At 39.3% G+C, this 60,948-nt stretch overlaps 1 protein-coding gene across 1 annotated transcript; it reads right to left on the bottom strand.

Annotated features, from left to right (window-relative positions):
* Positions 1-6,405: 6,405 nt before the first annotated feature.
* AASS (aminoadipate-semialdehyde synthase) lies at positions 6,406-57,664 on the bottom strand. Its single transcript, XM_082692239.1, has 24 exons — positions 57,568-57,664; positions 50,561-50,785; positions 46,668-46,844; positions 43,502-43,586; positions 40,170-40,237; positions 39,923-40,069; positions 38,934-39,012; positions 38,680-38,807; positions 37,165-37,313; positions 35,629-35,751; positions 35,155-35,266; positions 25,653-25,712; positions 25,427-25,494; positions 22,910-23,031; positions 22,598-22,724; positions 20,095-20,205; positions 19,893-20,001; positions 18,196-18,336; positions 12,684-12,851; positions 11,352-11,447; positions 9,648-9,763; positions 8,872-8,960; positions 8,204-8,380; positions 6,406-7,015 (listed from the first exon to the last, which is right to left on the bottom strand). The coding sequence occupies exons 2-24, from the start codon at positions 50,768-50,770 to the stop codon at positions 6,897-6,899; spliced, it is 2,781 nt and encodes a 926-aa protein (XP_082548365.1). The 5' UTR covers positions 50,771-50,785; positions 57,568-57,664; the 3' UTR covers positions 6,406-6,896.
* Between the last annotated feature and the right edge of the window lie 3,284 nt (positions 57,665-60,948).

Here is a 60,948-nt window from a genome sequence, read left to right as displayed (position 1 = left end):
CCACCTCTACCATACCTTGCCACCATATTGTAAATATGTCAGCACATGTACATATCTCTATATACGTATATATACACTACTACATGCCAGACCTCATGATGGGTGCTAAAGATATACTGGAATCTTAGTTTGAGTTCCCACAGAAGCAGGCCCTGAGACAATGTTTCAAGGACAAGTAGTTTATTTGGTAAGTGATCCCAGAAAATACTTGTAATTAGGAAAATGAGTCAAGGAAATATCATAATCATATTTGTACCTTTGAAAGACTAATGTGTCTGCTGAGGAGAATGGACATTGAGAAAGTAATTCTGGATGAGGCTAGCTGTACATGCGTAGAAAGACAAGGATGGATTCAGTGGAGAAGATGAAGAAGTCCTGATTTGCTGAATATGGGAGTAAGAGAAAGGAAAGCATCAAGGGTTGCATCCCGAGCAGGAAGAGGATAGTGGTCGCCATTTCCTGAGATGGGCAATGAGGAAGAACTTCTTTTGGGGGCAATTCCTAGACTGGCCCCACTGAGAAACACTAGTTTATACTACAAACTCTTGAATCAACCCTAAGTTTAAGAAGTCAGGGAGATACCCCAACAAAGATATTGGTAGGTAGTTGGATCATACTCAGAAGCTCAGATGAGCAAGTTGGGGATTCCCTAGAGATAGTGATATTCAAAGGCACAGGGTGGGATGCATACATCCAGAGAGAACATACAGAGGGAAAGAGAACAAAGGCTGGGAAAGAACTCTGAAGACTGTCATCCTCTAACATAAGGACAGATGAATACGACCCTAAAAAGGACCACTATCCTCATTAAGCTTTTTACAGATTGAACCATTTGCATAATGGTTGCGTAATTCCACCAACATTAAATTTCAAATCTCATAGACCAGAAACTAAATGGAACCACTCTGTGCCAGGCAACATTTTTTAGTTTTTTTTTTAAACATTATTACAGTATTTTAGTAACCCATGCCCCTCATCTTTTCTCTTGATCTTCTGTTTTATAGTCTATTCCAGTTTTTTCCTCTATCAAATCCCATTTCATTTAAGTATTTTCTTTTAAGTATTTTCCTCAAGAAGAAAAAGCTCCTTTTGTCAACAGTTTGCTAATAAGACAAGCACGGTTTTTCTTTATTGGAGTTATTGTGTTCTGATCAAGTATGGGGGCTTGCTTCACCCTGTGCCAGCTTCACCAAGAACCTGGCTTAGAAGTAATGAACTTCAAAATGAATTGAAGCCAATTGCTGGGCTGCTGCATTAGTTGTGCCTGGCAACAGCCCAGAATCATCTTCAATTGCACAAAGGGAGGGGCAGTATCAATGAGGTTTCATCAGGTTCAAGGCTGGCAGTGGGATTCTCCAGGTTGATGCAGTGATGTAGCATATTTTATCAATCAGCAGAACACTGGAAGACACCAGAATCTTTCTTTTACTAACCCAATAAAGTAGAGGGTCAGAACCTGTCAACCTTCAAAGTTAGGACTCAACACTGTTTCATAACTCTTGTTAATTAATAAAAATTAAAAAATCAGTGTTAGGACTAAAACAAAATTGAAAAAAGGAAGTTAGTAGATGAGCTGTCAGTGACTAACAAGCATTGCTCTAAAACAGGGAGCTTTCCTCACTGGGTCCTTCCCAGTGGAATTCATGTCTGGTAAATGTAGTTTCACTGCAGACAATCCACAAATGTAAAGCCTTGTAGAGAAAGGTGATCTATACAGTACAGAGAATATTGGCTACTTGTGTGGTTGTGCAAATTGTGCACTGCACCTAAGGGAGAGCTAATCACATCATAGGCAATGAATATTATGCCATGTACTTAAATGATCAATAATGACGGTAGTAAAGTGTTTGTTCTGATAGATTACATGTTTGACAATAATTTTTTGACAGAAGTGTCTTGAGAAGAAGTGCCTTTCTCCAATTCTCAAAAAGGCACTAACTGGTCCAGTGGTGGTCCTAATAACCCACCATAAGAAAGGTTTTATAAATTAAAATGCTTTCCAGGGATGCCTGAGTGGCTCAGTTGGTTAAGCAGCTGCCTTCGGCTCAGGTCATGATCCCAGCGTCCTGGGATCGAGTCCCACATCGGGCTCCTTGCTCAGCAGGGAGCCTGCTTCTCCCTCTGCCTCTGCCTGCCATTCTGTCTGCCTGTGCTTTCTCTCTCCCCATCTCTCTCTCTCTGATAAATAAATAAAATCTTTAAAAAAAAAAAAAAAAAGAAAGAAATGGTGTTTTGGGGCGCCTGGGTGGCTCAGTGGGTTAAGCCGCTGCCTTCGGCTCGGGTCATGGTCTCAGGGTCCTGGGATTGAGTCCCGCATAGGGCTCTCTGCTCAGCAGGGGGCCTGTTTCCCTTCCTCTCTCTCTGCCTGCCTCTCTGCCTACTTGTGATCTCTCTCTGTCAAATAAATAAAATCTTTAAAAAAAAATAAAATAAAATAAAAAAAAATAAAATGCTTTCCAAATTTTATCAAGTATTTTGAATGACTTCAAATGATCAAATTTCCATATTAATTCTTGTCATCTTAGGCAAATCATTTAACTTTGTGAGACACATTTTCTCTTCTGTAAAATCAGCGGCCCAACCAGGTGATTATTCTGGTCCTTTCCATTCTACTGTTTTAAGACTCTTATTATGGAGCAGAAATATCTATAGCTTGTTTGAGCAGCACGGATCCTTGAGGATTCTTCCAAAAGTATCCAAATGATTAAAAAAAAAAATCTCTAAGCTAAAATTTCATTGAACATAAATGTCAGGCAAAATGTTACCGCAGAAGAGAGAAGAACACTAGTTTTGAACATCTACGAGATACCACCCTTTCCTTTACATTTGCTCATTCATCTTTATCATCATCCTACAAGTTACAGTTATCCTTATTTTATGGAGAAGAAAATAGCTCCTTTATCATAGAACCAACCAAATTACTCTTTAGAAGCTCCTAGTATCCACTTTGTCTAGGACAAGGAAAACCGGACAACATAAATATGGATTCTGTATGAGAGAGACCAAAAGAGACCTGGAAGATGCGAGCATTGAGTCTACTATAATGGTAGGGCCAAGGGTTAACAAACTATGGCTCAAGGGCCAAGTCTGCCCGTTGCTTGTTTTACTAGAACATAGCCATGCCCATTCATTTATGCAGTCTAGGGCTGATTTCCCACTACAAAGGCAGAAATGAGCAATTATGGCCCCTGCTGGCCTACAAAGCCTAGAATACGTTCTATCGAGCCCTTTATAGTAAAAGTTCGCTGACCCCTGAGCAAGCCGTGTGCTTATAACTATAACCTGCTCATTCATCCCCAGATCTTACCACCATCACCTTCATTTTTGAAAACATTTTTTGAAGATTTATTTATTTGACAGACAGAGACACAGTGAAAGAGAGAACACAAGCAGGGGGAGTGAGAGGGAGAAACAGGCTTCCCACTGTGCAGGAAGCCCGACGCTGGGCTCAATCCCACGCACCTGGGATCATGACTTGAGCCAAAGGCAGACGTTTAAAGACTGAGCCAGGGGCGCCTGGGGGGCTCAGTGGTTAAGCCGCTGCCTTCGGCTCAGGTCATGATCTTGGGATCTTGGGATCTTGGGATCCTGGGATCGAGTCCCGCGTTGGGCTTTCTGCTCAGCAGGGAGCCTGCTTCCTCCTCTCTCTCTGCCTGCCTCTGCCTGCTTGTGATCTCTCTCTGTCAAATAAATAAGTAAAATCTTAAAAAAAAAAAAAAAAAAAATACTGATCCACCCAGGCGCGATTACATCCATCTTTACTCAAGCTTACTGACATTCCTTTTCTATCACTGACAGTAGACTAGTTCCTTAATCATATCTCCTTTAGCATTCATTGTTATTAACAAGCCAAACCAGTTAATTAAACTGAGCACGCAACACTCTTCCTTCACTCACCTGAAGTGCTAGTTCCCTAGTTCCCACCGCATCTGGGCATTGTTCCAGATTGGAGGTAGAATCAACGTGACACTCCTATTTCCTGACTTTGTTGAACTCAGGGTTGTGATTTAAAAAAAAAAAAAAAAGTGCCATAACATAAGTATTTTTACTTATTAATATTGATCTACATATATTATTTTTGACAGGCAGGACTAGGCCTTCATCAACCTAGATCCCTTTCAAATATCTTAGCTGTTTTCTGAACTTCTTTATACCCCACACATAATACCTGCTTATTTCAAGGGCAGAATTCGTTCCATACTAGGATATGTGTATAGTTCTAGAATGGCAAACAAGGGTTTATTCTATATTTCAAAAGGAATATTTAGTTTATATTTTTCCACAAGGAACAAAAATTTTTTTATTTATAATCATTTTATAACTTGAGATATAATTCATAACCTATATAATTCACATGAAGTATACAGTTTAGTGATCTATATACTTTGTGTAGTATATACACAAAGTTGTGACACTGCTACCTCAATCAACTCTACAACATTCTTATCACCTTAAAAAGAAACCCCAATTCATCAGGAATCAGTCCCACTCTCCCCCAAGCCCCCAACTTGACTATCTGGACAATTTCATATAAATGAGATCATACCATACTGTGGACTTTTTGTCTGGCTTCTTTCACTTAGCATAATCTTCTCAAGGTTCCTCCATGTGGTATCAGAACTTCATTTCCCTTTTATTACCAAATAATGTCCCATTGTATGGATATGCCACATTTTGTTTATTCATTTATTTGTTGATGGCTTGTTTTGATATTTTGTTATTGTGAATAAAGCTGCCATAAACATTTACTTACAAGTTTTTGTGTGGACGTATGTTTTCATTTTTCTTGGGTATGTACCTAAGAATGGAATTGCTGGCTCGCATGGTAACTCTATGCTTAACTTTTTTTTTTTTTAAATAACATTTTTTTTTAAAGATTTTATTTATTTATTTGATAGAGAGAGATCACAAGTAGACGGAGAGGCAGGTAGAGAGAGAGAGAGAGAGAGAGAGAAGCAGGCTCCCTGCTGAGCAGAGAGCCCGATGCAGGACTCGATCCCAGGACCCTGAGATCATGACCTGAGCCGAAGGCAGCGGCTTAACCCACTGAGCCACCCAGGCGCCCTATGCTTAACTTTTTGAGGAACTTCTGTCGTCCCAAGTGGCTACATAATTTTGCATTCCCACCGGCAGTTTATGAGGGTTCCAATTTCTCCACATCCCCACAAACACTTTCTATCATTTTCATTATTAACTATCCTGATGAGTATGAAGTGGTATCTCATTATACGTTTGATTTGCATTTCCCTGGTAGCTCATGGTGTTGAGCATTTTTCCATATGCTAATTGGTTTTGTGTATCTTCTTTCGAGAGCTGTCCATTCACATCCTTAGTCCGCTTTTTTAACCAGCCTCTTTGTCTACTTATTAAGCTGCAGTCGTCCTTTATGCAGGTTCCTCCCTTACCTGATTCATGATTTGCAAAAATTTTTTCTCATTCTACAGGTCGTCTTTTTGCTTTCTTGATGGTATCCTTGGAAGCACAGAAGTTTTTAATTCTGACAATGATGTGCAATTTATCTATTTTTTTCCTTCTATTGCTTGTGCTTTTGGTTTTAATTACTTGAGAAACCATTGCCTAGTCCAAAGGCATGAAGACTTCCATCTATGATTTCTTAAGTTTTATGGAGTTTGCTCTTATAATTAGGTCTTTGGTCCATTCTGAGTTCATTTTTGTATATGCTGTGAGGAAGGAGTCCAACTTCATCCTTTTGTACGTGGATATTCAGTTGTTCATTTGATGGAAAGACTGTTTTCCTCTATTGAATTGTCTTAGCACCTTTTTCAAAAATCAACTTGACCATAAATATGAGGATTGTTACTGGACTTACAATCTATTCCTATTTTTTTGTGTGTGCTATGGTAAATTGAATTGGTTTTTTTCCCCAGTATCATTTTTGTTTTGTTTACTAATATTATATAGAAACATAATCAATTTTGTACATTACTCTTGTGTTCTGCAACTTTGCTGAATTCACATACTAGTTCTAATATTTTCTTAAAGTATTCTTTTGGATTTTCTCTGTATAGATTATACCATCTGCAAATAGAGATAGTTTTATTTCTTCCCTCCAAATCTGGATGTATTGAATTTCATCTTTTTGCCTAACTGCCCTGGCTAGAAACCTCTGGTACAAGTTGAGTAGAAGTGCCAACAGCTTCATTTTCTTGTTTCTGATTTCAAGGGGAAATCTTTCAGTCTTTAAGTAAGTTATGATGCTGACTATGAGTTTTTCATAGCTGTATTTCATCAGGTTGAAAAAGCTCCTTTCAATTCCTAGTTTGTTGAGTCTTTTTTATTACAACAGGGTGTTAAATTTTGTTAAATGCTTTTTCTGCCCCTAATGAGGTCATCATGTGGATTCTGAATTAATCCTATTTTCTTTTCAAACACTCAAGAGAAAACTATAAAAAATGTCATTTACTAGATAAATCATAATTTTACCGAAAAAACATAAAACAGAATTATTGCAAAGGCTTATAAGATGGGTAATCTAAGAGTATCTAACTGAATCCATTTGAAAAATACAAAAATATAACTGTGTGAAAAAATTTTTCTTACTAAAAAGATAAAAGTTTATCTGCTGATCATAGGAAAATATATTCTTATAAGAAAAAAGTTGCACAATAAATTAAATACAGCACAATCATCACTTTTGCATACACATGAAAAAATACATGTAGAATTATTAAAGTTTTCTTGTAATTACTGGCATCTCCTGCTCCCGATGTTTTCATTTTAAAATAGAGACTTACATTTTAAAAACATCATTGTATTGACTGACTCAAAAAATATCAAGCTTTGTATTTCAAAGTAGCACATTAGCAAGTAGGTTTGTTGCACAAATGTTCAGAGCTATGTTGCCTGGGAAGATAAAAACAAGATATAATTCTTAATTACAGTTTGATTGTGCTCTGTGTTGTATATATAATGCCTTCTGCTTTAATTCGCTCCAATATTGGTCCATAGATGTCCTTTGAAAAGGGCCCCATCAGGCCTTTAGCTTTAATTTCACCTAGAAGAAAATAAATTTGTAGTTACCATTTTAGAGGTATTATTGAGGTTCATTTCCATAGCAAGAGTTTCCATACCTCAAACAGGGAAAGGTGTTAACTATAGATTGAAAGCAGAGCTGGACTAAGGGATAGTATCAGAATTTGTATTTAACTGTATTAACTATTGCCAAAATGATCAGAGAATCAAGTGAATCAAGAGTAGTAAGAGAATCAAGTGTAGTAAGAAAGAAAAGTAAACCTAACTTATCTGCTTTATTTGCTGATGGTTTAAAAAAAAAAAAAAAGTCAAAACACCAACAGAATGAATTAAAACCAATCTGATTATCTGGGCACAGGCTTTTGTCAAGATGACCGAAACAGAAAGTGTGAGTACTTTCCTTAAAGCCCGTGATGACCTCACCCCTCATCACCTCTTTACTCTGGTTCCTCAATAACTAAGTTATTCAATCATTTAATCAATATAAGGTCATTTAATTTGATATTAGTTGATATGCTAGTATAGATACATTTTTTTCAGTATTTCACATTTAGTTGCCTGATGTTGTTACTCCCTTCACACACTCACAAGGACCAAAAGAAGGATTATACTCAGAGGTAATGCTTAAAAGGTACAGATGACCTTAAGGGGAGAGGCAAGAGTTGAAATTTGAATTCACTTCATTCAAAATATTTATTGAGTGCTGATAACATACTGAGAAATGAAGATTAATAAAACATGGTCTGTATTTCTGGGGATCTGGAAGCAAATACCCTCTGCTCTTTCAGTGTTAGCACCCCTAAAATATGAAGGGAAATAAAGGGAAGAAAGGAAGAGTTACCATTGCCTGGGGCATCATGTATGTGGTAGGAGCTTTATGTATTATTTCATTTCAGCATCACAAAAAACCCACAAACTATGAATTTCTATGACAATCCCCATTTTAAAGACAAGGGAGCTCTAGAGTTCAGATATGCTGAGTAACTTGCACTGCATCACGCTGCCATCTTGTGAATGAACTGAGCCAAAAATGGGTATAACTCTAAAACCCATGGCTTTTACTCACCATCAGGTGACCTTCCAGTCAAGTCAGTACTTAAACTTCTGAGACAGCTCATTTTTAGTGAACACCAGTCTCACACTCAGGAGTAATTATTTGATATCCAGGCACTGAATGACTTGGGGATGAATGGATGATGAAAGAACTTACCATCGAGTAACATTTTGGCTGCCATGGCAGTGGGTAACCCCACAGTTTTAGCCATGGCTGAAAAGCCATTGATGTCCCCATAAACCACAAGATCGATAGTTTTATTTTCCAAATGTCCAGAAGGATGTCTGATTCCAAAACTGTCTCTCATCACAATCATATCTTTCTCTCCAGGGCCTTAAAATGAATAAACAGACATTCTTAAATGTCATTATCATTACAACTCCAATAATGAAATTCATCTGCTCCTACCCTTATGCTCCCATCATATGTGGTCCTTAGACAATTATCTATACTGCTCTTTAGCCCAAAGGCCAAGAGAAAAACTCAAGAAATGATAACTCTAGCCATGTTCCCTTGTCTAGGTTGGTATCACTGTTGCCAGGCTATAGACATGAAGGTGCCCACTCTTCCCCCAAAAATGTCCCTTCAGCATTTTCCTAATGCATTAAAAATATTTGTTTATTCCTTTCCTATACCCCCAAGTTCATTCCTACTTGATAGTTCTCTTATTCTTCCCTCAGGAAAAATAGCCCAAGTGTTCTTTCCCTCCTAGCATACTTCCCCATCCTTACTGGTTGGCTCCAGCCCTCCCCTCATATTCACTAGTGGCGCTGACTGCTTAGGATGCTGTTTCTGGGATGTGTAGCTAATACCCCACAGCCTACCATAGGAGAGTTTCCTGGCCAAATGCTTGGAGAGGGCATCCACCACAGACTCTGCTTGAGGGACTTGTTCATCCCCAAGTAAGCCCAACCTGAGAAGCACAAGAGGTAGCTGTGTTAGGTGAAGTCCTACACAAAATCCCACTTGGGAAGAAGAAGGGAGCTCTTTGGATTTTTATCCTGACAGGGAAGAATCACAAGATGACAGTCCAAGTTATAGGACTCTCCTCACTGTAAATAACAGTACAATAGTAATGTTTTAATCTTTAGAATCATCAGACACTGTCCCCCAAAGGCAGTGCTCCCTGGAGCTGAACTGACACACTATAAATCCACACTATTGTAAAACTTCTCATGAGATTAATTTGCAGGTTAGTTCTCCCACATTAAGGAGACCAGCATAATGTGCCAAAGCTGTGTGAATGAACATTTTAAAGTAGTTGCAGAAGACCAGGAGAATCTCCTAAGGGAGAGAAAAAAACATCCCATGTTACTTGGGAACTGAGGAGTCAAGTGCCTCAAAATAGGCATTTCCCAAGTTATAACTGCCACTGAAGTTCTCTCTTTATCTACCTTTTATCCCCACATGAACACAGTATATGCAGCAATCTCTCTACAACAAGCCAACATTAGAGCAGCAAATTAATCAAAGACATTGTAAAATGTCTGGTTCTATCTTGACCCTTTTTGACTAGAAAGGGCTGAAAAATCATTGATCTTTGTATTGATATTGAAGGAATTCAGTATTTTGCTCTCTAACTCAACTGGTGGGTACCTACCCCTCAGCGGCCTCCAGCTGGGTGTTGTCTCTTCCTAGTTTCTCAAAGACAGCTTCCTTGAGCACATCATGCTTGGAGGAGGGGGAAATCCCAACCAGATCACAAAGGAGTTCTTTCTGGTCATAAAAATAGAGATAAAATTCTAAGTTCCTAATAAATAATCAGTTGAGAAATTATTGTATTAAGACATCTGTTCACAAAGGCACCTCAAACTTTAAATTAGAAATGACTAGAAATAGTAAACTGTAATACTTACACATACATACACACACGTCTACACACTCACCCATCAATAAATGATATTCCAAACAGTTTTCAGCAATGAAAATGGGTCATAACATGAAATCAATACTAAACGGGTGTCACCATATTTACCATCACGTCCTCTCCATTACTTTTTCACCCATTCTCCCTCACCTTCCAGTAGTCCATTTCGGTCAGGATCAAGTGGAAGGGACTCATTACTACAGTTACCAGTAGCAACCAGAGTTCTTTTGTAGGTTCAAGAGACGAGAAAGACCTTGCAGATAATAAAACCTCAAAGCAATAACACTTAAGCTATGGTCATAGCTTTTTCTACTTTCTAATTGAGACTTTTTTTTCCAGGATTTCAAGGGGAAAAGTTATGCTCTTGATTAAAGAAAAACAAACTGGTTCACAGGCCAAATTTGGCTCATCACCTGGTTTTGTAAAGAAAAATTGTATTAGAAGACAGCCGTACTCATTTATGTATTTGTCTATGGCAGAATTGAGTACATATGACTTATGAAGCCTAATATATTTACAATCTAGTCCTTTACACACACACACACACACACACACACACACACACACACACACACACAATGTTTGCTAGCTCCTATTCTAAACTGTATCTACCAAAATACTGCGACCACCCCCCTAAGAACACCTGTAAAAACCCTCCCAATCCAGCTGCCTCGAACTCGGAATTCACTCTATAGATGTTTATTCACTCCTGTCCAACCTATATATTTATGGAAGGTAAAAAGAATTGGAAGGCTCTCAGATACATGGAAAACTGAATCTAAAGCAATGGCTAGCAAGAATGCCAAAATTAGCAACACTGATCTTTTTCTCCTTGCGGTGAACTGCAGGCATTTCCACTGGAATACGGGCACACTGGTTCAAGTTGGATGACCAACTATTAACAGTTAACAGTAGGGGAAGCTCTGCTTTACGTTTAATTCCAAGTCTTCAAAGTCCCTTCCGACCTGGAGACTCTAAGATTTTAATGCAACACAAATACGGGCATCCATTCTATAACTGAAAACTCAAATTACTCATGGTTAAAAATGACCAACAGAGAGAACTGATGGGATTTGGGGATAGGGAGTCCAGTCTGTGATGCCGCCAATAGCTCTCCTGGGCTATCAGTTGTAGGAGGCCCCAGTGTATCTCCTGTCACTGGGTGACCACTGTGGTTGACAAGTGGCAGAGCCCAGAGCCCAAATCCATCTCTTCTCAAGGCTGAGGAAGGGAGCAATCTAGCAGTACAAGCTGCTACAGGAACTAAGCCCAGTCGGTGCGGCCCATGATCTCCCCATCCTTCCACAACAAGGAAAGACCAAGGGTTTGGGAGGGTTAGGGTTTATTTAAACCACAGGTACCTTTGCTAGTCCAAACCCAAGTGCAAACCTGAACATTTCTGAAGAACTGCAAACATGTAATTCTGGAGTCACTCACCCAAGTGAGAGGGCTGGCCTCAGGTCGAAGAGCGGGAAATGCATCTCTACTTATAAGACCCAGTTTTACAAATCCATTCAAAGCTTTGGCATACCCCTAAAACAAGAATTAGAATATGAAATATTTCCCTTCCATGAAAAAAAATTTAGAAGTTTTATTGAAAAGAGGGACCTGTCCTTGTAATTCATATAAAAGACGGACTGAAAGTAGTCATCTGACTTGCTTACTGGACGCAAACATCTCATGTTTAGACCAGAATCAAAAGTGTCACAGCAATTCTGCTGCTTTACGTAACAGCTCTTCAAAGACTCGGATCTTTACTTCTGTTTCTGGGCAACATGGGAGGGGTATTCCTGGCAGCAGAAGTGTAAATGTCCTCCTATATTATGTACTTCCAGTTCAGCAGAATAGTATTTACTAGAACAGTTCCCTCTCTTATAATGGAAGAAGGAGCTTGTAAGAATATTATACTCCCCCAAACAGATAAGCTATTCTGCTGATTAGGAGCCACTATCCTAATGCATAGACCAGGCAGGGTAAGAGGTAGGAATCAGAGAGCTTCTTCTGAAATCACATGAATGTGAGGGAGGAGAGTCAACTTGTGACCCGAGAATGGTGAGAGAGCCAATTTCTGTTGTTGTAAGCTACATGGTTTGCAGTAATTTGTTAAAACAGCCCTAGGAAACTCTTACACTGATGGTCTTAAACTGGTCATACTTGTTACTACTCCTTTGTCATTAATCCTTAAATGTGTGGTGGACATTTGTGCTTATGCTCCAAGAATCTACACCCCATTTTGTGGTAAAAACATTTTAAGATTTTCTCTGGGTAAAATGATGCTGACTACATCTTCAGTTTTAGGGACATGAAACATAACACAAAAGCTAATTGGCATTTTTTATCCCACTGACCTCATGGGCTAATGAAACAAAGATGGTATTTTTAACCACACTTTCTCATTCTCACTGGATTTGAACCAAAGAGACTGGGGATGCTGCCATCACCATGCCATCACGGAGAGCCTGGGACTGTGGTCAGCACTCAAAGGAAGAGATAAGAGTCTCCATGAGGTCACCTGACCGCAATCTTACTCCACCTGAAGGTGACCCTTCACCTCCCCCGCCCCCGCGGCCCAACTCCTCATTAGTCAAAAGCTCTCTTTTGGCTCAGGCCTTCCTGAGTCGTCTCCTAAAACCTTCGCTCAAAAAGAGTCTTGAGAAAACAGACTCCAACCTGGTTTATTATCTTATTTTGATTACCAAGATAAATTAAGCGTACGTATCACTTACATCAAAGCAGGAAACATGTTTCATCTCAAATACAGCTGCTTACCTTGTATCTCAGCGTCCCCCGCAGCAAAGTGTGAGCTGATGGAATGCCATATATCTCGGCGTATTTTGTACTGTCTCTGTTAGGATAGCCTTCCAAATTCAACCCGGGGAAATAATCCATGGGAGTAACCGCATCAAGAAAGGAGATGCCCCCTGCAACATTCACAACCTGAAGAACAATGAAAAGGCACAATGGAGTTACAACACTGTGCTCCCCTCAGGACTTAACCTGGATTACTAGGATAAAAAATAAATCAACATTTTAAAAGAAAGCAACAGAGGATTTGAGAAAAAAAAGCTAATGAAACTACCATAATTGACATCCCATACTCAAGCTATTTCACTAACGACTCAGAAGGCCATGATTCTCCCAAGCTCTAAAATCTGACTTAAATCTGGTAAGATGGCACTGAATTATGTCTCATTAGGGGTTTGCTTTTAAATAAACAATAAGCTCAAAGAAACAGACACATTTAAAAAGCTGTGCTCGGGTAACAGTAGCATCTTCACTTCATTCTCCACTTACACACCCCTCTGAATGCTGTCTGTCGGGCACCAGTCTTGTACATGTCTGTCACAGCTCACATAAACGGGACACCTACCACCTATGTGCCAGGATCATACTCATTGTGGAGGGAAGGAGAGTGATGAAGTTGCAATCTCTGTCTTCACCCCTTCCTTCATCCACTGAACACACATTTACTGAATGTCCACCAAGTGCCAGCTGGGCCGGAACAAGCGCGAGGAGCTCACGGCCTAGACTAGTCAGCCTACAGGCGTACGCTGGGGATGGCAGTGGGAAAGACATCCCCTTACAGGAAAGACAGCATAGGAACAGACCGCGAAACTCAAAGTTAAGTGCTACCCATGGTCTTACTGCTGCTGAGAAATCAATTCCCAAGCTCTTCTGATTTCTCAGTAATCCTCTGACTCACTCCCTCCCTAATCTCACACTCAAAAGGCACTGAAGCATGTTTTTCCCTTTGAGTCTGACGAAAGGACTAATGTGTTCTTTGGATGTGTGAGGTTTATGAGATGATGGAAAACACCTTCGTGCGATCAAATCAGGGCTGAGAATCTGGGGGCTGCTAGCAGAACTGGGTTTGTCCCTCCTGCACCACTGGAAACAGCTTCTGACCATGTGTCTGTAGCAGCACAGAACCACCAACAGGAGTCTTCTAGAAGCTCAATCCCATGAGCCCTGGAGCTTATGTATAGATGGGTTCTGCGAGTGCCTTGTCCTGAGAGAGGAAAAGGAAAGGGCTGTGGAGGTGGCTGCAGGCCCAGGAGGGGTCAGGCCTTGGTGGCATGTCTGCAGTTAAAGGCTTAGGTTTGCAGAGCACCAAGCCCCACTACAACTCCAGGAGGGAGAAGCCAAAGGACGCCAAGGGCTTCTCATTTAACTTTCTTAGGAAACTCTGCTGGACTGCACAGTGAACATTTCCAGAGGGACCATTTCTTCCCTGGTGCTTTCACACACATCTCTTCTATCAGAATAGTAAAATTAAAAAAAAAAATCTAGCAAGAAGGCAAACGTTAACTTTTAGGGTCTCCACATACATATCACTTCTAGAACTCATGGCAATTCTAAAGTCTGCTTATTTGTTTTTTACTTATTTGGAAATAGTTTTAAAGAAAAATTCAGTAGAGACTACTATATTCCAGCACCTTACTAATCAGAAATAAATCAGCTGGATCATAAGTTTATCATGAGATCCTTGGAAGAAAAGAGGGAAATACCAGCTGAACAGTAATGATTCATTTCGAGATTGACAGCTGCCAAAACAACTTGTCCTCCAAATTACTGGGTAATCACCATCATCTGGCATCAATACAGAGTTCAATACAGAGATACAATATAATTAATACAGAGATACGTGGTGTATCATGGGGTTCACGAATAAGCCCTATCCTGTTTACTATTTTATTAATGGTTTGGATGAAGAAAGACATATTTATTTATTTGGCAGACAATATGCAGTTTTTCTGACTCGACAGTGGCTCACTCCCAACACCTACTGTCAACAAACAGTGGCCCATTACCCACTGTGGCTGCCCTAAGTCCAACTCTTCCCACACCCACACGTCTCCCAGCCACTGACTGACAGTAAGCTTGATTGATAAACTGACAAAACATTTAAATAAAGGAAATACAGGACTCATTCTGTGCCTGGTGCCTTATATACATTACTTTTAGTTCACACAAACCCATTTTTCAAAGGCGGAAACTGGGAGTCCCCCAGAGGAGGATGTGAACCTGGTCTGACTCCAATGTCCATGTGCTTTCTACTAGACCATACTGTCCCCCTAATTGTGCTTATTTGTGTATCAGGATTTTGAGAAGCCTACTCGTTGACCAGGTGTGGCATTCCAGATCACAACACCAGTGACACACCTGCAAACTGCACTCAAAATGCACTGCAGGCAATGGAGAGCAGCGGCTCTTCCTACAAAGGAGGGCTGGGTGCTGCCTAGGTAGGAGCAGGCAATGGGAAGAAAGCTACAAAACCTATCTCAGAGTTGTGTTTTCAGAGCAAGCAGGACCCGCAGAGTATTTGTTTTACCAGGAGTGGCTTGGGAGAGGAGGCTGAAGGAGATGATGGCCAAGTTCTTGCCACGTCGCTCCTCAGTGCCACCAATGTCCCACTACTCTCGGAGAGGACAGAACTAAAATACGTGGAAGGGAATCCTAGTTGCTAGAAACACCATCAGAAGTTAGAAGTTAAAAATGGTGCCAGTGGCTGGAACAATGAGCTACATCCCAGATCACAGACCACAGCTGGAAAAGTTTAAGCCTTCAACTTTAAACAGAAACCAGAGAGGTCACCTGACCCTCCATCCCTGAATCATATGCTGCTCCGTGGCGGGGTGACAGTGGCAGCGGGATGGATGGACAAGAATACAAGAGAAGCTTTAAAAAGTTTAACTATCTGGGTTGGGAGACAGACAGATGCACTTGAATTACTGAGCGAATAATACAGCATCCGGAAGCTTCTTACACACATACAAAGTGTAGGAGTCTGGACAAAAGAATAGTGAATGGGGGCTGGAGTGGTCAGGAAAAGCTGCATCCACAAGAGGGAACTCGAGTGGGACCTTGAAAAAAGTATCATTTTAGCAAAGAAAAGCAAAGCATCATGTTTTCTCTCAGCCTCCTCCGCAGTGTCAGGGAGATGCAAAAAGCATTCCTTTTTTACAAAAGGAGTTTGGGATAAAAGGGAGAAACTTCAAATTCAATACACACAACTTCTGCTGCCTGAAAATAACCTCTTGCTTCTCCTGAGTACTCACCACTATCGATGTCTTTACATAGCTAATTTCTGCTGGAGACTTACGCCCTGCCGGAGAACCCGCTGTTGGGCAGACTGCCATCTATGGGAGCCCAGCGGCCCCACTGCGAGAACCCCACACAGCCTTATCTTCAGACAAGGAACCCAAAGCTAAGAGAGATTCACAGATGGTTCTAGTGCCACCCAGCTGGTCATGGTAGAGTTAGAGCACAAAGCCAGGCCCACTAACATCAAAGCTCCCACTCTTCCTCCCACGCCGGCTGCACTCTGCTGACCCTTCCATGCTTATCCCTTTCTCATTGATATGGCTTCCTGAAAACAAGCATTTGCCCGATGCAAGCAAGAATGTTCCCTGCATTCACATGTTAGTGTACACCCAACATGGGCTAGTCTCTTTTTCAGGATCGCTGAAAGGAAGGAGATGAAGCAGGAGCTGAAAGCAGGAAGATGCTGCTACCCGTGACAGGAGGCAGGCAGTGGATCTAAGGATGTGCTTTGCAGAACATCAAGACTGTTTCAGCCCCAAACCTTCATGATTCTTAGAACTGAAGAACTGGGTGGGATATCGGTAGCCACATCACCATCAGGAGTTAGTGCCCAGTGGACCTTTACCATTGCCCAGACTTTGGTGGTGCCATGAGGGATGTCAGCACTTGGACCAGCACTCAGGGGTCCTAGTTCGTATCCTGAAACACATGCATGTCTTTCCAGCATCAGTGTCCTGCCTGTTTGCTAGTGTTTTAAGTGCAGCCAGATATGGTCCTCCAGTCGCTAAATCAGCTCTTCTCAAATTCAGCTGCACAGCAGAAACATTTGGGGAGTTTCTGAAGATCCCCAAACCTAGGCAAATCAGCATCTCTGGGGATGGGCCCAGTCCTCATTATTTTCTAAAGTGCTGGTGAGTCCAATTTGCAGTTAAGGCTACAACATACACTCTATGCATTGTAAGCACAGAAGACCATGCCTGATAAGAATGTTCACTTCGTGTCTTGAGAACTTCTTTCGATTTACTCCTTTGAACACAAAATACGTTTAAATTCAGATACACTGGGAATTAATAATACTGCTGCTTGAATAATCTTTGTAAGACACACAGCTGATCCCACCCTGCACCACTCCCTGCAGGGCTAGGGAGAGATGAGGTGCCCAGAGCACAAAATTTCAAGAGAAGCTGACAGTCCAGTTACACGTGTTCTTCAGGGGAATCCTTCCTTATAGCTACAAGCATGAACTAGGAAGGCAAACTGAGTACTCTGGGCCCCACCTGTGCCTCCTGTGGTCTCGGGGACTGTGGCTGAGTTAGCCATGCTTCCTTCGCTTCCTACTGAGTTGGCCAGGCCACCCACTGGGCGGTCGCAAGGATCAAATGCAGTTGGCGCTCAGCAGCAGGGAGGCAGTGTCCCTGCCCAGCCGGCACCTGCTTACCCTCCCAGGCTGAGCACGTCTCCTGCTGCCAACTTTCTCCCCCAGCCCCGCCAAGGTCACATCAACTGCTCTCTCCTTCGTATCCCGTGGCACTTTACCTCCCTCTAGAACTTCTCCCACTGGACCTTAGCCATTTATCCCAGTGCGTCTTACCTCCCATGAGGTAATCTGGTAAAAGAGAAAACACTTTGGGATTAGTCAGACCTGGGTTTGAATCCCAGCTGGATGTCTGAGCATTCTCTTCGAGCCATGGCTTCCTGACCGCAAAATGATGAAAATAACACTGAATGCCAAGGGCTCTTGTATTCTGGCACATAGCAGCTGGGAAAGAAAGTTAGCTTCTTTCCCTGATCCACTAAACCCTCCATTCCAAGAGCCATTCCAGCTATGAGTCCTTCGAGGTCAAGGACTTCGTTCAGCGTGACCACCTTTGGCGCCTTGCACTTAGTAGGGACTCAGCGCATATTTAGGACCCAATAAATGTTTGTCCTGCTGAAAGAAATCACAAGACAACCTGTATTTATACATGCAGACAAGCTGAGAAGTAAATTTTCAAACTGCAGGAGGAACTTGGAAGAAGGCGAAGAAGAAAGAATGAGCATAGGCTTTGCTGGGAACAGCCGGCAGACCACACTAACTGGAACAGACAAGACCCACGGGGAAACACTGGTGGAGGAGAGAACGGAGGACACAGCACAGCCAATAGCAAAGGCCTTGGTTTCAGGGAGGATGAGTCTGGACTTTCTGAGACAGTTACTGCAGGTGTGTATCTCTAAAGCTTTGTTGGTAATCCTGTACCTTTCCATTGAGCAGGTAGGTGGCAGGCTGTGTTATGTTCATCAGAACTCCCACTGGACTCCAGCTGAATTTGTATCTCAAAGGATTGTCTGAATGTTCAGGGGCTGGAAGCCCACCACAGTAGGAAATGTAAGATTCAATCTGAAAATAGGGATGAAAGACAATGACAGAAATGGGATAAATGAGGTGAACTTGCTGGGTTTTTTCCCTGACATTTACAAAGGCTTTCAAAAGCCTTTCTTAAAGCCTTTAACCCTTCCTTAAAGCCAAACTCTATTTATTAAGTCAGTTATATTTATATATATACATATCTGTGTATATATGCTATATATGTGTGTATATATACATAAAATCTTAAAAAATTTTGTAAATATTTAAAAAAATTTTTTAAATCCACTGGAGATTATGACTAACATTTTGCTAGTTAAAAATCCAACTATTAATTCAATTCTGTTTGGTCAGTTCCTCCTGACTTTTGTGTTCAAATGATACATTTGATTATAATTCTTTATATATTTGTAATATGTAGGTATAAATAGTATTAGTAAAGAATTAATAGACAATATAATTAATCTTTATATAAAATATAATTCTAACTAACTTGATTCTATATGTGATTGCATACATGTTACATATATATAACCTAAAGTATTTAATCTGACTCACCACATTTTCCTTCTCATGAATAAAAGATACTTTATATACCAAAGACTGAAAATATTCCAAAGAATTTTTCCCACTTTTAAAAGTTAAGCCTTTATCCATTCATGGATGAAGAAGATATGGTATACATATACAACGGAATACCACTTAGTCATCCAAAAAAAAAAGAAAGAAAGAAAGAAATCTTGCCATTGCAATTGCCATTTGCAATGACATGGATGGAGCTAGAGGGTATTATGCTAAGCGAAACAAGTCAATCAGAGAAAGACAATTACCATATGATCTCACTCATATAGGGCATTTAAGAAACAAAACAGATCATAGGGCAAGAGAGGGAAAAATAAAACAAGACAAAATCAGAGAGGGAGACTAACCATAAGAGACTCTTAACTATAGGATTAAGAGTTTGCTGGGGGAGGAGTGTGGAAGCATGGATGGGGTTGCTAGAGGGGAGGGGAGTAGGGGGATGGGTAACTGGGGGATGGGCATTAAGGAGGGCATGTAATGTAATGAGCACTGGGTATTATATAAAACTAATGAATCACTGAACTCTACCTCTGAAACTAATAAACTTTATGTTAATTAGCTGAATTTAAATTTTAAAATAATTAAAAATAATAAAAAACAAATCAAGTGGGAAAAAATTAAAAATTATTGTTCTTAAGGCTACTTTAAAAAAGAATTAAAAAATAAAAATCAAACCTTACTATCTCCAAAAGCTGTCTAAAATCTTTCATTAAAACAAATGTTATAGTAGCATCTATTTCTCTAAAAATCTATTGTTAAGCCTTGGACACTGTTTTACCACATAGATATTTCTGCAGTTAAAGGATTTTACTAGAAACTTCTAGTCAAAGTATGCATTAGAATATAGCAGCTTCCTTAATTAAAATTATAAGGAGACTATTCTGTACATAAAAATCTGGACCTTTTAGTATTTTCCTAAATGGAAAGTATTTAGTATTTAGTATTTTAGAAAGTATAAAGTACTTAGTATTTTCCTAAATGGACCTTTGGGTGTAAATTGGGCTCACCGTGGCTCCCACTTCCTTGGCCTTATCTATAGTTTCCATTGCCAGCATATGATCAAGACCAGGGTCCAATCCCAGTTCACCAATGACTGTGATGCCAGCATCTTCCACACTACAACAGGCAAGAAGGGGAGGGAGAAAAAGTTGGATATAAGATAAAAATAATGCCATGGAGCTAATTTGCTGAAAATGACTTGAAACTTACCTCTTTTCTAATTCTTTTAGTGCTGGTGTGATGTAGCTTGCAGTGATCATGTTAACTTTGCTTGTGATGCATGCCTTTGCCACAAGAGGATGCAATGCGTAAGGCAACAAGCTTAAAAATAGAGAAACTAATCAGAAATTTTCCCAACCCTACCTTTCAAAGTACCTTGAATTGAACTAAAGCTGAGACATCACTCTGATTATTCTAAGTGACCAATGACTCTTTGAGAACTACAGAATAAATTCATCCTGTTATCACATTTAAAACCCTCCACAATTTGACCTTCACCTAATTTTTCCATTATTCTCCCTCTATCTTCTTCATAAACCATATATGGGAACCAAAGAAGTTACCATAATTCTCCACTCACAGTCTGTACTTTTCCAGCTCTGGAACTTTACTATCACTGTACCTTCTACTTGGAATATTATGTCCACCCACTCACCCCCAACCAGGTCATACCCTACTTAAAGAAATGTCTGAAAAGGCATCTCCACCAAGAAGCTCTCCCAGATTTCCCCAAAGCCAGATATTCTTCTGCATTCATTCAGCTATTTCTTTGCAACATTTAATGGAAATTATTCCATTCATCCTTATATTTCTATGATTTTCTGTCTTGGTTCCCCTACTAAAAGAGAAGGTTCCTTTTCTTTTTCTTCCATATTTCCCAAATGGTTATCGGGTTGATTAAACTAAGTCAAAGTGACCCATATGTTACACTACAGAGTATAATCTAAGAAAGTCCAAAAAAGCAAATAAGCTTTAATGGTACTGACCAGTGTAAAAGCTATTGAAACGGTTAGAAATCTATATGCTAAACAAAAAATGAAACTGTGTTCAAAATTTAACTTCAATTCGGTTTTCTTAAAGTCTGGCTTTGGTATTTTAATTTGGCACTAGGACTACACAATCACAAAAAATGAATTTCCATAAATGTTAATATAAATGAATACATTCATGTTCTATCCAAGGAATAATAAAACATCCTGTCAACTGCATAACAATATTCAAGTTCCACGAGCTTCATAGTACAATGAAAATATAAATACAACTATAAACATGATCACACTTTATCACTGTATTCGTCAAATTCATCCTGCAAACTTTTTTTTCGAGGCCATCACTTTGCTAAACTTCCAAACTATGCACGTATTAACAGATTATTATCTTGTCATATTTTGCTTCAGATTTAGTTTCAAATGTGCCTTATAATGTTTTCTTTTTTTTTATGGAATAAAAAAACAATGTTTTATTTAGGTACCTATATGTGGTGAAACAAACTCCCTTTGTTTTATTCAGGAGGCTAGAACATTCCATTATGAATCATAATCATATCACTGACAGGCAATTTACTGGGTCACCAGTAAATTCTTGCTGCATAAAAATTATTGCACATTAAATTTATATAAATAGAATAACATTCTAAGTGCCTAAAGTGAGCCTATAATTTAAATACATCAAGAAATATTACACAAGTTTCCTACTGTATGTTTTTGAAACCTATATTGTTTTTTGTTTCTTCTTTTAAAGTAGGACATCACAGAACTTCCTCCAAGATATCATTTCAATCTGATATAACTATGAAAGTCACCTAATTATGGATAAGCAGGTAGTTTTTTTCTTTCATCTTGGAAAAATTATATTCTAACAATAAGTGACTATTCTCATCACTTTGGTATTTTAAAACCCAGTTTAATTACAGCATACCCTCATGTAGCTCTGTACCTACAAGTTACATCTGCATCTTTATCAGTAGTAAACACTATAGTTCAAGATCTGTTCTTCCAATAAAATTAAAAATAGTCATAAGGCTAGAGAATCTACTCATTTTCACTTAAGCTTTATAAGTCCAAACAACAAAAGAGCCACCGAAATATATGAAACACTAATAGTTCTGACACACCAATTCCACCTCTAGATAAATATCCAAAGGAAATGTGTATATATGACAACCAAAAGACAAATACTAAAATGTTCATAGCAACACAATTCATAATAGTCAAATTCCAGAAACAATCTGAATATCCAACAGTCAAAGGGATAATGAGGGTATATTCACACGATGAAATGATACATGGCAATGAGAATGAATAAACTATAATTACATGCAACAACACAAAAAACTCTCACAATCACAGTATTGCAGAAAGAAGGCAGCCACAGATTAGAACATACTGAGTTGTTCCAATTGTACAAAGCTGAAAACTAGCAAGAATTAATGTACGCATGAAAGGCCAAGATAGTGCTTACCTTTGAGGGACAGGGCTACTAGTGGAAACAGACACACGGAGGGCTTCTGGGGTACCGCTATTCTGTTTCTGGATGTGGATGATGGTTATGAAGTGGGTTCACTGTGAAAATTCACTGAACTATATACACTTATGATCTGGGCATATTTCTGGGTACATACTTCAATTGAAAATTTACTTAGGAGAGAGAGAAAATAAGGAGAGACATAACAATAACAACAATACATGGCAATCATCTCTTCCTAGATACTAACCTGATGACAAGATCCTGTTTTGCCACCAAGGAGTTCAACTTCTCTTCTTGTTTACTAATGTCCACGCTAATAGGATTAATATTATATTTCTTGCCTAACTGTTCAATTTGGTTCTTCATGTCAGAGCCTATTTCGAGGATACGAAAGTTCAGTTTTTAGATTACCCTTCACTAGTCAGAGAGTAAAACACATTTTAACATCTCCAAAAATAATTTCTCAAAGTTTAGAAAGAAGATAGTCATCTAAAATTCACGGAGTAAACATGCACTGAAATCAGTTTCCCTTCTTCTTTAAAAATCAGGGCTTATTTACCTACTGTGATTTCGATCTTGTTATCTCTTGACAGATATTCCAACACAGGTTCAGATACATAACCAGATCCAAGAACCAAGACCTTTTTCTTGGTGCCCATTGAAAGTGACTGAGCAAGTTCCCTATAAATAAAAGAGGGGAAGGGGAGAAGAACTGAGTAACAAAAACATATTTAAGTAACAAAATCTTGCTGTCCCACAAACAAATCAAACCTTAGACTATGAAGCAACATTTCATATAGTAAGAACCTCAACAGGAGTTCCCCAGACCAACACTTTTCATTAATTATTTTAGATTTTGTACAATGATTAACAGACTTGACTTCTCTGAGGTATACATCCATAGATTTCCATGAATTCCCAACCAATGGTGAGATGCACATGAAGGACCACTGCCTGGCTTACCCACAATTGAGTAACATGGTTTCACACTTTATCCTTCCAGGGGACATGATTCAAAATCATGCCAGGGGCTATGCTTCAGAAACCTTACTCCTCACAACAATTTAAGGGGACAACCATCTGAGAAGGAGATTATTATTTGCCACATCAGGTATCGTTTTGTCATTTGTCATTAGGGTCACTTGAAAACAATTAAAACCAGACTTTTGAAATCACAAATGCCATGGGTTAAATATAAAAATTTAAGATGAATTACTAGGCAGGATTTTAATGCTTGCAACAATTTATTCTGTTGGAATCTGTCCCTTCCTGACAGATTAACTCTCTGCCTTTCCTACAAGCTATGGCCTCCAAAACCATGACTATCTTATTAATGTTCAACAAACTTTGTCTTAAATATGGAAGATATTCATTAAAACTCTGTTCAATCAAATTCACAGATATCGATGCAAGACCATGGGAATGGCTTGGTGCCAGGGACATAAACAGAAGGCTCTGTTGTTGCAATCTTTTTGGGCAAGATGTCCTCAAACTTTAACCTTTCCATTAATTCTAAGTGAATAAAAATAAATTTAAATACAAAATGTCCCTGTTCCTCTTCACCCTCAACACTCATATTACTGATGAAGTGAGTCTCCTTTAATCTCCCCTCCATCCATTTCACCCGACAGAAAAGAACACAATTATTTGTTCTTGTATATGTTTTCTAACAACATTTTCTATAGTTTATGTAATTAAACTATATTCTTTTGATGTCCAAAAACACAATGTTCAAAATACATTTTTTAAAACTCTCTCTTAGATTTTAATTCCGTCCACCCCATCAGCTATTTCAAACACTCGAAGTTAATAATCACTTCACTAAGTGATGAAGAGAATATTCACATAAGGCAGATCTTTAAGGTAACTTAAATTTCCTTTCAATATATAATCCTCCTTATCGGTCTCTTGACAGAGATTCCACCAGGAAGGAACGTTGTAAGTCCTAGTAGATTTGCTGCTACAAGAAATATGGTGTGTAAGAGTGAAAACATCATCATGACCAGTCATGTTAGACATGTTATTAGGATTAGTAATATAAGAGATCATCAGATAGTAAGAATCAAAAGATACAGAGAGTTATGAAAAATGAATATAGTATAGTTTTCCCTATAAGAAACACTCCTACAGGACTACAGTGCTAGCCAGTTTAAAAAACAAAAACAAAAACAAATCTCTCTTGATATCTTATGCCAGAATATTTCACCGACACATCAAAAGTAACTGTAAGAAAACGAACACAGATGGACAAGCACAGCAGTAGTATACTTGATCCAAGCAGATCTCTTTATTTACTTCTTACAGATAGAAGAGCTGAGAAAGAAGATAAGGCAGTTTGTTTGCTTCTTTTTAATTGTCCCACTCTGGTCTCTCCTGAGACTTCAGTGCATGGGTTATTTTGTTAAATGTGAATAGACCAATGGAGCAGACATAAACATAAATCAAGTACAATCAGCTGAAGAGGACCAGAACATTCCAAAGAAATGTCAATGTTTTCAAACTCTGAGTAGTAAAATCAATTAAGGAAACAAGGGCCTTAGCTAAGTACCTTTCTAAGAGAACTATTCTCTAGGGTACATTTACCACATTACTGTTTGGCACCTTCCTCCTAAGAACTCCCAGGGAAAACTGACCTCTCACCATTTTCTTTCTTCACTACTTCTCTTCATTTCTAAATAAGAGACCACTTGCCTAAACATTATACTAAACAAAATAGAGTCCAAACCCTCAACTAAAAATCAAACTGAAAGTACCACAGGAAGGATTAGTGTGCTTATTTTCTTTGAGAAAATAGCTGATATTTGTATATCAATATACAAAATGCTAGCGAAAGAACAAGGGGTTACCTAAAAGACAACTTTTTAGACTCCTGCTTGCTTACACCCAAGTCCATAACAGGAATTTAGCAAGCCAAAATGATGTTCAGAGAAAAATAATTCCCAGTGGTTTCAGCTAGTCACATAGTTTGGATTTCCTGTATCTAAAGACATTTTCAAAATTGTGTAAACCTAGTATCATGAACTCACAAAGAAACATTTAAAAATACTAAAAAAACCAAGATAGGAACAGTGCTTACCTGCTCTCTCGGAGTTTCTGGATATATTTATACTTATCAGTCAATACACCATTGGATGTAATCACTGCCTAAATGTGTATGACACAAGATATTTTAGTGTCCATATATTACACCCACAACAGGGGCTCATGTAACAAAGATGGAGAGAGGAAGGGAAAGGGAGAGAATGAGAGAGGATGGTAGTGGAAAAAATACAACCATGGAAAAAACTATTTTCATAACTTACATCTCGCACCACAGGAGAAAAATTCTGACTTTCAAGAGGCTGTGTGGCATCTGATAATATCTGAAAGGAAAATGAGACTGGTAAGAGACATATGACATTGCAGAGAAGATCTTGGTGTTTATTTCCATATTAAAATATTAGTCAAAGGAAAAAAAGAATTTACAGGAGTTTTCTGAAGATCACTGAATACAAATAATTGGTAATTGAAGTCTACAAGCAATGAATTGTCCCTCAAGAACCTACAATTTCAGCACAAGCCCCAATTTTAAAACTAAAACTTGATTACAATCATCTTTGCTTGTTAAAAACACTAAATGGTTTATCTTTTCCCAACAGTTCGATGTGTCATACTGAACATGCTGGCAAACATCACCACAAGTTTTACCCACTCCAAGGGCCTGAATCCCACCCCAAAGGTTCACACTGTTCTATCAGAAGAGAGAATGGGCCTTTCAGACAAAAAGCCGTTAACCCTGCAATAGGGAGTCTCCCTCAGGTCCCTTCGGTTCTAGTATAGGCACATCAGCATTTCAAAAGCATGGAGATTCCCATTACCCACAAGAATGAGTCCTGTGGAAAACGACAAAAGCCACATCTCTCAGATTAACACCCACCATCCTTCTAATCCTCCTCTTTTCTTCCAAGGTATCCAACTCCTGAATAGACTGCCTAGAGTAAAGTTCATGTCAGTTAGTAGTATTGCTTCTGATGGTCAGGACCTTTGGGTCAATGGGACAACCATTCCTTCCTTACCCTTGTGGGTTAAAGTCTAGAGTGGTCACCCAGCTGAGAAAGAGCAAAATTTACCTACCAGATAATGGCAGAGAAATATTTATTTACTGTATTAAAATAAGTATCAGGGGCACCTGAGGGGCAGAGTCAGTTAAGTGTCCAACTCTTGGTTTCAGCTCAGGTTGTGATCTCAGGATTGTGGGATAGAGACTCCTGTCGGGCTCTGTGCTCAGCATGTAGTCTGCTTGAGATTCTCTCCCTCTCCCTCTGCCCCTCCCACTCATGTTCTCTCTCTCTGTAAAACAAATAAATAAATCTTAAAAAAAAAATAAAACAAATATCAAAACTACTTTCATGTGTCTAAAACATACAACACTTATGCTATCTATTCCAAGCATATGGGCATTTAAAAAAAGATATCTATCTATAAGACCGGTAGAGCATCTTTGGGGAAGCTCATGGAATTGGCACAACTGGTGCCCTCCACTGCTTCTTTCACCCAACCACCTATGACTATTCCCTCATCAAGCTGACTCCCCCACCTACCAACCCCGCCTCCTACCAGGAGCCATCAGCAAATAACAACATGTGATTCGAATTTTACTTGGCATATGCCTAAACTACCGAACTCTTGTATATCCTTCCATTTTCTCTGTTTATACGTAATTCTGCGGCCTTACTCAGGTCTTTCTGAGTCCAGGGGAACTACCTCCCACCTCTCTCCTTCCATTTATCTTCAATCTAAAACACAAACCTGATTGTTTCTTCTGTGTCTATTTAAAATAATCCAGTAGCTTTCTAATACCCTCAAGATCCAGTCTCTAGTTCCCTATGTGGCCCCCAGACTTTCCTACAGTCTGTCTCTGCCTCTCCAACCTTAATTCTCCCTTCTGTCTCATACCCAAAACTCTAGTCCTATCAACTAGACTAAGGCTCATCTGCATTAGCATTCCCATGCCTCTGTACTAGAGCATGTGGATGCTTCACATGCGATGCCTCTGCATGGAATTCCCACTCTTCTTCCTCCAAGATACAGCTGAAGAACTGCCTCCTCTGGGAAGCCGTTATCAAAATCCGCCCCTAAGCAGACTGAAGCTAAGAACTGCACTTGGCATCCTGCCTGTGCAATAAAATGGTAAATATTCAATAAATATATAAATGGATATATGCAATAATTGCATGGATTTTTTCCCCCAAGAAAATGAAATAACTATCTTGAGTCCACCCAAAGAAAAGCAAACAGGAAAGACAACAAAAGGCTGCTGAATGACTGCATTTAACCTGCTGGAGTTCAACCATGACAAAAGTGCAGGCACAAGGGTCCTTGTCACTTTCACATATACCACCTTTGAGAGCTCATCACTTTTTCCTAAATCAATTTCAAGCTCTTTATGCTGGTATCAAGACCCCTTCTAATGTAGAACCAACATACTTCCCTTTATGTACCTTACTTCACAGCTCACAGAAACCCTCTGTTAAATTAACTCCCACCTTTGCTCTCCTGTCTCCATCACATGCCTCTTATTCCCATGCAAATGAACAGATCCTATACATCTGTCAAGAGCCAAATCAAATGTCACACCTTTCATAAAACCTTTCTGGACTTTACCGAACAAGACGGAGCCTCTCCCTCCACAACTTCATTAGCATGTTCCTAATGGCTGTTGTATTCCACCTTATGGCAGGGTTGCACACTTGTCTCATCCCTTCCTAGACCTCATGCCTCTATAGATCAGAAGGTGTATTTTAATTTTCTTCATCCATATGTGTGCCTTGTTCCAGCAGACAAAAAATATGTAACTAATTCAAGTGAAACAAACTTCTCTATTGGTTCAGAATGATAGCCTTTAATGCCACAGGGTCTGAACCTTATGTCAAAAAGGAAAATCTAGGGGTAAAAGACAGTGCATATACTTTTTTAAAAAATATTTTATTTATTTGAGAGAGAGAGCGGGGAGAGAGGCAGAGATGGAGAAGCAGAGCCCCATGAAGGGCTCGATCTCACGACCCTGAGATCATGACCTGAGCTGAAACCAAGAGTCAGATGCTTAACGGAGATGAGCCACACAGGTGCCCTGATGGTCATATACTTTAAATACAGTTCCCATACAGTTATCAGAGGAGAACACAGACAACTTAATTTTTTTAGTGGTAAGCAGAACACACGTATCGAGACTACAATATAAAGCCATAAATTTTCAAAAATGTCCAGTGCTTAAAGACTGTGCTGACAAAGATGCCCCCAAGACAATCCCACCACACTGTTCAGAGGACTATCATGATGTATAAAAGGAAAAAGGTGTGACAATTTAGAGAAGCCAGCTTAGTCATCAAACATCTAAGCAATATCACCTGTTTCAGTCTGATCAAAAACCTCCAACACTTCACTGTCAGATAATTTTAACCTTCTCACATTGCCTAAGAGTCTATTAACTGCCAGTTTATGTAAGCAAAAACATACCACCTTTTTAAATGTACATTTTCTCTCCAGCAAAGGTGAATTCGTTTTTTCAGACCAATCTTCCCATTGAGTAAAACCAGGTAAAATGAAAAGCCTCAGTTTTTCGCTTCAAAGGGTAGATAAGACTTTTTTTGCTCTAGGGAAAATAGTGGAAAAGGAGGACCCTAAGTTCACCTCTTACCACAGACACAATTAGATGACAATCACATCAATTTAAATAACCCAGAAAATGACTTTAAGACTGGCGGAACAAACTCTCCACAGCTAAATGAAGAGAAGATGCTACACTGAAGAGGGTAGGAAGGGCTGAGATGAAGGGATTTGAAGGACTTTCCACAGGAGGGAGGGACACTACAGGCACAGGGAAGGGAGAGAAACAGACTTTCACATGGGGAAACCCACACAGGAAAGATGAATCCCCCTAATTTTTGCTTTTAAAACTAGAAGGACTGAATTTTATAGCTTTTTACAAGCACCAGTACTTAAAACCTGGAACTTTAAAAATCTACAGGATTTTTAAATCTCTGGGAGAGCGCAGAGGCCAAGATGAAACTGAGTCCCTACCCTTAAAGAAACAGCATAAGAAAAAGCCCTACTGAGATATAGCACAGAAGGAGCAGTTTAAAAAATGCCTGGGGTATATGGGAGGAAGATATGTTTACTAATCTCTGAGCATGTGCTGGGGTGCAAGGTTCCATGAGAGACTTCTCCAGGAATAAAGAAGCTGGCCTGCACTATTTCCCTGCCCCACCCCTCAGCCTAAACACATGCCACAAGCTGAAAGCAGCATAGGACCTACACTCCTACCTAACTTGATAACAGTGTGTCTACCCGTGTGTTCCCCTATGGACACACTCCCTCAAGCCAGACCTCAGCTCAATGTCTCCTCCCATGGAAGACCTTTGCAAGTTTTGTTAACACCCCGCAAGTCACCCAACAGTCTTCTGCAGATCAAACCCCTCCAATACACTCTTGGTCTGAGCCCATCCAATACAGTGCCATAAGACTGCCAGTATGCAAGCAGCCCTGATGGACCTGCACCACTCCAAAGTGATGCCTGCTCCAGGGAGAGGGACAGAGAACTACACACACCAGTCAGACTGAACCTCAGCAGTGGGCTGGGGACAGATAGCTGATCTGAGAGCAGGCCCCACTTACCCACAAAAGCTTTACAGAAGACAAAACAGGGAAAGCAACCTACACCTCAGTGCTACTGCATCTATGGAAAATGCCAGGTCTGACACAACTTAAACCCAAGGCATCCCCAGACCAACCTATTAATGTCACAGGGACCAAACATTGCCCATAATAGGCAAATAGGGCCATTGCAGATGATGACTGGAAAAAAAAGTGTCTCAGCCACAATAGCAGAGTGCACACAGCACATAGAGGAGACACCCCTGAAGTACCAGTTCTGATGTACAGGGAACACAGCACTGCAGGGCACTGCAGGGCCTCTTCTTCATAAGGCCCCTACTTTCCAGAGCAGGAAATATAGCTGATTTTCCTAACACATGGAAACAGACACAGAGAGTTACACAAAATGAGACAGAGGAATATGTCCCAGATAAAGAACAGGACAAAATCACAGCAAGATACATAAGTGAAGTGGAGACTACCTAAGTAAGATGCTCTTGAGGAAGGAGTGGAGGGCTCAGCGCAACCCTTAACAAAGAGAGAGAAAACATAAAAGAACCAATCAGAAATGAAGAACTCAATACCTGAAGTTAAAAATACACTAGATGGAATAAATAGTGGGCTAGAGAAAGCAGAAGAAAAGATCAGGGACCTGGAGAACGGAGTAATGGAAAACAATCAACCTGAACATGAGAGAGAATAAGTAACAATACAAAATAAAAACAGCCTCAGGGAACTCAGTTACCCAATCAAGTATAATAGTTATATTACAGGGATCCCAGAAGAAGAAAGAGAAAAAGACACAGAAAATATATTTGAAGAACAGCTGAAAACTTCTTTCTTCTGGGGAAGGAAACAAAAATCCAGATCCAAGACACATAGAGAATCTCCCAAAAAGCTGACCCAAGGAGATCTGCACAAAACCACATAATAAAATGGCAAAAAGTAGTGATAAAGACAGAATTTTAGAAGCAGCAAGAGAAAAGAAAACAGTTACATATAAGGGTAACCCCACAAAGCTGTCAGCAGATTTATCATCAGAAACTTAGCAGGCCAGAAGAGAGTGGCATGATATATTCAGAGTGCTAACAGAAAAAAACCTGCAGCCAAGAATTCTCTATCCAGCAAGAATATAATTCAGAATAGGAGGAAAAATAAAGTTTTCCAGACAAACTAAAGGTAAAGGAATTCATGATCACTACAACAGCCCTACAGGAAATGTTAAAGGAGACTCTTTGAGTGTGAAGGAATGACCATAAGTAGGAGTAAGAAAAGTAGGAGGCATAAGAGCAGTGAAATTAAGTATATCTATAAAAATCAGTCAAGGGACTCACAACATAAAAGGATGTAAAGTACAACTTCATGGACCTAAAATGTGGGAGGAAGAGGAGTAAAGAATGGGTTCCAACTTAAGCAGCCATCATTTTAATACAGACTACCATATGCAGATGTTATATACAAACTGAACAGGAACCAAATATCAAAAATCAGTAATAGATATGCAAAAAAATAAAATAGAAAGTACCCAAGATCACCACTAAAGAAAGTCAACTAATCATGAAAAACCAACAGCTAACATCATACTTCATGGGAAAAAAATGAGTGCTTTTCCCTAAGGGTGCGAACAAGACAAAGGTGTCCACTTTCTCCATTTTTATTCAAGATAGTACTGAAAATACCAGCCACAGCAATCTAACAAGAAAGGGGATAAAAGCCATCTAACTTAGTAAGGAAGAAGTAAAACTTTCACTATTTGCAAATGACATCATGCTATATATAGAAAACTCTAAAGACTGCCATAAGAACTGCTGGAACTGATAAATGAATTTAGTAAGGTTGCAGGATACAAAAATCAATGTACAGAAGTCCACTGCATATCTATACACTAATAATGAAGCAGGAGAAACAGAAATTAAGAAAACAGTCCCATTTACAATTATACCAAAAGGAATAAAATATCTAGAAATAAATTTTAATGAGGAAGTGAAAGACCTATACTGTGAAAACTATAAAACACTGATGAAAGAAACTGAAAATGATACAAACACATAGAAAGATATTTCATGTTCACTGATTGGAAAGACAAGTATAAAATATCCATACTACCCAAAGCAATCTTCAGGTTTAATGCAATTCCTATCAAAATACCAAAAGCATTTTTCACTAAAGTAGGACAAACAATACTAAAGTTTTAGTACAATACAAAAGACAGTACAGTACAATAGTACAATTTAGTACAATACAAAAGACCCTGAGTGGCCAAGCAATGTTAAAAAAGAAAAACAGGGGTGCCTGGGTGGCTCAGTTGGTTAAGTGTCTACCTTCAGCTCAGATCATGATTACTTGGTCCTAGAATGGAGCCCTGCATTGGACTCTCTGCTCAGTGGGGAGTCTGCTTCTCCCTCTGCCTCTCTCCGTGGCTTGTACTCTCTCTCACTCTCACTCTTTCTCTCTCTCAAATAAATAAGAAAAATCTTAAAAAAAGAAAAAGAAAACTGGAAGTATGACAACTCCAGATTTCAATGTATAGTACAAAGCTGTAGTAATCAAAACAGTATGGTACTGGCACAAAGTAGACAACAGATCACTAGAAAAAAAGAGAGAGCCTAAAAATAAACCCACAATTTTATAATCAATTAATCTTTGACAAGGGAGGCAAGAACACACTATGGGGAAAAAGTCTCAAACAAATCCTATTGTGAAAACTGAACAGCTACATGAAAAAGAATGAAACTGGACCACTTTCTTACAACATATACAAAAATAAACTCAAAGTGGGCTAAGGACCTAAATGTAAGACACTAAACCTCAAAAGTCTCAGAAGACAGCACAGGGAGTAATTTTTCTAGCATTGGCCATAGCAACATTTTTCTAGATATGTCTAGATACATTTTTCTAGATAGGCAAGGGAAACAAAAGCAAAAATAAACTATTGGGACTTACATCAAAATGAAAAGTTTCTGCACAGTAAAGGAAACAATCAACAAACTAAAAAATGGGAGAAGATATTTTTAAATGATCTATCTGATAAAGGATTAGTATCCAAAATATAGAAAGAACTGATATAACTCAACACCAAAAAACCCAAATATTCCAATTAAAAAATGGGCAGAAGACTTGAACAGACATTTCTCCAAAAGAAGACATACAAATAGCAAACAGGCACATGAAAAGATGCTCAGCATCAGTCATCTGGCAAATGCAAATCAAAATGACAATGAAACAGTACCTCACACCCAACAGAATGGCTAAAATAAAAAATACAAGAAACAACAAGTGCAGGAGAGGATACAGAGAAAAAGGAATCCTCTTGTACTGCTGGTAGGAATGCAAAATGGTACACTTGCTATGGAAAACTACATGGAGGTTCCTCAAAAAACTGAAAATAGAACCACCATATGATCCAGCAATTCCACTACTGGGTACTTACCCAAAGAATATGGAAATACCAATTAGAAAAGGTATATGTACCCCTATGTTTATTGCAGCATTATTTACCATAGCCAAATCATGGAAGCAGCCCAAGTATCCATCAATAGATGAATGGATAAAGAATATGTGGTATAAACAGATATGTGTGTGTGTGTGTGTGTGTGTGTGTGTGTGTACACTCATATACATACACACACACAATGGAATATTATTCACCCATGAAAAATGGAATCTTGTCATTTGCAACAACATGAATGGAGCTAGAGTGTATACAGTGCTAAGCAAAATAAGTCAGTCAGAGAAAAACAAATACCATATGATTTTCCTCATATGGGCAATTAAAGATACAGAACAAAGGAACAAAGAAAAAAAAGAGACTCTTAACTACAGAGAATAAACAGATGGTTACCAGAGGGGAGGTGGGTAGAGCAATGTGTGAAACAGGTGATGGGGAATAAGGGTACACTTTTCACGATGAGCACTGAGTAATGTACAGGATTGTTGAATCACTATATTGCATACCTGAAACTACTGGAATTAAAATTTTTTAAAAATAAGGTAAAAAAGACTTGCTCCACCATAATTCTGGAGAAGAAAACCCAAAGAGATGAGTCTAGCATCTGGCATGACCTTTCATGGGTATGGCAGGAAGAGAACCTAGAGCAACCACAGCCTCCAGAATGTGAGTGGAAAATGCCAGAAAGGGCAGACTCAGAAAAAGCAAAGCCCAACTTTCATGTGAACTCTGTTTAAATCTCTGGATAACCCCCAAACTGAGTGTGTGTAGGTAAGCAACCCAGGTAAAGATGAAAGAACTGAATTTTTATTTGAGCTACCCCCAACCTTAGATGAGGCAAAGTGTTCAATTTAAGTCTAACTAGTCTAAGTCTAACCTCTGCTAATTAAAAAAAGAGAATCAACCCCTTCCAGGAAAATGTAACAATCTAGAATCTCCACAGCGTAACTATTCACATCATCCAGGATACAATCCCAAATTATGCAACTGGAAAAAACCAGAAAACTATGATCAGACCCATTTTTAAGGAAAAAGACAATCCATAAGGCTCAACCCCAAGCTGACATGGAATTTTGGAAATATGATGCAAAGACTATAAAGAGACTTTTCTAACTCTGTCCATATGATAAAGAACAGTACACTCAAAGTGTATGAAAAGATAGAAATTCTCAGCACAGAAAGAGAAGAGTATGCCTAACATAAATACTGAAATAAGAACACTTATTTCTGGCAAATGAAATAGCATTTAGATAACACAGTCTTTTGGCAGTCAATCACTGATCACAATGAAAAATACAGGACCAGAACAAAAGCTGTCACTTTACTAAGCATTAGTGACAAACATCCAATAAAATTTTCTGTATTTCTGATTTTTCAAATCTGTTCATCACAGCACAGTAAGAATGTTCTAACATGAATTGACCTAGACAGCAGAAGAGTGAAAAAAAGGAAATCTTATCTCAATGTCATGAGCATTCTTAATAAAATATGCATAATGAGAGATAAATTCAATTATAATTAATCATGAAGGCAGTTATATAATCATATTTCCCATAAGACAAGTAAGCAGAATATATAAATGAATGTCTATAAAAACTTTTGAAGGAGGGCTGGCATTTCATTTTACAGCAGATTTCTTAGGTATTGGAGACCAGAACATTCCCAAGATCCCTCCACAGTTCTATTTAAAGCCACAGAATTGTGGATGCTACCAGTCAGCTTACCATTTCTTCAACGTAAGGGTAAAGCATGTCTCCAAAGTATTCTGTAGCTTCAATCGGAAGCTGTGCTGGCAAATTGTCAATGGAACACATCAGAATCCCAGAACCTTCAACACTAGGAGAAGCAATACGCTTTATTCAGATGTATAAAATGTTATTTGTAAGCTCTAACTTTTCCAGGTGTCCACTCCATTATGTGTTTCATAATAATTTATAATTGTGTACCAAAGTATAAAAGAAAATAAGCAAGACTTTCTTCAGCCACCCATCTCCCATTTAAATATAATTTACATGTTTTTAAGTATTTGAATTTGCATGTAGTTTTTCTACCATATTTTTAAATATGTTTGAGCAAAGCTCTGGATATTTGTATAGCCATCATAAAAATGTAAAACATTGAGATTTTAAACTACTACATCAAGGTTAAGTGATGTATTACCATCTACCTCTTGCGATCTGCAGCCTTAGCAAACTCACCTGTCATGAATGATATGCTGGTCTGCATCATACATGCAAAAGGGATGTTCTATTGTCGTACATTCAGTCATAAACTCTATAGATCCTCCTGTGTCAGCTGAAATGTCACATATCGCCACAAGTCTGAAAATAACATGAATACTCCGATCAGAGCATGGAACTTCTCAACAAGATTAAAGATGAATGAAAATGAAAGGTTCTTGAACAACTTTCAGTATGGGAGCCAAATATTTCCTGGGCTCTTCAGTTCTTTTTCCTACAGTTCACTGTTCAGGACACTGTATTCCTCTAGGATATGGACAATCTTCCCAATACAAGTTTTAGTATCCATACACAAAAGTAAGAAGAAAAAGAAGAGCAGGTGAAGAAAAAAGGAAATCAAAGTGGAAAACCCCATCCCTAGAGAAATCATAAGAAACAACCTCATTAAAATTAACCTATTCAGCCAACTCTAAATAATTTATGAAGGTTTGATTACACTACCTCCACCCTGCTTAGCGGCACAAGGTTTATTCTGAGGGGGACTCTGCATGACCAAAGACTACAGAACACACAAATACGTTGTTCTTCATACAAGGTGAGGCCAGTGTGTCCCATCAGAAGGTTTGGAATTGTAGGTAACTTTTTGTATCATGGGGATAGGTCTGTGCCTATCTAGCCACATAAATCTCCAGAATTATGAACAGAAATCTCAGCCCAGCTTTTGAAATCCTTTAGTGGTTGACCAAAAATGTCCTGTCCAACCTCCAACTACCACTTGCCTTTATAAACCCTGCACTAGAGCTAGACTGTTAGACTCACTGTGTCTTAAATTGTGCTTTGGTGGTTCCATACTTATCAAGCATCAATCCTATCCACCTGCAATTAATTCTCTTTCTCCTCAATCTTCCCTTTCAAGGCTTTGCTGAACCCAATGTTCCTACTTTCTTCTAAATTCTTGAGCTATTTATTGCTCCTAAGTATTCCCTTGGCATTTACATCATGCCAGCTGCATGCCTGAGGGTAGCAATCATATTTTTTCTCTATACTTTAGCTTAGCAGAGTGCCAGGTAGATGAGGTATTCACAATTTACTGTGATTAATTGATTTATTTATTGACTAATTATGTAATTCAACATTTAATAATTATTTGAATACAAACTGTATGTCGGGCAATGTACTGGGTACTTGTCGCCAAAATAAATAGGACCCCTATCCTTAAGATTAAATTTTAACGGGAGGGAAAAAAATAATAAACATAAGAAAATAAATAATCGTGAATTTCGGGAAGGGAAAAAGTAACAGACTAGAGAGAGATGGGGACAGGGACATAGATCTTTCTAAGGAGTTTACCTTTGAGCTTCATGTAGAGTTGAGAAGAGAGTTTTAAGAAGAAGGAAGGTGAACTGTCAAATGCAGCAAAGAAATTGAGTGAAATAAAGCAGACCACTAGTCTTTAACGGTCAAGTCCTATGTATGTGAATCCCCTGTAGATGATACCCTAAGAGTGGGCTCTGCTGCTGAAAACTGCCATCCTTACTGAAGTAAAGTGCTTACTTGTGTGGTAATGCAGGGCAGCCTTCCACACCGGCAACAGAGGACTTGCCTGGAACCAAGAGAGTCTGGACATCTTGGCGAGTTAGCAGACGAGGGGTGTTTTGCTCCCAGTAGATTCCGTTAATTAAACAAGTTGTATAGGGTGCAATCTGTAAAGCAAGTGCAGACTTGAACAAGATAGGCAATGGCAAATTTCAAAGCAGCAGGCTGAAAGAGAGCTATCAGTAAAGTTCATGAGAAATAATTTAATATTCCTTCAAACTGACTTTATTATTTGCCACATCAGTGGTCATTCTGGGAGGTGAGGACAATAAATACCCACCCCGATTTCAGTGTAGAATTACTCCATGAAGGATAAGTCTATGAGCATAGATATATTAATATTTCTGTTTCCTAAGGTAGTGCATGGCCAAGAAAAGGAAAAGGACAGAATCAAGTGACCTAGCCCTCTATTTCCAGCTCAACCACCAGTAGTGTGATCTACATCACGCTACTTCAACTTCTCTGGTCTCTATTTTCCTTACCTGCCAGACTGGGATAACATGTACCCCATTCCTCAAAGGAATGCTGTGAGGACTGAGTCAGATAACATCTATAAGCTCCATGGACAAACGTGCTACACACATGTATACATGGTAACTAGGTCATTATAAATTTTAGGAGGCATCCAATCACCAATATTTCTGTGACTGGGGGAACAACAAGGGATCGGAATGTACTAGATTTTTAATTTTTCAGTCTGAAACTAGTTTCATAATTTTTCTTTCCCAAACATCTCAAGCATTCTCAAGCTACAGGTAAAAGTCCTTCTCTACGACATGCTCTACATGCCCTAACAGCTGTATTTCATACCAAAATCTGCTATCTTACTGTTCAAACGTATTTCTGAACTTTTTATTTTGAACTTTTTATTTTTTGGTTTGCTGATTTTGAGGACGACTTCACAGTGACTCCTACATACATACATTTTTCTTCTTAGAAGATACAGCCAGTATGTCCCCATCAGAAGGTTCTGTATTATAGGAAACTTTCTGTACCGTGGGGACAGGCCTGTGCTTATGTAACTGTGCTGTTTCACTCTAGTCCTCTGTAATCAATGCCATGGATTCCAAGACAACTGTCTGAGGTTATAACTGCAATTTGTGTCCATAGAAGGGATGACCCTAGGTTGAGATAAAACCTCATAGACATTGTGCTTTGCCAATTGCACTGACCAGTCCAAGGTAAATACAGAAAAGAGTATTCCACAGGAAATGATTTAGAGTTATTGGGCACATGCAGACCTGAAGCAGAAATAGAGATATTGAAACTAAGGGCATATCCAGCAAAACCACTAAGTAAAGCCCGCTCCCAACCTCGATAAAAGCCAACAACTTCTAAGGCCAACCCAAAGGATTCACAAGTCAATATGGGGAACTGAAAACCAATATATACATTAGTAATCTCTCTCCTTGAAAACAGCCTAACTATAGCATATTAGGAGCAACGAAGTGAGAAGCTGAGTGTGATACTCACGTCAGTATTAAAACGACTTATGTAGTGCTCAGGGTATTTGTCATACTCTACAGGATCATACACACCATCTGTTTTCCTGACAAGATGATGATGGCGACTTAACACCGTCCCATACACTTTTCTCAGGTCTTGGAGAGGAGAAAGAAATTAGTAAAGTAGGTGACAAATGATAAAGATTTATGGTGATAAAGTATTATAACACAGAAACTGTTAAAAACAGTAAAAGATACATACAGTCATTCCCCTCCCCTTACCTCCATTTTGGGAAACTTCTTTTAATTCATGTGGTTCCACATATTCACAAGGCAACTCATTGAAGATTTCTTGGGCTCCCTGTAAATAATGCATGAGTAAAAATCTAAAAATCAATAGGAAAGAAGCCAACATGTTTTCCTGCAAAGATTCCAATTCACTTTTCCCACAATTATTAGCTCCATTTGTCCTGCCTAGAGACAAACTGTGCAACACAGAAGTACAGATAAGCTTCTTTCACACAGCCTACAAACCAACTTTTATTCCAGTAGGAATAGCATCCATTGGAAGGAGCTTTCATTTTTTTTTTTTTAACTAAAGTTACTCAGAGTAGACACAAAGGTGTTTAAAAATGAGGGCACAATAAAATATTTCTATTTACTTTTTGTTTCATTGCAGAGTTATTTCAAGTGACAAAACTGTATTTCCTCTGAAAAAAATCAGATGCCTATCTCACAGTATAATACAAAGAGTGATGTCCTATTAGTAATATGTTTTCACTGAGAGAAGATCCCTGCAGGATCACAATCGCCTTCTCAAAACCATCCCAGAAGGAAGAAAAAGTATGAATTCTGATCCTATATTAAGCTTCCTAAAATCTTCTGGGCGAAACTTCAAATCATTTTTTAAAATTTACATCCTGTGCTCACTTCCAAATTTCTGGCTATCTTTGTGATGAAGGTAAAAGAGATCACCTTAAGAAAAGACCTATGTACCACTAACAATGATTTATTTCTTTAGAAAGAAAAAGTATTCAAATACTGTGACAGGTTGGAGTCAAACGACAGCAAAGAAAGTTAAGTTTGGACCATTACTGCTCTATACTGGGGAAAGGTTACCTAGGTAAAAAAAAAAAAGTACCAAAAACAGAACGCCTACTCATCCAGAAGCAAGGCTCTGAGATGACCAAAAATGTTCACATTCCTTGGGCTAATTTCAGAGTTCGGGCTGCTTTCCAGAAAGACTTCCTTAGAAACATCGAAGAAGTTACCTTAGATACATTACCAGTCCCTGTGAACACAAATGTTAAAGGCCCTATCGACTTTGGCATCAAACCCAGAGATATTTCATAGCCAGCATCGCGGACAGCTTGCACGGCCTGGCTGCTGTTCCTGTAGTTATGGGCCATGCCAATGTGCTGCAGGCAAACACACAGGAATTAAATCAGTCAACTGCCTGAGACATTGTCCAAAAAATGATACACATTTTCCAAAAAATGAACAAAATACACATCTCACCATAAAAGGTGTGTGATGTCCCAAAGCGAGGAGCCTTAGCCCCATTCCATGTAAAATGTTGATCATCCCTATTGCAGAATCAGACCAACAGAAAAGCCATCAGTCAGGGGTTGAAGCTGCTCTCCCTCTCTCTGCAACCTGCTCGGTGCTCTGATAAAGCACAGACCGCAGCACCGTGGATTCGGAAGGGGCCCCAGTGGTCACCGTATGCGTCCTCTCCATCGTCTGCCATCGAGAGCACTACGCAGCGGCATCCCTGTCTAGTCCCTTCCACTTTCAACCCTGGCAAATGAAAAGTGTCCTTCTTCTTTTCTAAGGTTATTCTCTCCACCTTTGCTCCAAATTCCATCCCTTCCCATTCCTTCTCTAAGGAATTCACTTTGGAAATTATTCCTTTCACTGTCCTTCCTTATTGGCTTACTGTTTCTTTTTAAATTAGCATACACTGTATTATTTGTTTCAGGGGTACAGGTCTGTGATTCATCCGTCCTACACAATGCACAGCGCTCACCATAGTACATACCTTCCCCAGTGTCCATCAGCCAGCCACCCCATCCCTTCCAACCCCCTCCCCTCCAGCAACCTTCAGTTTGTTGCCTGAGATTAAGAGTCTCTTACGGTTTGTCTCCCTCTCTGGTTTCATCTTGTTTCATTTTTCCCTCCTTCCACTATGATCCTCTGTCTTGTTTCTCAAATTCTTCATATCAGTGAGATCATATACTTGTCTTTCTCTGATTGAGTTATTTGTCTTAGCACAATATACTGGCTCATAGTATCAACATTTAAAGACACTTAGATTCCTCTCAAACCAAAACTAATGAACAAACAAATACAATGTCAGCACTGACCTTATGACTGCCATTGGCAATTTTAGTTATCTAAATAGCTAAACTCAGGGAACAACTGTCAGATCTTGACTTACCTGTCAGTGGTATCTGGCAACGTGGAACCCTCACTTCCCCAAGGATCCCTAACTTGAAAATTTTCATCTTACATTTCTATAGGTGCCTCTTCCCATGCCCATTTCTTTCTGTGTCCTCTGCCCTTTCCTTAAGGTCCTTTTTAAAAATTAGCTGGCCTCAAGATTCTGTCCAGGGACCTACTCTCTTCAATCCCTATATATTTTTTTTCCTTAGCTAATTTTATCCAGTCCTAAATTTCAAGTATTCTGTATACACTGATGACCCCAAGTCTGTATCTCTAACACAGGTTATTTTATTTCAAGACCTGATCAACTATCTTACGAATTTCTCAGTTTGGACTCAAATAGTTAAAACTCAGCATACCCACAGCAAAGACCTCAGCATCCATTCTCCTCTTCTTTTTAGGAACAGAACTTTCCTTCTCTGTATCCCTTCCAAATGTTCTTTGATCTTTTTTCTGAAGTCAACTTTTTTTTTTTAAAGATTTTATTTATTTATTTGACAGACAGAGATCACAAGTAGGCAGAAAGGCAGGTAGAAAGGCAGAGAGGAGGAAGCAGGCTCTCCGCGGAGCGGACAGCCTGATGCGGGGCTCGATCCCAGGACCCTGGGATCATGACCTGAGCCGAAGGCAGAGGCTTTAACCCACTGAGCCACCCAGGCGCCCCTGAAGTCAACTTTTAAAAGAGTAATTTATATTCAACAAAATGCACCAATTTAAAGTGCATGGTTTGATAACCGTGAACATATGTATGCACCCGTATTACCACCAACATAACTGAGATATACAATATTTCCATCACCCCAGTCAATCCTCCCCAGCTCTTTGCCCCAGAAAAGTACTCGTTTTACTTCTCTCTGTACAGAGTAGTTAATTCTACAGTTTCATATAAGTGAAATTATTAGTATATACTTTTTTTATGTGTCTGCTTTTACTCAGCATGTTTTTGAGATTCACACATAATTCAGTGTAGTTTCAGTATTTATTCAGTAGTTTACTTCTTTTTATTGACAAGGAGCTTCCATTTTATGGGTATATCACAACTTATTTATCCATTCTTCTGCTGATAGACATTTGGATTATTTTTACACTATTATAATGAAGCTACTAGAAATAAGTCTTTGTAAAAAAAAAAAAGTAATTCATTTCTCTTGATAAAAGCCTATGAGTAGAATTTCTTATGTACATTGATATTCAAGTTTTTTATTTCTTGAGTTGGTTTTGGTCATTTTCATCTTTCAAGGATTTGTCTATTTGATCAACACTGTCAAATTTATTAGCCTATTCATAATATTTTCTTTCCCTTTTAATGTCTATATGAAATATAGTGATGACCCCTCTTGTATTCCTAATATTGGTAAATTGTGCCTTCTCTATTTTTCTAATCAGCCTAACTGGAGGTCTATCGATTTTAGTGATTTGCTTAAGAAAAAAAAAAAAAAAAACTAGCTTCTGAGTTCATTGATTTTCCCTCTTATCTTTATTATTCTTTTCCTTGTATTTGCTTTGGGTTTAATTACTTCTTCATTTTCTTGCTTCATAAGATGGAAGTTTAGATCACTAATTTGTGATCTAAATTCTTCATTTCTAATAAAAGCATTAAATGTTATAAACTTCCTCCCAAGCACTACCTTATCTGCACCCCATAAATTCTGGTATGCGGTTTTAAATTTTCATTGAATTCAACGTATTTACTTATTTTCCTGTGATTCCTTCTTGACTCATCAGTTATTCAAAAATACATTGTTTACCTTCCAAATACCTGGAAATTTTCTAGGTATCTTTCTATTATTATTTCAACATCAACTTTATTATAGTCAGAGCACATACTCTATGATTTAAAACATTTTATGTTTATTAAGAACTGTTTTGTTCTTATGGGCCATCTGGGTGAGTGGCTCAAGAAGCCACCAAACTGACCTCTCCAAGTCTTCCAGATAGAGCTACCTTCAAAGTCAGATCCTATTCATAGTTGTTCTCCTTTTCCCTGCTTTTTCTTTCTAACTTTTGTAATAAAGATATGTAATGATTTACTTTTTTATTCCCCTAATATTCATCACCCTTAGCTGTATCCCTATGTTTATTTTTTTTTCTTTTAAAGATTTTATTTATTTATTTGACAGAGAGAGATCACAAATAGGCAGAGAGTCAGGCAGAGAGAGAGGGGAGGAAGCAGGCTCCCTGCCAAGCAGAGAGCCTGATGCGGGATTTGATCCCTGGACCCTGAGATCATGACTTGAGCTGAAGGCAGAGGCTTAACCCACTGAGCCACCCAGGCGCCCTCCCCATGTTTATTTTTGTCGGTGGAAATGAACACTCCCCTGCTCTAGCCATAGAAAAAAAGAAAACACAGTTACTTCCCAGGTAAATTTAAAAAGTGGGTGCTGTAAAAACCCTAGCATACCTACCTGCCACACCTGCCCACTGTCCAAACGCCACTACCCGTGTTCCTCTATGATCCACCATTTTCTCGTAATCAATAAGTCGGATTTCCTGAAGAAAGGATAAAAAATTTTCACCCAGACCAACTAAGCTTAATCTCAATGAGTAAAGCATATATATGAGAAAATAAATATACACATTTCTTTCTCTTATAAAATATATCTTGACTTTGTAAGTTACCATCAGGTGCACCATGAAATATCCAGAAAATGCTGGGTCACAAACTACTGATAGGTCTGTGATTAGAGATGGTCCCAGTAGGGTGATAAATGCCCCCTGAATGTGGTCAATAAAATTGGAAAGGCATGATTTCCTTTACGTTTTAGGCCAGCACAATCTACATATCTATCTACAGTCCACTCATCCCCACATCCTTCCTTCTAGTCTCAAAGAAAACAAGTCCCTCCCAAGGCTAATCCCTGTAAACTGGATCCCAGCTTTTCCCCATGTCTTCCAAGACCACGCTTGGAACTTTTCCTTTCCTGCATTACCCCTTTGTACACTGCTCCTTCCTACCTTAAAAATGACAACACCCCCTTCTCAAGTCCATACGCACAAATCTCATTTTCTCTCTCCCTTCCACCTTCCCTCTTTGTTCTCTCTTCATCCTTTTACAAGTAAACTTCATTTACAAAGTAGTACATGCCACCTGCTTTTCATTTTCTCACCTTCACGGAAACCACATTCTTCTGTCTTTGGGAATCTTCCCTCTCAGCAATGTTTTATTAACTCACATTAAAAGCTACTGATATACTGTAATTACAGAATGTCTTAAATAGTCACTTTATCTCCTCAAAGAGCATATGATTTTTACCATGTGACTGAATATAAGAATGTTTACTATTCATCCAACTCTAAGTAACTGGTTACAAAATACTGCCAAAAAGCAGTTGTTTTTGTTCAGTTCTCTTGTAACAAACAAAAGTTCATGTAACAAAAAAGAAAATCCTTCCTAAGTACTTTTATTTATTTTTTTTAAAAGATTTGTTTTTAATTTATTTGATGGATAGAGATCACAAGTAGGCAGAGAGGCAGGCAGGGGCGGGGTGGGGGGTGGAGGGAAGCAGGCTCCCCACTGAGCAGAGACCCTGATGCGGGGCCTGATCCCAGGATCCTGAGATCCTGACCTGAGCTGAAGGCAGAGGCTCAACTCATTGAGCCACCCAGGCACCCCTCCTAAGTACTTTTAAAGGAGTTTATCTGCTTAAGGTGAAACCTTTTTCTTGTAGCATTATTTACATTAATTACTTTTTGAGTTTGTTTTTCAAAACCACTGGGAATTCATTAGCAGAGGTCTTGTAAATTTGAAATGATAGAATGTATTCTATAGGCCCATACAGAACACAATTTCCTCCCTTCCTTTTACAGTTTGTGAGGTCTCCTGTCCTCTGCCTATCCTTAGATTCTAGTCTAGTTTCTAATGCTCTAATCTAGCAGTCTTACCCCAGGGCTTAGACCTTGGACTTCTCTATCTACACTTACTGCCTACCCTCATCAAGTCTCCCAGTCTTAGATGCCATCAAGTCTCTAACAACCGCAAATATGTATTGGGAGGAGTCGCCTGGAGCTACAAACTCATTATCAATGGCTCCCTCTTTAAAATCTAATGTCTAAAGTCTGAAATCTGCTTAGATGTCTAATGGACCAATTAAACTCAGCAGCCCTAAACTCGACTCCTGTCTCCTGGTGGACCCACCCAAGCCTGCTCCCTCTTGCAGTACCATCATCTCAGTCTGTGGCCACTCCTTCAAATTGCCCAAGCGAAGACCCTGACTCCTCTCATTTGCTCTTTCTCTCATATTCCACATTTGTTTCACCTGTAACTTCTGCAGGATCTGACTTCTAAAATACAGTCTTTGTATCACCACCTCTACTTCCACACTTCCACTCCCTTGTGCAAGCTACTGTCATTTGGAACCTGGTATCCATACTAGTCTAGACTAACAATCTTATCAATTTTCTCCTCCCATCTCCAATATTATCCATACGGCAGGCTGAATAAGCACTTTAGAACATGATTTACTGGGGCGCCTGGGTGGCTCAGTGGGTTAAGCCTCTGCCTTCGGCTCAGGTCATGGTCTCAGGGTCCTGGAATCAAGCCCCGCATCGGGTTCTCTGCTCAGCGGGGAGCCTGCTCCCTCCTCTCTCTCTCTCTCTGCCTGCCTCTCTGCCTACTTGTGATGTCTCTCTGTCAAATAAAAAAAAAAAAATCTTTAAGAACATGATTTACTAATCCTCCACAGCCAGACCCACAGGACCTTGCACTAGTATGCTCTCCGCTTGGAAAACTCTTACCTGACAGATATGACTTGATCCTTCACATCCTTTGAATTTCTGCTCAATGCCAAATTTGCAGTGAGGCTCTCCCCGATCGTCCTATTTAAACTACCATCCACCCACATTGCCCAAAACCCCCTTTTTCCTTCTGTATTATATTGATGTCCAACACACATATCTCCAAGTGACAGATGAGATATCTTATTTATATATTTATCATCTGTCTCCTCCCACTAGAATGTAAGCTCTGTGAAGACAGAGTTCCTTTATTGCCACTGCAGTGAAGATCAGTCACAATGCAGACACTAAGTATTTGTTGAATTAATACTTTAGAGTTTTTGTATAGTACTTATATCTCAAAAAATGATTTCTTCCTTCATGAATGATAATAAATGTAAAAATAATTCCCAGTCCAGTTCTGGCACTACAGAGCTGTGCAACCTCAGTCTAGTCACTTCACCTCTCTGGGCTCCATCTGAGAAATGAGGGAAGTGGATTTTTTTGATCCCCGAAGCTCTTTTCAGCTCTCAATTCTACTTGGTAGTATCTGACCAATTGGCATTATAAAATGCTAATCGTTTGGGGGGAACACTTTTATCATTTTTTTTTCCATTTCAGTACAAAAGGAATGAAATGTTTGGTTTCTCTTATTAAATTCCAAACCTGCACAGCAGAGAAGCCCTAAGAGCAGCAGAACTATTCAAGCACTAATTCACAGATCACCTTTCCTACTGAGGTGAATAACATGATATATTTCCTACATGCTGAAAGGAAACTAAAACTCCACTTGAAATTTAAAGATAGAAAGAAATACTATTTCTATATTAACATTTATGATTACTGGTCACTAATTACCTGTCTCAGAATCTCATCCAGCAAGCCCATATTGGCCTCCTGAGCCTTTATTGTGTGGGAGAAGAATGCATAAGTCTTCTTAGACATTAATTTTTCCTCTGGGGGTCTTTTAACTCCCAAAATTAGACAAGCTTCAGAAATATCCTCCTGAAGAATGCCACCAGCTTTGACATATTCCTGGGAATGCAATTTTGGTTAAAAGTTATTTCCCTAATTTGTTGTATTCTTATTTTCTTTAATAAATAAGTGTAGCAATTAAAGGCACACTCTTTTGAAGGCATAAAATCTGTATGGATCAGAACAAATAGTAGAATAGCTACTTCTAGTATTTTACTTTCTTGCCGAAGATCAATTTAACAAGTTTGGCTTTTATAGCAAAAAAAATTAGAAAATTCACCACCTACTCCTATTTAAGAGCAGAGAATAGTGTGTCATAACTACTAGCACATATGATTTTAAAATATTTGTGAAATGTATATTTTGTATCAACAATGCACTGAAATGTTAAATGCAAAATAGCAATTTACTACTCAGGTGTATTTTGAAAAGAAAGACATATATCTGCAATATTTACTTTTTTCTTTTCTTCTTTTCTTTTTCTTTCTTTCTTTCTTTCTTTTTTTTTTTTTTTTTTTTTTTGGTTCAATTAGTATTTATTACTGCCCCACTCCATCCAGCAGACTGTGCTAGAGATGAGATGGTAAGACACACTAAAAAGGCAGACAACATCCTTCCTATAAAGAAGCTCATGAAATACAGTAAAAAGAAGTTAGGAGCATAGAAAATGAGGCTGAATTCAAAAGAATTATGAACAGCAGAATCTAAGTGATACATTAGTTTAATGGATACTGAGATAATTCCTGGGTGAGATTATCAAGGAAATATGAAACTTTAAAGTAATCTAAAAGGCTAGGTAGGATTTGGAGAGATGGGAGATGCAAGGTGGTAGTATCAGTAGAAAGAATTGAAGAAATATATACAAATATGGAGGCAGGAAAGTAAGGAGTATTTAGGGCATAAGGGATAAGTCAATTTGGAAAAGAAGACTATTACAGTGAATATGGTCTTTACTGGATAAAAAATTAAAATCATCATCAACATTTATTAATAAATTAGTAGTTGCTTTCCTAAGCTGTTTTCAGGAATTATCTCATATAATTTTCCTAAAACTCCCATGAGGTAGGTATTATTATTACGGCCATTTAATCAATGGGAAACCTGAGGCTTACACATTTAACTGAGATTGGGTATCTAGCACATGGAGGCAATAGAAGTCATTTCAGACTTCTAAATAAAGGGTTAGCATGATCCAGGCAGAATTAAAAGAGCATCAAAAGTGGCAGCTGAATAAGAGGAAGATGAATCTAGTTAGGAATCTACTTTAAAGGAAACTACAGATGGACAGATACTACAAGAGTGAACATGTGATTCATACCTGGTTTCTTTGAAAACAATCTATTTGTCCATTTGTAGTAGACTGGTTAAATAAATCACAAATCACGGAGTAATTATGACATTAAAACACAGCCATTAAATAGAATGAAGCGGATCTCCATGAACAGACAAGGAGTGAGTTCCAGGACATCTCACTGACTAAACAAACAAGGTAAGATAGAGTATGTATAGTTTACAACCTTCTATGTAAGACTAAGGGGGAAACTGAGAACACACACACACACACACACACACACACACGCTCATTTTTACAGAAAGAAACATAGGAATAATAGGTCAGAAACTAATGACAATGGTAAACTATGGAGAGGGTAGGAACAGGATGTAAGGGATTAAGATAAGAAGACTTTCTACATTGCATCATTTTACATAGTTCAAACATTTGAAACTTTTAAATGTTTCACTTATCTTAAAAACATAATTAAATCAAAAAGGATTTAAAGCAACCTTGAAAATGTATAGAAAAAAATATATAAATCCAAATGAATATCACTCAAATAACTTTAATACAGCAATCTGAATATTCTTTGTGAGATATATTCTAAAAGCAGAAACACTTTGTTTATTCAAAAAATACTAAACTCCATTTAATAGGTTTATTTTTATTGAGGTATAATTGACATACATTATATAGTTTCACATATACAACATAATAATCGATATTTGTATGTATTGCAAAATGTTCGCCAAAATAAATCTAGTTAACATCTGTCACCATGCACAGTTGCATAAGAACTTTTAAGATCTACTCTGTTAACATTTATAGGTTTATTGTTAGTTATAATAATAGCTATCATGATTCCAAAACTATTTTATGTATAATACAAGATAAAACAAAAAGCATGCCTTAATATTATAAAGAATTAAAATTTTCACTACTGGAGAAAATATATGTAAATATAAAATTTTAAAGGTAAGAAAAACCTGCAATGTTAAAAATTTTAGTTTGAAATATCCATATGGATTCATGATGAAGTAATATAAAGTAATATATATGTATATGTATGTGTAATCTTATTTCTTAGCTCTATCACTAAAAGTGCTAAAAGCAACAATATCTCAGTAAAAATAAGCACACTTAACACCAGATATCAGATCTTGGTTTCTATATACTAAAAGAAATCAGAGCTCCCTGGTGAGATAGTTGGCTAATCCCAGGTGCGGGGCAAAAAAAGCACAAGGTAAGACTAAGACCATTTGTTGGTGCAGGAAAAAAGAAAGCTGAAAGATCAAGTGCTCCAAAGGACAGAGGAGCACCCTTAAAGGAACCCTCTATCTCGAATTTGGGATAACTGGGACATTAAAAAAAAATGGTTAATAGATTATCATACATTAAATGAAAAAGGTCCATACAGCCATAATGATACTCAAAAGAGCAAGACAAAAAAAGTAAGGGCAATCTCTTTTCCTAGAAGAAAATCAGCAAGTAAACTTAGAAGAGTGATAAGGTCAGAAAATCATCACTTCGCAAGCTTCCGTGTTAAAAATGATTCAGGAAAGATCATCAACGTATCCTAACATCTTTAGCAAAAGGTAGCTGATAAACAAACACAAGATTCACAGGTCTCAAAACATCACTCCGCAGAAGACTCAGTAATTACAAACAGAAAAAGGTATGTAGAGAATGGAGAGACCTGGTGGCAACTACCTCAGCCAAGTGACCACGAATTCCTAACCTTGGGACAACCTGGTATTTTGTGTCCGATGTGATAGAGTGGAAAGAACACGCACCACCTGGGAAATATTTGTATCAGAAGTGTTTTAACCTGAATATAATCGCCAGTAACACCCAGAAGCAGACCATTCTACAAGTCAAGTAGTCTGGACTCTTCAAAAAGAGTCAATGTCTTAGAAACAAACAAATCAAAAGGGCGCGCAGATCTAAATTAAAAGAACTAAAGAGACATAACAATAAATGCAATGAACCTTAATTAAGCCTCAATTAAAATAAAAGACCATAAAGACATTTGAGAGAATGGGGAATTTGAAATGGGCTATGTGAGATGATATTATGGAATTACTATTTTTTTAGGTCTGATGGTTATGCAGGAGAATGATTTATTCCCAGGAAATGTAGTAATGTCTTAGTAGCCTTAGGCTCCCCAGTCCCAGAACCAGGGCTGCACATGGACATAATGACTAAAGGACATCGCTCCCTTCTAAAGGCAACTCCTCTATCCCTTATCTGGAGAAAGCACGGAATAGGGTGGAAAAAAAAAAATACTTAACTCATTAAATTCTGGACTCAAGTAAAAATTCTAACTAGAAATCTCATTATAATCAAAACAAAGGAATATCATCATGTGGTGTTTAAGTACATTGGCAAACATTTCATTTTTATTCAGATGTTCCTTGATTTCATAAACATTGCATTTTTACTCGGATGCTCCTTGATTTTCATTTTATTCCCACATATTTAAAAAATAAGAAATATTTACCTTGTCATGAATGGCTCGCCTATTGGAAGGCTGTATCAGGACTTTGTATCCCAGGTTGGTGATCCCTTTGATGTGCCGGGGAGCCAGAGGTGCCCTCCTCTCCCAGGCATTCACATCCTCCCTCCTCAGGGCCACCACCGCTTTGTGGTGAAGCCCTTTGGAAAAGCTGAGCCCCAGCCTGCCCAGTTTGGTCCTTTGTACTCGCAGCATCTTAAAACCTGCTGACTGTAAAGACATCGTAAGAGAACAGGACAACAAAGGCAGGAGGGCTCACAGATCATTTCTGGTCTCCTGAGAAATCTGCTGTAAAATCCAACCAACTCAGATATAACAGACACAAGATAGAGAAAAGGGGAGGGAAACCTTGGATGACGTGAAGTGCTCCCTTACCCAACAAACCCAAATTTCCACAAATGAGGTTATTTCCAAAATAAAAATGTACAGAGTAAATTATAGGACACTAGCCAATATTTGCCAAACCAAAAGAGTTTTTGAAATATGTTTCGTCAAACATGTATTCAGCACAAAAGTTTTAAGCATGTTAACCTATGATGCAAATACAAAAAGATAATTTATGCCAATTTTGATGGCACAAAGGCTGGAATCCTTTAATTGTGCGCAAGATTCTTGACAATCCAGCTCCAACCTCTTTGGAGTTTCATCTCAGACCATTCCCTAAACTGGTGCTACTCCAAGTGTGTCTGGCAGCCTGTTGGCAGTCGGTGACCTGCTCTTTACGGGTCCTGGATGAGCAATGCACAGAAATAGAAAGGGAGTTCTTGGAAACCTCTATATCACATGACCATTTTTCTAGTAATTCAATGTTAATGAATTTTAGAAAAGTATTGGTCCTGGCAGATTGGATATTTAAGAAAACAAAACAAACATGCTTCTCCGTAACAGGTGTTGAAAGGTTAAGAAGCACTGTCCTAGCCCCCCCCTTTGTTGCTATAAACATGCTGCTCCCCTTTTCAGGGTTTCCCCTCCATACCACTTCCTCCTGCTATTATATTAAACCCAGATCTGCCTCAACCAGTTTTCTGCTACTCCAGATTGCATAATACCACTCATTTATTCAATCAAGAAACTGAATAAACAAGAGGCTTACTATGTGCCAGCACAGAGTCAATTTTATATAGATTTTTAAAGCATAAATATTAAACAATAGTCTGTCCCTCTTCAAATGGTTACATATACTTGGTAATTTCAGAGGATAATCTACTGGATCATTTCAATGCTAAGCCTTAGTTTTTTATGTTTAAGGTTGGCATCAAAATACAGAAATTGAATTTTACGCTTCTAGAAATTTCCTACCAATCACTACTAACATACACCAAAATTCTTATGAACACATTTCTGTTACATCAGACTGCAATCTCTACACCAGACCCACTTTACAGATGGGGAAGTTCTGTCTAAACAGCGGCATATACAAGTGGATTTTCTGGGAGCAACTACTTGCCATTTGAGTTAGAAAATTTATAGGTCAAGTCACAACACAACAGACTAAAAGAACAAAGCAAACAGCAAGGAGATCAGCTAAGAAGACTTTAGAAAGAAGAAGGACAGTAAGAAAAATGATGCACACAGCAAACAAACACAATGATAAAAAAGCAGCTCAGGCTCTTTCACTTGGCCAAAATACTAATGAGCAATATTCTGGTAAAAGACTGCTATATACACTATCTGATTTTTTTTTTTTTTTATACAGCTTTTTTAAAATTCGTCTTTTTTTGAGAGAGAGAGAAAGAGAGAGAAAGCTAGAGAGCATGTGTGAGCAGAGGGGAGGGGCAGAGGGAGAGAGAATGCCAAGCAGCCTCCACACTCAGCACAGAGCTCAACACGGCTTTATCTCGCCACCCTGAGATCATGACTTAAGCAGAAATCAAGAGTCGGAGGCTCAACCAAAAGAGCCACCCACGTGCCCTTATACAGTTTTGTTTTTAAAAAAGATTCTATCAGGCCCAAACTCAAGCCCAAGTCCATAGCACTCATTCTTCCCCAAACCAGAGGAAAAACTGCAACAATACCATAGGACTTAAATCCCAATGGTTCTTAAATAAAACCAATTCCAAAGATAAGTGAGTTTTGTTTTGTTTTGTTTTTAACACACAGATGAGCCTAGAAATGGTCCCATATTTCCCACAGGGCTCTATTTCACATACCGTAGGTGACCCTGCATCCTCTATTCTTAGCAGCAATTCTTGGAGCCAATATGAGGGAACACGTTCAGATAATTTGGTGTCTCTCCTCCGCCCAAACTTGATTTATAAGCACTGCCTCACCTCCCCCAGTGCCCATCATCCCACCTCTTCCTCCCTACCTCCCTTGTCCGGGATAGGGAATATGGTGTGGAGACACAGACACATACACACAAATAATACACACATATATATTTGCAAAGGCAGACTTTTTTTTTTTTTTTAAAGATTATTCATTTAAGAGAGAGAAAGAGAGACAGGGAGGGCAGATGGAAGGGGCAGAGGGAGAAGAAGACTCCCTGCTGAGCTGGGAGCTCAACTGGGGACTCCTCCCAAGACCTGGAGATCATAACCTGAGCCGAAGGCAGCTGCTTAAGCTGCAAAGGCAGACTTTCTATGGAGACTAGAAAAGAAGCGTAGCAGGGAGTAGATCCTCTTGTTTCTTTGGGAACCTGCTTTCACTTTCACTTTTTGTAGAGAATTCTCAAATCATAATTCTAACTTTGTTTTTAAATAAACATAACAATAGACACCATGCTAAACACTATGCTGAACACTTTCCAGACATTATTTCATTTCCTCCTTGCAAAAATCTTAATCAGTAGATACTATTATTATTTTCATTTTACAGGTGAAAAAACTTAACTGGAATCTGCCTGGAGCTGCTGCTTCTAAGTAGAAGCAGGATTCCTGGGTTAATATTTAACACTCGGGATTTTTCTCTTAGCCAAAGCCTACAGATCCACACCATGTAGATCTAATGTATGTTAACTGCTGCCAGCTCATTTCTGAAATAAATTAGATTCATATGGCCTCGACTTTAATAGAGTAAGTGATCAGTTCTCTCCCCAGCATGGGGTGCTTCTACCGATCCCTTTCCTATGGGCCACAGAAAATCCTTCCTGAGTCATTGCCAAGGTAAATTCTCGGTTTCTGGGTACTTAGAACAAGAGATTTAATTGCATCAGGTATTACTGCGTTAGTAATTGCTTGAACTTCAAAATTTGGTCTCAACGTGGTAAATCTCCAGGCCCACAATTCATTTCATTCTAAGGTCATCAAGAAACTGCAGCAGTGAGGATTTCTTAACTGTTCTTAGAGCATGGTGGGTGTCTATTTCATGGAAATGTCTAGGTGGGCTGTGTTAGATTTCCCTGTCCTGAATTTTGTGGGCCTTTCCAAGAATATCAGGCAGTAAATGTGAGGTATATTTCTGGCAATGCTTTCAGTGAAACAATGCATGAAGATCCCTGGTTTACCTACTGGTTCTAGTGAGATCACTTGTCAGTACTAATGACAGTTTGTAGGATGAGCGAGGAGGAGGTGGGAAAGCAAGAAAAGGAGATGAAGAGACAAAGAGCGAGCTAGGGAAGATAAGGAGGATGATCAGAAGAAGAAGAATAAAGGGTAGAGAGAGAAGTGTCACATAGCAGAGGGAAATAACTTCCCCTGCCAATTTCTAAACAGTCTAAACTATAAATGTTTACTCTGTGACCTTGGTATATAACTGGGCCTGTTTGTGCCTCATCTGCAAAATGGATTCAGATTAGTGTGTGTTTCCTTCAACACATAAAAGGCCACTGTTCCAAATAGCACAAAAATGAAATTTAAAAGATTCTTCTCTATGTTTTGTAAACCAAGAACAGCACTAAAACATACATTTTTTTAAGGTATACATTTTTAATCAGGAATTTGAAATAACTCTAAAAAGTCACGGGAGTATTACAGTGAATTGCACAGGCATGCACTGAGATAGGAGGACGATGAGTGGATGCACTTAGCAATAGAACATCTCTACGATACCACCATACCGTTCTTCCCATCTTTCAATGGGGGAAAGACTTAAGAACGTCTTTTAATTTATAAACTATCTATCTTTGCAATGTATACATGACAATGTGCCCCAGGGAGGACATCTTTAAATGTTCTTAGTATTTTCTACCCTTTTCAGAAGTGAAAAGGAAAATGGTCATTAGAGATAAAGATGATAGATAGATAAATAGATGGAGCAAGCCCAGAATTCCATACATACCCCACCACTTTCTTTCAGTTACTATGAAATAAACTATGATCACTGATTGTATCACCATCCTAAATCACATGAAGGAAGCAAAGATTTTGTGAGATGTATTCATAAAAGATTATATCTAAGTAAAAGCTGCCTTCAAGAGCAGAAGCCACAGCTCCATCACCATGAGTTGTGACCCACAATACATATTTGGTTTCCAGACCATAATAATCCCAGAGGCCCAAAAGGGTTCCAAATTAACAGAACACCTGGTGATGGCCTAGAACAAATCCAAATGCCTCCCAACCCCAAGGCTTGCCAGAACAAGCCTTGGGCAAGCAGCAACACCATCCTCCAGACTTTCACTTCCTGTTGCATAGGTACATTCTTTTAATGCTTCCATGTTAAATTCCTTTAAAAACAGTTAACATATGTTAAAAACAAAACAAAACAAAAAAAAAAAACAGCAGACTTGGGGCAGGAGGAATCTACTAATATTAATTAATCTGGTCTAAGAATATTCATGTTTTCAAGCAGCTACTCAAAGTCATCCAAAGATCTCTAAAACCCATGACTCTTCTGGTCTTTAGCCCACAAATTTAGTATCACTGAGATGGACTGCAAAGTTAATTTTAAATTGGACTCTAATCCAAAAAGTTTACCTGCTTATTTGTCTTTTTGCTAAACTATAAATGTTTACTCTGTGACCTTGGTATATAACTGGGCCTGTTTGTGCCTCATCTGCAAAATGGATTCAGATTAGTATCTACCTCGGAGGGCTACTGTGAAGTTTATCTGAGCCAATATGCACAAAGTACTGAGTACTATCTTGCACACCATTAATACTTAATAAATGTCAAGAAAAGAAGAAGGCTCCAAGCTTGCTTACTCCTTGAGCGGGGGACAACCACACCACTAACAGAAAACACTACCTTCCCTTTCTCTTTGTCACAGTGTAGGAAGACCTTCACAATGGCTCCACATTGACCCCCTCCCTCCTTCTTTTCATTTGTCAAGGAAAACAAAATGGAGCCCAGTAAGCCCCCTCCTCAATTTCACCCTGCAGGCCTCGGTGTTCAAAATATATATATAACTTAGCATTTTAATACAGTATTCCATTAAATTTATGACACATTTTTCATATTTTAGCCCTAAAATAGGGATGTATTTTATTATGGATGGTATCTTAGATTCAATGAAAACAGTAATGTTATTTCCTATGCCAAATGTACAGTTTCTTAATTCCATAGAATTTTCTTGTGATCTCACCAAAAATACTTGCCACTGTATGCAATGTTATTTGTATAAGATAATTAATAAGGGATTGTCTGGAAAACTTTTCTGTTAAAGGAGGACTGCACACATGCCAAAGGTCACTTCCAAAATCCTGAGCTGTTAAGGCTTAAAAGCTTGGGAGTGGGGGAGGAGGCGGGTAAAAGGGCTCCACTGCAAATAAATCCAAGTAAAGTTCTGATAATGCTGATACCAGTAACAAGTGAGACTGAAAACAAGTATGATTTTCTGGAGTGTGGTAAAATCACTAGGGCAAATTGGCCTAAATCTTTGTCCTCTAACTCACTTTGCAGAATGGCCACAAACTTTACACTGCCAGAAGGTCACATACCCCTAGATTCACTCATCTATGGGGAAAAGGCAGAGGGGGAATGCAAGTGACAAAACATACACGCAGAGACAGAGAGGCATCTATGCAAAGTGCTCCTGCTAACTTTTTATAAAATATGTGAAAGTTACCGCCTGAGTAAATGACCCTTCAGTCCCCTGAGTAGCTACATGGGCATAATTATAGCCACAACTTCCCCACATTCTGATAACTGATGGCCCACAATATCAAAAAATGTCCACCTTTGTTCAGGTTACTGAATGCTCTCTCTCCCTTCTTTCCTCTCTCCTAGCCCACCCCACTCCCACTCCCCTAAAATCAGTGTCTGAAAAACACATCACTTCTGGAAGTTGTTAGGGCATTTAGCGCAACTCAGTCAGGCAGAGGAACTGCGCCTGCTTGTGCCCCTTCCCAGCCTAAGTGCTCACACTGGACACGCAGGCCCCGCAAGGTCTCAGGAGTTGCTGAGTGCCCAAATTTCTTAAATCTTCTTTGTCCGTTAGAGTATAGCCAAGCAACAGCAGTATGCTGGGGAGGAGGGGGGAGTGGAAGGGGGGTGTTGGTGAGAGGAGTCCCCACCTCAAAGAGAATGACCAGCCAGAGATGGTCAGGTTGAAGAGTCTGTGATCAGAGTTTGTCTAAGCAGGCCAGAGCTGGAAAAGTCGACCGGCAACCGCATACAGAGAAAGCTGGGGTTAAGGGAGAGGGCTGCCCCCCAAAATCTCCATCAACCACACCCCGCCGCCAGCCAACCCAAATAAGTATACAGTCCGAGAATTAACAGGGTGTTCGTTCTGCAGCTTCCACATCTATCCTTTATTCCCCAACGACTGCCCCTGCTTCCCCGGCCAAAAAGAGAGAGAAAAATAATAATAATAATTGCCATCCCTTCCCTTTGCTATTCAAAATTCCAGGACTGCGCTGACAGCCCTCCCTCGCTCCAAAGGAAACGCTCGCAAGGGAGGCCGAAAAGCTCGCCACCCTCTCTCTCGGCCGGTCCGGGAAACCACTGGGTTGCGCGGAGTCGCCGAGTGGCCCGCGGCGCAGGGCGTGGGAGAGGCAGGGCTCGCCCGCCGCTCTCGGAGGACAGTCGGAGCTCGCGGGCGATCTCCAAGCGCATCTCGCCCGCTGAGCCCACCGCCCGGCGGCTCAGCCCCCTCCGGGCGGCCCTCCTCACCTCGTCCCCGCTGAGGTGCCGACGGGTCCCGCCGCCTCCGAGCTCCGGAGAGGGTAGGTTCCGAATTCCCAACCGAAATTGGGATGCGGGCGGGGAAGAGGAGGTGTTTGCTCAACTTTTGAGGACGTCATGCCTCTTCTTCCCGCAGCCAATCAGCGGCCGCCCTGAGGGAACAACCTTCTCCTGCGCCAATCGGCGGCGCTGCCAGGTGCTAGGTCATGCCCTGCCCCTGCTCCTCCCCGAAAATCCCTCTGCCTTCTAGATCTCTGACCTGCGTGCGTCCTTAGCTGGGGGCATCACGTCCTTCCAGGACAGTTATTGACCACGTTTGTAACTGTCCGTAGCAGAGGACAGGCGGAAACGCAGGAGGACGAAAACAGTCCGGGCATTACACACTAGAGAGATGTGTGTCTCTCCCGGAAAAAAGTTGTGAGCTCATGTGTATTACGTTTGTTTTAGCGATACACACTTTTCAAAGCATTTCACAGCTTCATAATAAGCCTGTGAGGCCAGATGACAGTTCCTAGAACAGTTTTAGAGTCCAACAAACTGAGACTACCAAATTAAGTGTAGTGTATCTATATCCAGTGAATATTAAGTGTAGTAATATTCACATCCAGTGAATATTAAGAATCTATGTGGCAAAGTCTACTAGTCTTAAAAAGTCCTAAGTGGCCCTACAGGGACAGGAGAAATGCGCTTCATAAAGACTAGCCTCAGTGCTAGAGGCTGAAGAAATGCCAGATGCCCATCTGTGGTCCTTCTAGGAAGTCAATGGCCTAAGGGTAATTGTCCCTCCTATTCTCATAACTTTCTCCAACAGACTTTTCTTATACCTACCTTTTCTCATACCTACCACTGAAACAGATGTGTTTCACCATGAAACTCTTGTGTCAATAATCTAGAGCCTAGAACATTCTTATAAACTCCAAGCGCAGAGAAAATTAAAATCTTTTCTGGAAGCTAAGACTGTCCTCTGTATCTCTAGATTCATATTCCTAATGACTCCTCTACAGCCTTCCCTTTGTATTAGGTTTCCCAGCTCTATTCTTGATGTCACCAGCTTCCTAATTACCACTGAGCCAGGCCTGAAACACGAAATTTGCTTCAGTTCTTCCTCCATCTGTCAACCCTACCTCTGGTGTTGACTCCGACCTTTAAAATCCCTCTGTGATCTGTCTCACCCAAATCCCTTTTATGCACTGACTAGGTCATGTTTCCTTAAGCACACAACTCTGATCATCTCATTAGCCTGAGCAAAAGCCCCTGGGACTATCCACTATTTGTAGACCACTGCCCCAAGTCCTTCACATGGCATGTGATTTGCTTCAAGATTCGGCCAAAATCAGCCATCTCAGCTTTATTTCTATGGTAGAACCAGCCTTAAACTGACACTGAAAGACAATCCGTGCTTTGCTATATCGCTAAGGGTTAGGAGTCTGAATCAGAAGCCTTAATTTCTCCCTCAAGTGGTAAATCATGAGGAATTTACTTCATTTTCAGAAAAGCCCAGGTTCCCTTATCTGTTAATAGAATAATAATAGGAACTACTTCGTGGGGTCATTATGAGAATAAAATAAGCTGACATCCAAAGTTCTCTGCCAAGTGTCTTAAGAAACGGACAATTATTATTTCTCTCCCCCAGTATCTCATGCTGTCCACTTTTCTGTAATTCTCATTTACAAAAATGTCCACCTCTCCAAAACTAATCCATCCTTTAGGGTTCAGCTCAATGAAGCTGTCCCTGAATAACAAGCAGATAAGATCTTTCCCTTCTCTGTGTCTGCCTCTCTTAATGTACTTACCACTGTTCTCCTTATACAATAGCCATTTGTATCAAGCCTATCTCTGTCCCTTACCTGTTGTCACTGTCAGCTCACAAAAACCTTAATAAAAGCAATACATATGTGAGCTATATATATCCTTACTCCTTTTTTCCCCATTTTGCTTCTAACACAATACTATGCATGTCGTAGATCAGAGTCTCAGAAGGAAACAGATGGCACAATCCAACCGAGTAAGTTAGGAGACAGAGAGGCATGAAAGGAGTAAGTGTGTGCAGCAATAGAGGAAGGCAACAAAAAGATGCTGCCCTCCCTCTCACGCCCCAGGGACTAGCAACAGTGAGAAGTACCCACAGGCCTTCATGTGACCGGGTAAGGGATAGACACCAGAACTCAGAAATAGCTCAGAAAGAGCTCTAGCTAAAGCTATGGGGGAGTGCCACTTGATAGTGGTGGCTTTAAGCCATCATGGAGGGAGCTGCCTAAGAACAAAAAACTCCACCTAGAGGGAGCTATCTAAGGCAGAAGTCAATAAACTTCTTTTTGCAAAGGACCAGAAAGGTCTCTGTCACAATACCTCTGTCATTTGGAGTGTAAACGCAGCCAGAGACAATACTTAAGTGGATAGGCATGGCTATGTGGCAATAAAACTTTATTTATAAGAACAAGTTGCAGGGCAGATATGGACTGGGGGTGATAGTTTATAGACCTCTGGCTTAAGGAATGAATAACCTCCCTTCATTCTCCTATCCTCCCATCTCCTGCTGGTGCTGTCTACAAACTGAACACAAGAAAAACCAGAGGGTTGATGCAGTCCACAAATGTTAGTCCCTCAGGGATAGAGCAGGTAGAGAAGGGGGCAGAAATTCTAGAAGATTCCAAGGAGAATATTCAGCAAAAAAAAGGAGTTCAGCAAACGCTTGTTGAAATTAATGATTCATATTGACTGGTTACTGTGATCACTCTGCAAATGGTTGAACACTCATGGGAAAGCTATCAAAATTGCTTCCCTGAATGCATGAATTTGGGAAAGGGCCCTGGGCCATGGTGACTCCACAAAGGACCCATGAGGCTCAGTCAGCTTCCCTCCTGCTTTACTTTGAAACCTCATCACTTCTGACCTGCCTCCACCTTGAAGAAATATTAACCTGGCCCAAATCCCTCCTGTGTGAATTCCAAACTACTGTTCAAATGCTTATGGTATTCAGGAATTTTGCAAAGCATGTGAATGAGAAATACTGTTCTTAAAATGGGGAATTCAAATGTTTTCCATCATACTAATATTTGTTATAATAAATATGACAGTTCTCATAAAGAGGAAGAGCAAGGTGGGGTGCTAAGTTGACACTCCTAAATTGGAAAGCTTGTTTGGGGGCATTCAAGCTGCCTCTCTTTCTCCCATCATCTTTGGCTTCTCTCTTCCCTAATTGTTCCTTACTTTGGTTCTGTCTTTCCTGAGACACTATGAGGGTAGTTAGGCATCTGAACACTGCAAGTGAGCAGGACCTAGACTTAATCCCTCCTTTTCCACTCACTAACAAGCTATTTCGTCTCTTCATTTTTCTTGTTAGGACAGTGGTATATATCATAGAGTTCT

This window comes from Mustela nivalis, assembly GCF_964662115.1.
Source record: "Mustela nivalis genome assembly, chromosome: 12".
NCBI lineage: Eukaryota > Metazoa > Chordata > Mammalia > Carnivora > Mustelidae > Mustela > Mustela nivalis.
The sequence above is the reverse complement of the archived record's forward strand: the minus strand, read 5'-3'. Positions and strand labels throughout refer to the sequence as shown.

Bases quoted from the DNA above. Each gene is read 5' to 3' on its own strand.
- AASS (XM_082692239.1), bottom strand. From the start codon at position 50,770: ATGCTGCGAGTACAAAGGACCAAACTGGGCAGGCTGGGGCTCAGCTTT. The intron at 40,238-43,501 runs GTAGGTATGCTA...ATTCTGCAATAG, and splicing joins ACAGTGGGCAGGTGTGGCAG to GGATGATCAACATTTTACAT. The intron at 37,314-38,679 runs GTGAGTATCACA...CTTGCTTTACAG, and splicing joins TAAGTCGTTTTAATACTGAC to ATTGCACCCTATACAACTTG.